Raw genomic sequence first — 50,988 nt, 5'->3', positions numbered from 1 at the left:
TCATGAGGCTGTCCGTTCACTAACCCGAAGTGACCGGTCCTCACAAGTGAGTGCTTTGGGTCACAAGGGGGACAGGGTGCCATTAGAGCAGAGAGGTACTGCGATGCTTGCCCCATGGACCAGGTCAGGGGAGGGCAAACATCGGTTCACTAAACAAGCCTACTGTGTGCCAGGCGCTGTGCCAAACTGGAGTGACGCTGTGGGCCACCACAACAGAGTGCCACGGGCCGGGGGCTGAAACAACGGACGTGTATTTGCTCACGGTCTGGAGGCTGGGAGTCCAAGATCAAGGGGCTGGCAGATTTAGTTCCTGGTGAGGGCCCGCTTCCTGGCTTGTAGACAACCACCTTCTCTCTGTGTCCTCACACGGTGGGGACAGGGGTGCGTCTCTTCCTTTTCTCACAAGGACACTAATCTCGTCAGGAAGACCCCAGTCTCACAACCTCACTGAAACCCAACTGCCTCCCAAAGGACCCGTCTCTGAATGCCATCACCTGGGGGGCGGGTCAGGGCTTCGATATGTGAATTTGGAGGGGGACGCAATTCAGCCAATAGCAGTCAGGGCCCCTCTCCTTGAGGAGTTCATGAACCTTCGTGGAAAATCACTGATACACATGTAGCTCAGAACAATCTGTACGGCCAGCTCTTGAAGAGCAGCCCCCAGCCCCCTTACTAAAGCTTCCTTGTTCATCGTGTCACTTAGCCTCGCTGTGGGTCGGTGACCGTGGCAGGGCAGTGATCCGGGAAAGCGGGATGTTGCAGAGGGACTTGTCCGCCAGGTCGCGTTTCAAGTTACGAACTAAGGGCAGGTGCCAGGCCTCCTGTTAGCCAAGCCCCTTCCACTGTCCCGACCCCAGGCTTCTCCCAGGGTGGCCTGGATCGTCAATTTCCATATTCATCCCCGCTCATTTTGGAAGAATAAAACTAGGCCAGGGAATACTCAGGAAACGTCATGTCATAAAATCAGACAAGGAAGGAGGTCAGGTCTATCCTAGTGGCTTACACTCCCGAATACTCTAGAGCATGCGGAGAGAAAAGAGTTCCACGGGGGAACAGAAGACAACCACCAGCCAGTCAGGATCTTAAAAGACTTCTGTCCACATCCAGGTAAGTGCAGGTCTGCGGCAGGGACCCTGCAGTCAAGCTTCCAACGGGCCAGATGGGCTTGGTGGAGCTGGGGTTTCTGGAAGTGCCCGCATCATCCTCGTGTTAGAAGCAGGCTGGGAGCTAAGAATAATGACCCCGGAGCTTGGAAAATGGTGTTTCTTTGGCAAGCAACATAAGCTCCCAGTCAGGAGTCAGCCGGCAGGGGGGCAGCCTCCTCAGGAGAGTTTGGCTTCCTGCTGCCCAGCCCCAGGGAGTTGCCCCAGGGAGAATAGGCTGGAAACCCTCTTAGCAGGTGCACCCACAGGGAGGCCGCGGGACCAGCAGGGACTTGGTAGCTCCTGGTGGGTGTGGGGGATGCTTCTGAGACCTTTTCCTTTTATCAAGTCGTCTGGCAAAACAAACAAAAAAATGACCTTTTGGCAAGAGGAGGAGTGTTGCGGCTGGAAACAGTGTGTTCTCACATGGCAGTGTTCTTACTGGATCGTGGCAGAGAAGAGACAGAAACGAATGGTATCCTAGAGCTTGTCTTTTGGGTTCAAAAGACAGTGGTGTCTCCTAGGTTACTCAGATCTGGAAGGAAGGGTGCGCTATCCGGTAGAACTTCCTGTGATGATGAAAACATGCCATAGCTGTGCTGTCCAATACCCTAGCCACCAGCCACCTGTGGCTACTGGCTACTTAAAATGTGGCTTGTGAGGCTGAGAAGCAGAATTTAAAATGTTGTTTTATTTTAATTGATTTAAATGGCCACACGTGGCTGTTGCACAGTACAGTCCTAGGAGTAATGCTCCTCCCGAGAAGGGGTAGAAATGTTGTGTCTCTCTCCCTGCCACCGCGTAAATCTAGAAAGAGCTTTCCTTTGTTGTTGGGAGTAGTGGACAGAGTCAGAGAGTTCTGGGGCGGACTTCTGCCTTTCCCACGTATGCTATGGGACCCCGTGCAAATAGCCTGTGGGAGAGCATATAGTATAGTGCCTGGCACACAGCACGCGCTCAATAAATAGCAGCTCCAGTCGTCACGTTGATAAACTCCATGTGTGGCTACCTGCACAGCATTTGTACAAGTGGACGTTTATTGTGGAAAGAGAAGAATGGGCTTTTCCCCAGAGCGCCATCCCGTAAGGAGGGAGTTGCCACCTGTGTTAAGTAGGCCAGCTGCAAGTTTAAGGGCTTGGCTGAGTTGATCATAGGTCACATCTTGGGTTTTAGTGTCAAGGAAAGAGAAACTTTGGGTGCAGGTGACACTGCGCACCCACAGCCCCACATCTCCGAACGGGGGTCGGCGGGGTCTCCCAGCCCCCAATGCTGGGGCCGTAGCCTTCCCTGCAACCCCGCCCCCCCCCCCCCAATTCCTTACAAGACATCAGCACACTGGCTAGCTGGAGGGGGGGGGCATCTCTTCTCTCCACGCTCCCAGATGGAGCTTGCAGAACTACATTCATTCATTCAACAGAGATTGACTGAGGAGCTATTATATGCTGGGCGCTTGGGATGCAGAGATGCCAAAAACATGGTCCCTGCCCTTTGAGGCTCACAGCCCGGTGGGAACAAAAGGTGTGCTAAATCCCAACTGGAAGTCAGCACAAGGTGCTTTGGAAGGGGATGTTAGTGACCGCTGTCCAATTTGGGGGAGATGGGAGGAGCTAGTGAGGGGGGAAGTGGTTGCCCGGCTGAGCAGGAAAGCCCTGGGGACAGAGCCCAGAGCAGGAGAGCTGGAGGAAGTCCCCTCGGGTACTGCAGGAGCAAGCAGGGGGGTGATTGTCCACCTAGTAAGCCCCGGGCGAGTGGGAGGGCCCTGGGCAGGGCTCTACTCACAGCGGGGGGCCACAAGCCTGCGGGACACTTTGGCTGTGAGCAGCCTAGGCTTTTGTTAGGGTCCAGTGTCCGGCTGTCACAAGAGCCTGGTGGAGCCGCGGTGATTGCCGTGCCGGCCACTAGCCCTGCCTGTGTAAAGAGGCATGGCTTCCTCTGCAAAATGTCTCCACATCTCCTTTCTATTGTGTTCGTCGCAGCACATGAGAATGGTGAGGGAGGGGTGTCTGTTGTGGGGGGGGGGGTTTGCATGTGTATGAAACCAGAGAAATGAGGTGACTCAGCAGAAATCACACGTTGGCAGAGCAGAGAGTGGAGGCCTCCGGGATCCCCTGGCCCTTGGCACTGACAAGGTGGGTGTTAGGTGGCATTGTCTCCCTCCTACGCCCATCCCCCCACCGTGTGCCTTTCCTGTCCTTTCCATTTTGGCACAGCTTACTTAGAAAGTGCTGCTAAAAATATGGGTGACATCCTCAGGTATAGTGTTGTTGCTGCTTTTGAGAAACCTGGTCATTTACCAAGTGTCCCCATTTGTCCTGTAGCCTGCAGAAGAGATGAAAGCTGGTTGCTCTGGCAGGTGACAACTTTTGCAAAGGGAGCTGGAGAGCTGGGAGGTGTGGCTGTTTCCCCCCCCCCCCCCCCAGCAAAGCGTCAGCCCCTGGGTAGAGCGTGGGTATCCGTTATCAGTGGTTAAGGGGTCCTTTTGTCAATGCCATGGGCACATCTATCCTGGTGGATTCATTTCTTTTGGCTTCCCAGAATTCCCTCCCTGTTGCTTCTATTTTAAATACCAACGTCCTTGGGATGTCTAACTCATGAAGTCCCGCATACTTCAGTGAGTTGCTACAAAAGCAGCACGGAGGGGGTGGGGTCGGGGTGGGTCCTCGAAAGGCTGAGGGTGGCAGGATGGGCCTGCTGGGATGCACTCACTGGTCCACAGAGCGGGATGTGAAAGCAGGCAGGCCTGATCTTCAGGTCTGGTGTTAAGAATAAGGGATTGAGTTTTATTTCCAGCTACCCACCCCCCCTCCCCGGAATTCTACGATTCCTAGGCTTTGAGGGTGGAGTGGCAGGGGCGACCTCACGGGGCTGGGAGGCCTGTGTCTCCCACAGCCCCTCCTCAGGGATGGTGCCACCCCAGCTGTCACATCCACCATCTGTTGTAAGGAGCTCTGCCCAGGCCCCAGCTGGCAGCTACCGGGGGTTACAGAGAAAAAGGCTACTTGATGTTCCTCTTAGCACTTTTAACTTAAAATCGCTTTCCCTTCCAGCCTCAGTTTCTTGATCTATGAGATGTGAATTCTGAGGCACTTTCTCACTCTGGACAAGATTATTTCCAATCACGATCATCACACCCTGTTTCTGTTTGGGGTTTGGTACCAGGGTGGTGCGGGGGACAGTGAGCTGGGTGGTGGCCCTGTCTTCCCATCTGGGCTCGGCCGCTTAGAGCGTTGGGTCTCCAGGGAAGCTCTCTGTATTTCAATTTTATTTTATTTTCCCATCTATAAAATAGGATAATGATACTTGTGTAACATATACGGCACATGGTTATTGGAAGGCTCCCACGAGATAATAAATGGGAAAAGGCTTTGTAAAAAGAAAAGTAATGTATAGGTAAGGGGTATTATTATTGAAGGACAGTTGAAAGCTGGAATTCAGCCCAGGCCTGTCTAAAGGGGTGTGATAGGTGGCTCTTTTATGGGATATCTTTTTTTTTTTATTTCTTTTTAATGTGTATTTATTTTTGAGAGAGAGAGAGAGAGAGAGAGAGAGAGAGAGAGAGAGAGAGAACAAGCAGGGGAGGAGCAGAGAGAGAGGGAGACACAGAATCTGAAACAGGCTCCAGGCTCTGAGCTGTCAGCACAGAGCCCGACGCGGGGCTCGAACTCAAAAACCGGGAGATGGTGACCTGAGTCGAAGCCGGAGGCTCAACCGACTGAGCCACCCAGGCTCCCCTATCTTTTTTTTTTTTTTTTTTTATGTTTACTCATTTTTCAGAGCATGCAAGCAAGGGAGGGGCAGAGAGAGGGGAGCAGAGGAGCCTAGGCGGGGCTCTGCGCCGACAGCAGAGAGCCCACTGTGGGGCTCCAACTCAGAACCGTGAGAGCATGACCTGAGCTGAAGTCCAGGCCCCTCCGGGATACCTTTTATGGGATATCTTTGGTCAGATCGGAATGAGACCAATTCTGAGGAGGTGGGGACAGTAAGGGTATCACTTCTTCCTTGCTGCCAGGCATAAACCGGGCCACAGAGTAGGGGGAGGCTTTCGCAACCCCGTCAGCTGGGGCAGCTCTGATTCCGCCCCTTCGATGGCTGTCTCCCAGACACCCCGCGCAGAGAGGCTGCGCAGCAGGGGCTCCTGCCTTCACCCCCTGCTCTCTCTTGCAAGCAAAGGCTTAAACCGCCAGCGCCCCAGACCCTTCCGGCTTCCTGGGGGCAGATCGTGGGCCCGGCCTGGGTAGCGCTGTTTTAGGATGACGGAGATGGGGATGAGGCTCTTGCTGCTGGACTGGGGCCTCGGGGGGATCCGGCGATGGGAATGGCCGAGGCCGGGGGCGGGGGGGGGGGCCGGGGAAGTTGGGGTGACCCGCCCGGCGGGGCTTCCGGCTCCCGAAGCGGCTCCCGTCGGCTTCCCTCTCCTGCCCGCGCGGGCGCAGCGCTCGCAGCCCTCCTTTTTCCGCCAGCCAGGTCGTTGGCGAGTTAGACCTCCCAGCCTCACGGGGCTGCTGTGCGGCTGCGGCGACGCTGGCGACTGCGGCGCTGCGGCGGAGACGGAGGGCTCGGGAGGCGGCGCCACGTGAGTCCCGGGCCGCCGGGGCTGGGGCCCCGGCGGGAGATTACCGTATTTATCGAGGCCAGTGCCGGACCCTTGGGGGCGGGTCACTGCGGGCGCGCTACCGTATTTGCCGGGAGCCGCGCAGAGCCTTTCCGGGAGCGGGGAGCGCCGCGACTTAATTGCGTATTTATCCAGGGTCGCGTGGTTCTCCCGGGGGGCGCCGCGGGAGCTGGGGGTGGGGGTGGGTCGCATCCGTGGCCCGAGGAGGCCGGGCCTTGCAGCGACGTGGGGTGGGTTGCGGCAGCAGGGTGGGAGGCCTACGTCTTTTCGTGGGGGCGAGGTTGCGACGCAGAGTTTCCCATATTTCTCCTGGGTCGCTCTGGCCCCGGGAGTCGGCCCGGTTGTGGGTGCGGAGGTCGGGTGGGTGGGGTCAGCTCTTTTGATTAATGCAGCAGTTTGATAAGGAGGGCGGTGCGGGAGGCTGGCCGTCTTTATGGGGGCGAGGGAGAAGGGGCGCGGGAGTCGCTGCGGGAGAGTTACCGTATTTGCTCTGGGCAGCGCAGACTCTAGAGGAGAGAGCCACTGCTGGAGACCGGAGGAGCAGGGGCGCAGCCTGGGCTGTGAGTGCGGGAGGGGATGGAGGAACTTGGGGGAGAAGAGGGGGCCGTGGCTTTAGACCCTCTCCGTAGTGGGGTCCTTGGTGGGAGATACATGCCGGGGAGAGCGAGGAGGCTGTCCAGGGACAAGGCCAGGCTGAGATTGGCCGAGGGGACCGTGATGGTCTGTCTTTGCAAATGTCAGTGCAGCTGGCGGGCTGAGAGCCTCGTGGGTGGGGTCCAATGCAAGTAGTACTGGTCCCCTTCTCCAGGGTGGGTGTGTGTTCCACCCTGGCCTCAGGGTAGGGGGAGAAAGAAGGGGGATCTCTGAGACCCCACTCTGCAGATAGATCGACTGAGGTTGTAGTGAACAGTGAGATCTGGAAGAGTAGAGAAGGCCTGCATGGAGGTCTAGGTCCCTGATGGGGGTGGAGGACCGCAGGGGAGTGCCGGCTCAGCCTGCTCTGGGGCAGGCCTCAGTGCTCTGCAGGAACAGGAGCCCTAGGCTTTTATTTGGGGGGGAGGGCGTGGGAGGAGTGGTTGCAGACAGGGTTGTACAGGAGCAGTGGCCCTTTGGGTGATCTAGAACTCTGCAGTGGTCAGGATAGTGGTGGTCTTGTACATGCGTGTGTATTTTGAGGGGAGTTTAGCTGGTGACCAGCTGGCACATTGAGAAGAGCTTTTGACAGTGAGTCAGGAAACTTAGGGCCTAGTCCGAGCTCACCTTGTGCGACCTTGGGCAAGTAAGGTGACCTCACTGTGCCTCCGTTACCCCGTCTATAAAGTAGGGCTGAATAAGCCCTGTTCCTTCCTTGGGGTTGCTGTGAGGACAGTGGGAAACAATTTAAGAGACCACGGTGCTATGGGGAAGAGAATCCTTAGAACCAGCATGAATGGAATGGAGCCGAACTTGGGGGTGTTTGCTGAGCCTCGGGGTCAGGCTTCCGTGTCTTGGGGATGCCAAGAGGAATCAAGCTGAGACCAGCACCGCCCCCTCCCCCGCCCCCCAGGGAAGGTCACCCTCCCTTTCAGTGATTTGCAAACCTTTTGCAGGCATGCCACATTTTGATAAACAAAGAGCTGCTGCCTTTAATGTTTAATTGAGATTACTTTCAAGTGTACAGGGTTTTTGTTTTGTTTCTTTTACGCTTTTCAAAAATATCTGTGAGCCACCGGTGACCCCATCCCTCCCTCCAGATTGGGGATGCACCTACCTATCCCCTCCCTCCTTGAGATGCTGGTTGGAGAGATAAGACATATGCAGGTGCTAAGTTGTAAGACTAGAAGCCCCTGGATATCACCCGTTGGCATTTATTCAGTACTTTGTGTGGCAGGTTGGGTGCTTGCTGTTGGGGATAAAAGAAGGAGGCGGCTCTGTCCTTAAGGCATCACCGGGCCAGGGCTTTGTGATGACTGAGGGTCATAAGGTTGGGCCGTAGGGCTCAGGAGGGGCTGGAGGAGTCAGGGAAAGGTTCTAGCAGGAGGTGAACTTGAGAAAGGCCTTAAGGAGGGGCAGGGTGTGATTAAAGGGTAGAGGAGAAAGAAGGGCTTTCCAGCAGGGGAACGCTGGCCTGAACAACACTGTAGAGGGGTGGATGCTGAAGTTGTGGGAAGCCAGTTCAAGGTCCAGTGTCCCTGAGGTTGGGGGCCGGCTGATCCTTGGATCCCCCCACCCCTGACTCCTCTCTCTGCTTCTGCCTCCCCAGGGACTGGTGACTGCGGCTGGAAGTGCCCATGACAGAGCTGGCGTCCTCGGGGGGCGGGTCCCCTGCGGGGGACGGGGAGGAGGGTCTGGGGGACGAGCGAGGCCTGGTCATCCACCACCCCGCGGAGGAGCAGCCTCACCGCTGCCCGCTGTGCGGCCAGACCTTCTCGCAGCAGCCCAGCCTGGTGCGCCACCAGAAGGCACACGCTGGGGTGGGCCGCGCGGCCGCCTTCGTGTGCCCCGAGTGCGGCAAGGCCTTCAGCGTCAAGCACAACCTGGAGGTGCACCAGCGCACGCACACCGGCGAGAGGCCCTTCCCCTGCCCGGAGTGTGGCCGCTGCTTCAGCCTCAAGCAGAACCTGCTCACGCACCAGCGCATCCACAGCGGCGAGAAGCCGCACCAGTGCGCGCAGTGCGGCCGCTGCTTCCGCGAGCCGCGCTTCCTGCTCAACCACCAGCGCACCCACGCGCGCATGCCCGCACCGCACCCGCGCCGCCCCGGCGTGTTCGGGGAGCGGCGGCCCTACTTCTGTGCCCGCTGCGGCAAGAGCTTCGCGCGCGAGGGCTCGCTCAAGACCCACCAACGCAGCCACGGCCACGGGCCCGAGGGCCAGGCGGCCCATTTAGGCCGCGTGCTATGATGCGCACCAGGCCTGCCGCCGCCGGTTTCCTGCCCCAGAGCCGCGTCCGTGACTCCAGGAGATGGCGCTGGGCTGCGGCCCCCGTTCTGGATTTGATCCTGAGAGACGGGGAGGCCTGGCTTGGGGTCTTGAAGGAGTGGGCCGCTGCCCCGCTTGGGCCGCCTCTTTCTGAGTCTTCACCCTACTGCTGGTCGTCCACAGCTGCTTTAGGCCCCTGCATTGGTTTTCCTCCTCTGGCTCACCCGGCCTAGAGTAGGTGAGACCTAAGGTTTGGCCCGATCCCCTCTCAGGCCTGGGCAGGGGTTGGGGTCAGGGGCAGGCAGGGAAGGTGGGGTGAACTGGGCTCTGGGTGTATGACAAGCTTCTTACTAGATCTTCTTTCCCAGAATGTTAGAGTTGAAAGTCACCTGGAGAGGGCTGCTCTCCACAGTCCCCAGACCCACCCACTCCCTACCCCCTCCACACCCAAGGTCTCCTGACTCCAACACTTACTATCTGGTGTACTTGAGAAATCATTGCACTTTATGACTCAGTTTGTTCATCTGTTTAAGTTGTGTTTAAGAGGGACTTCTCCCTGGGATATTGTGAGGATTGTAGTCAATATTACTAGATAAAAGAGGGTGATAGCGCTGGTCTGGAAACATTTATTGAGCACCCCAGTGTGCCACGCACAGTGCTGTGCTCTTGGGAGGAGGCACTGACACAAAGCCTTGTCATCTGAGGGGTGACACTTGGTACACACAGGTGATGCAGGCTATCCTAGTGGACAAACTATAACGTATTCTGGGAGGTGGGGGAGGTGATTGGTGTCACCCAAAGTGTTTGATGGCTTGAACTGGGTCCGGGGGATGAATAGAGATTCTCTAGGGAGAGCAAGGGTGTGTGGGGTTTCTGAGGTGGGGGTCAGATAGAGGAGGCCCATATGTGCCCTACAAAGGACTTTGTGGCCATAAAGAGAGGACACCAAGATGTTTAATGAGAAGAGCGTGGTGATCTCAGACATACGGTTCAAGGGGTAATGCACGCACTGTGAAGACAGGTCAAAGTGGGGTGACCAGGAGGCTCCAGCATTGTGGGGTCATCTGGGCAAGAGAAAATGAGGCCCCTAGCTAAGAGGCTTGACCAAGGGGGAGAGCCAGGACTGTCTCCCAGGCTCCTGATTCCAAGTTGGTGCTCTGAAGCACAGGCTTCTTCAGCCATTTGGCAGGTGAACAAACAGGCTCACCCAAGCTTGCCCCAAATCTCACTTAGTACTCACTTAGTACTTAGTACTGTGGTGTCACAGTGCAAGCCTGGCCCCCAAGACCCTTCATCTCTATTTCACTGCCCACAAGAGAAGCTCTTACTGGCAGGAAAATGGAGTGTGGAGGTTGTGGGGATGTGACAAGATCCCACGTGGTAGGATCCTGGGCAGGGGCGCCCCTGGGTGCCCGAGGGGGTCTTGGCATCCACAGTAGCAGGTTGGGAGGAAGGGAGCTGGGGGCGTCGGAGGGGACCTGCACTCACAGAGCCCTTGCTCTGTGCCCAGCCTTTGCCACCACCTTGCTAGGTGCTGGAGACCTGTCCCTGCCCTCTGCCCTTCCTTAGAGTTTGTGGCTCCTTGGACATCAGTGGCCCTCGGCCTGCCACCAGGTGGCTGCTGCAGTGTGGACTAGTATTTGGTGGCAGAGATGAAGAGATTAATCTGGGACCTGGGACATCTGGAGCCCACATGCCCTAACCCCAAGTTGTCTCAGGGGTTCATGGGATTGATAATCCCCTCCGTAGGGGGCTAAAAGGACTGGCTGAAAGCCTTGGACAAGTGCAGGGTGGCCCCACAGACTCCTCCCGCCTAGCCCCAGAGAGGTGACTGAGGGGTGGCTGGGCAGGGCCGTGTCAGAGCCCCAGACCTGACCCTCGTCTCTTTGTCTCCATGAACAGATGTGGAGTGGGCAGGACCTCTGGGCAGTGTGTGAGGCACATCTGGGCACAGAGTCTAGGAATGGGGCCCTCTGGGGCCCTGCCCACCGGCATGAGGACATGTCCCCTAAGAAGACCTACCTCGGGAGGTGCCCTGCAGAGGGGACTGATGCAGCCTGGAATTGGAGGCCGGTTCTGTGCCCCAGTGGAAAAACTCCCTGAACCAGTTGGGAGTCATGGCCAGAGAAGAGCTCGTCCTGGCTGCCTGGCCACAGACTTCCACTCTCATGTGGCAGCAGGGACAGTGCCTGTGTGGAGAGCCAGCTTCTCTGCGCCTGCCTGGCCCATCAGAGACAGCAAGTAACTGGCCCAGGAGAACACAGCAAAGTCAGCAGGAGGCCTCGCTCTAGAGGCGAAGCCTTTCCCCCAGGTGTGAACCATACTTGCAAGGCTCCACTTTCCTTTCAGAGCAATGGTTCTTAAGACTTTGGGGGTGTGAAACCCTTGGGAAATCTAGCAAACGCTATGAACCTCCTCCCCAGGAAAATGCGCATACTCACGGAGACGGAGACACGAGAATCTACAAACAATGCCAGAGCTCCTGGACTCCTGGCTGAGAATCTCAGCCCCAGGACAGAACCTGCCACGCTTTCCTTACCTACGACAGATCCCTGGGTCAGGGCCGCCCCACAAGTAGCATTTCTCCCTCCCCCTGCTGAACTTCCTTCCCTCACTCAGGAATAAAGAATTCTGAGGAGGGGACCCTTTTAGTCGCTCTCCTCCCAGGCCTCACGGGGCCTCAGGCTCCTGGAACCTCTCTTCCCTTCCACAGACGTTGCTGGAGGCTCTCTGGGCTGGGTTTGCTCTTCTCTGATTTGGGGTGCTTGCTCTGGCTGCTGGGTTTCACCATGCCCAGGATCCCTGGCCCGGGCTCTGTCTGATCTCACCATGAAAGTGGCGGGGAAAGCAGGGAGTTCCATGGTGCAGGGTGTGCGTGACCTTGGGTCCACCCGGGGGGAGGGATCCTGCTTCCCAGCAGCCAAGCCTCTGCCACACCAGGTGTTTAGCCAGGCCTGATGTGGGGAAGGCTGAGGGGGCAGACGGAGCTTGGCTCCTGGTGCCCGCCAGCTCTGGGGCCGAGGAGCTTTCCCGAGGTCCGTGCATGGATGTGGAGGGGCAGAGGCTGGACCACCAGCAGGGAGAGGACTTCTGTTTCCACCCTGAGCGGGTTGGCCTGGAGCTCACTGGCCTCCCCAGAACGAACCACTCATCTGAAGAGGTGTGGCCGATTAGGGCTGGGCTGGGGTTTCGATGACCTCCAGATGCAGGTTCTACTTAGTGAAACCCTTGGGGGTGGGGAGAGGCCTGGAGCCATGGATTTAGATCAAATCCCAGCAATGGGAGTTGTGGGGGGCGCTGTGGAGCATTCTGGTGGGAGGTCCTAGGGCCCAGCTGGGCTTTGGTCAGGGTTGTCTGGAGGCCCCCCTCCCCAGCTCCTGCCCTGGGATCTTGCCTGTCCTGTCTCCCTTGCAGCCTGCTGCAAATCTGCCGTAGGCCTCGTCCTGGAATAACAAACCGTGCTGGGGGAGATCAGAGAAACAGGAGGCGTTCTGCACTCCAGAAGCTTCCATTTGCTCTGATCCTTGGCCTGCCTGGAGGGAGCCTCAGGGAGGGAGCCTCCCTGCCGATCGTCAGCTCACTTCCCTCCAGTCTAACCATGCAGCCCTTATGCGCTGTTGCAGCCTCTGCCTTCCCTGGTATTGCTGTGAAATGCGCCCCTCCCCCGTCCTCCCCAAACCCACTTCTCCACCAGGACCTCCATCCTCTTTCTCTGAACGGTCCCTGTGTTAACACCGTCTCACCCTCGGGGGCACATGCCGCCTTGCACTCTGGCTTTCCATGCGTGCGCACGTGCGTATGTATGTGTGTGTGTGTGTGTGTGTGTGTTGAGTCTCCAGCTAGACTGTACGCTCCCTGAGGGCAAGGGACGTGCCATTTCCTCTTGAACCCCAACAGGGTCCAGCACAGGGCTGGGCTCATAACACTCAGGAAATACTTGTCTACTGGCTGATGGGTCAAGTGCTGGAGGCTGGAGGGTGGCTGGTGGTGGGAGGAGGTGGCGGGTAAGTTCACACGTGGGTTGTGTGTTCGTTTCACTGGGCTGTGAGCTGGCTCCCCTGGGGCACTAATGACTGTAGGAGACCTCAGGTCCCCCCCTACTTGGGCCAGTGGGACAGGAGGGACGCCCCCATGGCTACGCGGGAGTGCGTGTCAATGGTCGTCCAGGCTGGATATTTCCGTCGGTCACCGATACGTGCCGGAGCTGACCAAGTGGAATAAATGTTCTCTCGACATCAGCTGGCGTGAGCAGTGGTCATTTGGGGCTCCGCCGGGAGCAGGGCGAAGGGCTCTATCTCTGCGCCCCTCGTGTCTCGAGGAGCTGTGTGCTATGGTTTGTCAAAGGTTATAGCAAGCAGAGCTCAAAACCACAGCAGTGAATAGTTTAGCTCCCCCCTCCCCTGCAATCTGGATGATGACTGCTATTTGGATTTGGGTAACGGATATTGGGGCCCCTTCAAGCAGCCTCGACTGTTTGCTCAGCTGAGAGTGAGTCCAGACCTGCTGAGAGCCTGCGCGGTGATCCCCATCACCTGGGGGCCTTGGCCAGCCGCGTGTCTTTCCTGAGCTTAGTCTGCTTAGCTGTGACAGTCCTGTTGTTGCCAAAGCGCCGGCCCTGATCACAGCCCAGGCTCTCCCCAGCACCTTCTTTCTGTGTCCTCCTCTTCGTGACAGATTTGGGGCCGCATCGATGGCGTCTATCAGCCAAGGGAGGTCCTGAGTGCCAGTAACTCAAGGACAGGACCCGTGGAACCTGGGTTTGTTGGGGGTGGATCCGGCAGGACTCTTGTTGGACTCAAATTGACTAATGCCTACATGGGGAACTGCGGACTCAGGGGACAGAAATGCAGTGACTTGAGGGTGATAGTCGGGACCCAGCCTGTCCTGGGCTCTGCCCTCCCTCTTGGGGGCTGCCTCCCCAGCTCACACCCAGGCCGGGAAGAAGCCCTCTGTTGGCTGAGGCCAGGTTTCTCCCCCAAAGGTCTGAACCAGTTGCAGGGCTGATGGGGCGGTGGAGGGCAGAGATCTGAATGGCCAGGCCGCAGGGCACACAGTGCTGCGGAGGGGTCAGCCCCCCTGGAGCCCAGGTCTGTGGGCAGGTGAAGGAGTGGTTGGTTCACCAGAGGACAACCAGACAGAGAGGCGGTGAGTGGGTTCCAGGTGGGCAGACCGACACCCTGTTACTGACCGGTGACATTGAGTCACCTGGGGGCTTGTTATGAATGCAAAATCGCAGCCCTGCTCCAGAATCTGAGAAACTGCATTTCAGTAGGATCCCCAGGCAGTTGCGTGTGTAGACACAGGTGCCCTGCACTGACACTTGCCCGCCTCTCTGAGGTGGGCCTCTGACTCAGACATGGCATCAACCCTCTGTCAAAAGGAGGAGACTGAGGGGCGCAGGGGAGGCTTAGTCGGTTACGTGTCCGACTCTTGGTTTCGGCTCAGGTCGTGATCTCACGGTGTGTGAGTTCGAGTCCTGTGTTGGGCTCTGTGCTGACAGCTGCAGAGCCTGCTTGGGATTCTCTCTCCCTCTCTCTCTGCCCCTCACCCGCTTGCTCTCTACCTCTCTCTCAAAATAAACTTTTTTTTTTTTTAAGAGGAGATTGAGACGTGGCATACCTCTGAGGCAGGCTTGTGGGTGTGGAGGCAAGATGCTGTCTCCACCAGGGTCCAGGGCCCCTGCCCGACCGCCCCCACCACGTGTGAGGCCTGGGGTGCACACCAGCAGCAAGCACCTATGCTGACCTGGCCTGCCCAACCTGGCTTTATGCGAATGTTTTGGCAGGAGAGAAAGGCCCAGAAAGTGGCCAGTCCTGGGTGAGGAAGCAGGTGGTTCACCCAGAGCGATTCCTCTACCTGGTCTGTATACCGCTCCCCATCTTCCCCCTCCCTCCATACGAGCCCCTTCCAAACGTGGCAAGGCCTCAATTTCCTTTTTGTAATGATGCCCAAGTGAGAGGACGTCTGCCCCGGGTGCGGCTGGTGCCATTTCAGATCCCCTTTCCAAGCTCTTGTGAGTGTGGGTGGCTAGTGGTTCATAGCTGGGTCGCCTGTGGGGCTGCCCCTCGCCAACCCCCACAGGGGGGCCAACTCTGAAGTGTAGTCCTGAGGGATCCGATGATGCTAGTTTCCAGCTGAGACCACATCACTGGCTCTTCTCCCCACCCAATCCTGCTTCCCACTCCCCTTTCTTCAGAGAGCACTTCGCAATAACACCTGTTCCCCTTGGATGGAATCCTTGCCTCAGGCTCTGCTTCTAGGGACCCGAGCCTAAGGAAATGTCTCTGGGGAATACAGGTTCAAAGCACCTTGCACACGCAAGAGACCACGACCAGTATCTTTATTCACTTCTGGGCGGTGCTGGTTACCTGTAGGTTTCCAGCAAAGAATTGTCAGTAGATTAACAGATTGGGGTGGCCATCTCCTTTGTGAGGGGCCAGGCCCGAGGCTTAAGCACTGGTGTAACATCTCCTCACCAGCTGCTCTGAGGCCCCTCCCAACTGGAGACAAGGCAGAAGAATCTAGATCAAGGGTCAAGGGTTGGGGTCTAGGATAGCCCCATGGCTTTGGCCAGGATCCTTACCATTTTGAACCGCAGTTTTCTGATCCACGAAAAGAAGAGTGTGGAGTATCCACCCCCTGATGTTTCTTTTAGGGGTGAGATTCTATAGTTGGTTCCTGACTGCTCGTGTGGGCTCTATTGGGTTGCAAAGAGCAGAGACACTCTGTGTGGCAAGGCCTCATGAGATGCAAGGGGGCCCATGCACCGCCATGACCCCCCAGGAGGGCATTCCTCTCCTTGGTCCCCACACTGTTCCTGGGACTCAGCCCTGCTCCTTCCTGTGGCTGCTCTCACCCTCTACCCTCTAGCAGATGCTTGTGGAACGAGATACTAATTTTGTTTTGTCTTTAGGCGACACCACTTGCTGCATTTTCTAGCAGCAGAGACAGAAAGACACCTTGGAGCAGACCTTTGTTTCTGGAAGGCCATCGGTTAAGCTCATGTCAAACAATTTCCCACTGCTAGTCTCAAACCAGCCTTGGACTTGGGCACAGATGCTTCAGGACAGCACATAAGCTGCTGTGTTTAACAGTAATCATCTTAATGGTTTTTTTTAAATTTATTTTGAGAGAGAAGGAAAGAGAGAGAGAGAAAGGGGACATGGGTGGGGAGGGGCAGAGAGAGAGGGAGAGAGAGAATCCCAAGCAGGCTCCACGCTGTCAGCACAGAGCCTGATATAGGGCTCGAACTCATGAACTGTGAGATCATGATCTGAGCTGAAATCAAGAGTCAGAGGCTTAACCAACAGAGCCACCCAGGCGCCCCGATAGTAATCATTTAAAAAAATCTGCTGTTGGGGCTCCCGGGGGGCTCCATTGGTTAAGAATCCACTTCGGCTTAGGTCATGATCTGGCGGTCTGTGAGTTCGAGCTCCGCGTCGGGCTCTGTGCTGGCAGCTCAGAGCCTGGAGCCCGCTTCGGATTCTGTGTCTCCCTCCCTCTCTGCCCCTCCCCTGCTCACACTGTGTCTCTCAAAAATGAATAAATGTTAAAAAAAAATTAAAAAGGCTGTTGTTAGGCAGAGCCCCTGGGGATAGGTGCCTCTCAAGTGTGGAAAGGATCCGAAATTCTTTCATTCGGGAGGGGCTGAGCTGGTCCCTCTTCTGGGATGTGGAAACCTGCTAGGGACAAGGAGTTGTCCCCAGACATTAGGTTTAAAGAGTGTGGATCCAAGAGAGACTTTGTTTGTGGGAGCAGCGTGCCCTGTGTCCAGGTGTGGGGCCAGAGGGGCTCTGGAGAAGGGTGGCACAGGGGGGTGCACGCGGGGGTGCTGAGAGGTGACAGGAACACTGGTGGAGGGCGGGGCAGGCAGGCGCCTCCACATGTGAACACTCCCAGAAAATTACCGAGTGTATGTGTGGCGTGGGGTTCCTGGGGGAAGAACGGATCGTCCGGAGTTCTCGGGATCGGGGAGGGCTCAGTCTCGACTTGAACATACAAAGCGTATGGCGGGCTGGTGAAGGGGGACACACTGGCCATCTTTGCCACCTCCTGTCCTGTGTTCGCTGTGGCGCCTGTGGTCTTGTCGCTGATGCCGCTTTCTGCCACTGCCCTCGGCTTCCTCACCACCACCACTCTGTCTTTCTTTGTCTCACATGCAGAGTCCCCAGGGTGGATTTTGGTGTGATTGGTCACCATCCCTTTAGGGAGGCCCTGGGACACAGTCCATTCTTCCGGCATTGATGTTGCCAGTGAGCCTTGGTACAGGTGCACGCTGGGTCCAATAGATACCGCCAGGGTGTAGGTCCTGGGGGCTTCTGAGGGAATGCCTGAACTCGTGTCCCCAGATGGGGGTGAAGTGACAGGCAATAGGGCTGTCTCTCTGGTCCGGCCAGTACTCTGCTTCCCCCCCACCCCGTAACTTTTACTGGGCAAATCCCTCACCTGGCAGATTGATCCAAATGCCTCGTGTCCTTTTTTATACCGTTTTCTTAAGATTTAATTTCTCATGCCTCTGGCTGATCTCCAACGACAGGTAGCATTTGTACACTGTCTGATAGTCCACTTTCTTGTGTGTAAATCCCTCAAGGACTCGGGGGAAACTTTACAGGTCTGGGACCGTGGTGTCCAACACTGGGAGCCCAGGGAACAGGTCTGTGGCCTGGACGCGCGGATGTTGGCTTCGACTGGATTCATGCTCTGAGTGGAGCTGGAACAAAAATGTCACTCGGGGAGTTTCTCTCAGTTCCTATTGCCTCCCCCTGGTTGGCACGGATTGATGGTCACTTCTCTCTACTGCCTGGAGATGATTAGAAAGTGGGACTGTTTTCTTGGCCATCGTTGGAGCGGATTCATGAAATCTTACGAGAAAATTGAGAAACAGGCCCATAAATACAACAGTCCCATTTATTAGGCAACTCTCAAAAAAGCCCCAAATAGCACTGAAAGATCATATCGTGCGACCACAATATAATAACATTAGAAATAACTGGGGGGCTTCTGGGTGGCTCAGTGGGTTAAGCGTCCAACTCTGGCTCAGGTCATGATCTCGCGGTCCATGAGTTCAAACCCCGCGTTGGGCTCTGTGCTGACAGCTCGGAGCCTGGAGCCTGTTTCAGAATCTGTGTCTCCCTCTCTCTGACCCTCCCCTGTTCATGCTCTGTCTCTCTCTCTCTGTCTCAAGAATAAATAAACGTTAAAAAATTTTTTAAAAAATAGTCTCAAGGTCCTCATAATTTTACAAAATCCGTAAGCCCTAAGCATAAGGCATTGTGCTTATGTGTTAATGGTTAAATGGACCTGTTTGGGGAATTATATAATTTCTATCTTTCCCTCTTTGTTTATGCATCTAATAAAATGGAATTTATTTCGTTATTAAGGCGCAAAATGTGTGAGAGTCTTCATTTGGGTTGACTGTGTGGTTAGGTGTCCAGAATCCAAATAAGATAAAGGGGACAGGATTCATGTTGCTTAAGGGTACAAACTTGCATGGAGTAGAAAATCAGCCACAGAGATGTAACACAGAGTACACTGAGTATAGAAAATATTGTACTATAGTCGCGTAGAGCGATAGACATCCGAACTGCCGTCATATTAAAATACAGAAATATATCAAAGCAACACATTGAACATCTTAAACTTCCACATGTTATGTGTAAAAAGTATTCAACTGAAAAAACAAACAAACCCTAACTAGGCTGCCTGAGCGCCAGACTTTTGTAGAAGAGGCCAATGGGAGAGTGGTGCCCTCTAGTGCACGTTTGGAGAACTGACGTTGAGTGCCTCAGACTTTGCAACCAGGCCTGTTTCTCTGATGCCCTAAAGGCATCCCTGCCTGCGAGTCAGGGAGCATGGAGGCTGTCAATAAATATCTCCTGAGTGAATAAATATAACCATGAGGCTTTTTGGAGGGCTCCGTGGAAGCGAGTCAAAAAAAGCTGACTTGTTAAAGCCAACTTGTCAAAGTAAATTGTCCCTTTAGAGATGAGATGAAGGTTGGTGGCTGATGGAACAAAGGAAAATTGGAGGCACAGAAACTTGTGTATTTCCTGGGTTTCAAGAGGAAATAAGAAGGAAACATAGAGTAACTTTCCAAAGAGAATTAGCCAAAAGAGCCTGCAATTGGGGCGCCTGGTCATGATCTCGAGGTTCGTGAGTTCGAGCTTTGCGTCGGGCTCTGTGCGGACGGCCCAGAGCCTGGAACCTGCTTTGGATTCTGTGTCTCCCTCTCTCTCTCTCTGTCCCTCCCCCGGTCACACTCTTTCTCTCTCTCGAAAAATAAGTCAACATTAAAAACATTTCAAAAAAGCCAGCACTCAACGTTTGCTCCATTTAGCCTAATGCGTCCTAAAAGGGAATACTGAAATCGGAAGCGGCACCAAGTCCCTGGCTGAACGGGGCCGGGGACCAGAGGGAGGGAAGCTTGAAAGAAGAGTGCGGAAAGCAGTGACAGGCTGGAGAGCCGTGGGCTGTTTTCATCTGTAAATAAGTCTTGAAAATGTAGATGCTCTGGGGGGAGTTTGAGACTTACGTGTATTCGATGATACCGTTTATTAGCTGCTTCTTGGTAATAATTAGGTTATTGTGCTTATGCCAATAAAGATCTTTAATTTCAGAGATACATAGGGAATGAAATGCTGGGATTTGCTTCCACCCAGGCTGGGGGATGGGTGTGAGGGTGGGAACAGGAATGGGCCACAGGGAGCGCATGTCGACAGCCTGAAGGACGACAGGTGCCTGGGGCTCATCTCATTCTACCATTGCCGTGTGTTTGAAAATTTTCCTAAGGACAGCTTAAAGTGTGCTTCCACTCAATCCTTTTACCCTTTTGAAATTTCCCACCTCCATGCTGCTAGAGGAGCCAGTGTTGGTGGGGGAGAGGACACGCTTGAGTTCCGCCCCTGCCCACCTGTCGGAAGGAAGGCTCAGGGCCATCCTTAGAAAGAGCAACTGTAAACAAACCCGCACTCACAGCTCGCAGTCTGTTTAAAATGGTAATTTCCTGGTGAAGGTCCAAGTGGTGCCCATTCCAGCACTACGCCTTTACCAGGCTCTGCCGAGCCACCCCTAAAGGCTGGCGGGTGTGGGCGGAGGGTCCGATTCCCCGATCCCGTGCCCAGCTCGGGCGTGGAGGGTGTCCCGTGGCACTCTGGGTGCCCCGCCCGCTGGGGCCTGGAGCTGCTGTTCCACCGCTGGGAGGCGCTGAGCCATCTCCAGACAAACGAGGGAAATGCTCAGAGCGACAGACCATGCGAGGGCTGTTCCCGTCCTCTGCTGCTCCCTTTGCCTTCGTCTGCTTTTGCAGGGCACCAGGGACCCGCTCCTAAAATGCAGTGTTCACATACTTCACCGGCCCCTCCGTGCCTGCCGGGCCCTCCCAGGGCTTGGGGGTTACGCTGTGAGCTACCACCAGCTAAGAATCCCGCCCCCCCTCCCCCCCCCCGCCCCGGGATGGGCACTTCCTCATTTACCAGCCTGGTGTCCCTCAGTCCCCCGCTCTGCGAGTCTCTGAAGCGCGTTCCACTTTCCCCATTTTGTGTGAGAGAACAAAGCGTGGCGAGCGCAAGCAGTCAGCCCGGGGATGTGCCGTTCAAAAGTAGCAAATATGGGGCGCCTGGGTGGCTCAGTTGGTTTGGCTCCAACTTTGGCTTGGGTCATGATGTCACAACTCACGAGTTTGAGCCCCGCATCGGGCTCTCTGCTGTCAGCACAGAGCCCGCTTCAGGTCCTCTGTCTCCATCTCTCTCTGCCCCTCCCCTGCTCATGTTCTCTCTCTCTCAAAAATAAATAAACATTAAAAAAAAAATAGCAAAGGCAGGACTCAAACCTGGCCCGACTGACTCACCCAGCAAGCCGTCACCACGTGCATCAGGGAACACAGAAGCAGGTCTTGCCTTTTTATTTTTATTTATTTATTCTAATTTTTACATTTATTTTCTGAATATTTTTATTTATTTTTGAGACAGAGAGACAGAGCATGAGCAGGGGAGGGTCAGAAGGAGGGAGACACAGAATCTGAAGCAGGCTCCAGGCTCTGAGCTGTCAGCACAGAGCCCGACGCGAGGTTCGAACTCAGACTGTGAGATCATGACCTGAGCTGAAGTCGGAGGCTCAACCGACTGAGCCACCCATGCGCCCCTATTTATTCTAATTTTTAAATGTTTATTTATTTTTTGAATGAAAGAGAGAGAGAGAGACAGACAGAGCATGAGCAGGGGAGGGACAGAGAGAGATGGAGACACAGAATCCAAAGCAGGCTCCAGACTCCGAGCACATGGCCTGACGCAGGGCTCAAACTCACAGACCGTGAGATCGTGACCTGAGCCAAAGTCGGATGATCAACCGACTGAGCCACCCAGGCACCCCTGTTTACTTTTTTTTTTCTAAAGAAAGGAGACTTTTAAAAATTTTAAATGTTTTTTGAGCTTTATTGAGATGTTATTGATGTACAACATCCGTAAATGTAAGGTGTACAATGTGATGATTTGACGCCCGTGTGTCTTTTTTTAATTAAAAAAATTGTTTTTCATTTCTTAATATAATTTTTTAATATAATTTATTGTCAAGTTAGCTAACACACAGTGTATACTGTTCTGGGTTTTGGGGGTAGGTTCCCCCCGAAAACAACACCCAGTGCTCATCCCAAAAAGTGCCTTCATCAATGGCCATCCCCCATTTTCCCCTCCCCCTGCCCCCCATCAACCCTCAGTTTGTTCTCTGCATTTAAGAGTCTCTTACGGATACCTGTATGTATTGCAAAACCTATTGCAAAAACCACACTAAGGTTAATTAACCCCTCCATCTTTTTTTTTTTTTTTTTTTTTTTTTTGGTGTGTGTGGTGAAAACATTTATGATCTAGGCTTGGGGAGGGGGGTGGGGGGCGGGCGGTGTCCCAAGGCCACCATCTGCAAACCGGGCTTTTGGGGAAGTTTTTGTTTAGCTCAGAAGTTCTCCTGAGTGCTGAATGATTCTTCACTGTCTAGCCATAGCCCTTAGCCCTTAACCCTTAGCCCTTAGCCCTTAGCCCACGGAGCAGGGGCGCCCAAGACTGAAAGCAAGAGGCAAGCGACTCTAAGTTTCTTTCTGGCTTGTGACTGGTCTGTCGCTCACTTTTGTTTTAGCCCCACTGTTGTTCCTGGTTTGCCATGTTGCTTTTGTTGGCTCGGCTGTACAGTAAATGCCGACCCCCTGACTGCCTGCCGCTCATGTCTGATGTCACGTTAGCCGTGCTGAAGGTCTTGACACTGTGCGGTGTGTCTCTGGGAGAGGTGGCTCAGGGTGAGATCCCTGCCGATCTGCCCCGCCCTGATTATTCCCTGGGACGGCGGGAGATGTACCTTTCCTTCAAGCAACGCCTAGTTGGGGCAGGAGGTGGTTGTGAAGAAAAAATCGCTCGGTTCTTTAAATGCTCACGCTCATTTGGGTCCCCCGAGCCCAGCGTAGTACCATGTGGCCAGATGAGCAGGATTCTACCATCGGCCATCCTTGATACTGGGAATACCAGGAAGATGCTAGGTAAGGGTTGATATCACAAAATACTATTCTGGCCACATATAAAATTTCAAACTATGGGTGTAAAATCATCAAATTATGATGAACCCAGGCAAGAAAGGATGAGAGTGACCATGAGTATTGACTGACTTGCTTCCTTGATTTTTTCTAGCATTTTCCGGCTTCTTGCCTGTAGGTCCTGAAGAGCCACAGACAGAAGCGATTTTGATGAACAGGCCACATCTTCACAATTGGCAACATGAGAAGGGAAAGACCTATTGGTCAAAAGTGGAAGGAAGAAGGCAGACAGGGGTTAGGAAGCAGGAAGGGGAGCATGTCCTTGGGGAAGGAAGGCCGTTGGCACTTGGGGGGCTGTGAGTTGAGCGGTCCCTCTGTCTTTCTGCTCCTCTGCCTTGGTTTGGAGTATGAGGTCATGGACAGCCTGAGGACCACGTGAGGAGGTCTGGGTTGAAATACGGAGTCATAGCTGAGGGGTGGGAGGCGTCAGTTTCTAACACGGCGCATGCTGGCACTTGACATCACAGGCTTGGTTTGGGGACCTGCTGTGTGCATGTTCTGAGTCTCTTGGCTTTCTGGCCTTTTCTGGTTCCTCTAGAAATAGAGAATACCAGGACGGTCCACAGTTAAAGCAACAATACTGAAATCACCCATCTACACCCCCCAAATTGGCATGAGGGCTGCGGTGGAGAGCACAGCTCCTGACAAGTCACGGCAGGGGCCAAAATTTCCTGTCTGGTCTTGGCAAGTGAGTATGGGGTTTATGGTCAGACAGGATCCATTTCCTGGGTGCCGGGGCCAGGGGCCCGACACTGGAAGTGACCTCAGTTAGGTTCTCAGAGAAAATGTGTGGCCTTGGAGTCTCCAGACTGAGGCCCAGGGCTCTGCTCTGAGGCCCAGGGTTCTCCAGCAGAGTGTTGGGCTGGAGGGAGGGAGGCCCCTGTGTGCCACAGTCTCGGGTTAAAGGCAGACTCTCCCCGCTTAGCCGAGTTCCTCCAGCTGCTCATTTCCTGCCCCACGGGGCTCAGCCCTGAGATGAGGTCTGACCCACCTCTACCCTTCCCCTCTCTGGAAATCTTCGTTTTTAACAGGTGAAACAATCTGGAGAATTTGGAGAAACTTCACATTGTCACATTGTCTCCCCTGACAGGCAGCTCGAGAGGCTAAGCTGCTGCAGAATTTCACAGGAATGACCTTTCCCTTTATGCTAACATGTTCCTTCCTTTTTTGGGTGGTATTCCTCACATCAAAATCCGGTCCCTTGCTAGCTTTTAACTGCCCTTGACCTTCCAAAACTCTGATAGAAAAACACTTTTAGGCTCCACAAAGCTGTTTTGCTGCCAGGATCAGTCACTTAGGGTTTAAGAACTTACTTTTCTCGCTGCCGATTCAGGTCTCGAGGCCTCTTGTGCGTGGCCTGTGTCTCTCTAGAATCTTCCAGAAGCAGTTCAACTCTTTAATCCCTTAGCTGCCAGCTGAGGCGGCGAGAGAATGGCCATCGCCAGAACAACAGGGAGCATGACATCTTGCTTGCAAGGAGCACAGCAAGTCACAGCCAGCGTTCAGGACAGCTCCTCCTGGTCCTTCGCTGCAGGGGACCACCCGCCCCCCTCCAAGTCTGCCCCTGGCGCCCTGGGCACGGGATGGCTTTCTCCCTCCTGGCTGCTCTGGAATGTCACTGGAGAGGCCATCGTGGGCCTTATGGAGTAGGAGTGTGGTGTGGGGGGTGGGGGGTTCTCACAGCAGCAGAGGCCAGAAACAAGTTTCTCGTGACTGTTTTCTCTTGGGAAGTAGAGAAGAAGGAACAAATCACATCTGCCCCCGGGTTTGTGTTTTTAGTAGCAGCCCACTGGGTTTCTGGTGGGGGTTCTCCTCACAGGCCCACCCGGGCCCCTCTCCACTGCTCAGCACCTGCAGGCAGCACGGGTGGCTTCCTGCTTGTCTGGGTGAGAGCGAGGTCGGCCTGGTCCTGCTGAGAGGCCAAGCCAGCCTGGGGCTCACCGCTGTGCTGAGTCTCCTTTGGAGAAGAGGGGACAGAAAAACAAAAATCTCAGGAACCAAAACCGAAAGTAGCAGCAGCATTGGGTGGGTGGGGGGGGGGGACAAAAACCACTTAGGAAACCCCCAAACCAAAAATGAGCAGGAAAGAAAAAAAAAATTGAGAACGCCCTGCGGAAACTGAGGGTTGTCTTGAATCGGTAAATGCAGAGCAGGGTTGCTGGCTTCCGCCCAGAGGCTCTAAGGAGACAGTGAGTTGGAAGAAAGCTCATTGCAAATCCTGTTTTGCTGCTTTTCCAGCCAGCAGCCCAGCAGCGGCAGGGGCAGGTGTCTTGGAATACAGTTGAGGTGCTAGAAAAAGTCCCTCCAGGTGCTGATGGAATCATCTGGAGCAGCTGCCTGTGTGTGTGCTTGTCCGGGCCTCCCTCCCCAACACTGCCTGCCTGGGGCATTAAAGCCTGTGGGCACCTGGCTGGCTCAGTCCGGTAGAGGGACTCTTGATCTCGTGGTTGTGAGTTCAAGCCCCATGCTGGGTGTAGAGATTACTTAAAAACAAAATCCGTAAAAAAAATAATAAAGCTTGGACAGACTGCCTCTTCCCAAGGCGATCCTGAGTCTAGATACTGACATCAGTAAAATTCGCAGTAAAGGAGAGGGAAGTTGAGTGGTAGCCGGAGAGAGTAGGGTAAGGGAATCTTCTTTTTTTGTTTCTTTTTTATTTTGTTTTTGTTTATTTATTTATTTTGAGAGAGAGGCAGAGAGAGAGAGCATGAGCAAGCAGGGGAAGAGCAGAGAGAGAGAGAGAGAGAGAGAGAGAGAGAGAGAGAGAATCCCAGGCAGGCTCTGGGCTGTCAGTGCGGAGCCCGATGTGGGGGCTCGAACTCACAAACTTTGAGATCCTGACCTGAGCTGAAATCAAGAGTCGGATGCACAACCGACTGAGCCACCCGGGCGCCCCGGGAATTTTCTTTTTAAACAATTCTTTTTTTTAATGTTTATTTATTTTTGAGAGAGAGAGTGAGAGAGACAGAGTGCGAATAGGGGAGGGGCAGAGAGAGAGAGGGGGAGACACAGAACCTGAAGCAGGCTCCAGGCTCTGAGCTGTCCACACAGAGCCCGACGTGGGACTTGAACTCACAAACCGCGAGATCATGACCTGAGCCGAAGTCGGAGGCTTAACCCACTGAGCCACCCAGGTGCCCCCAGGAATTTTCTTTTTTAAAGGTGGGAGAACATGGCGTGGTCGTATGCTGATGGCAGTTGTAGAGGCTGTTTTGAGGCAAACGGGCTTAAGCAGGGGAATGTTGAAAGGGCCCACAGTGACCACTGGGCTGAATACAGACAGGCCAGTACCAATAAGGGGGAAGATTCCATCTGTGGCCATACTGCTTCATCTTCCCCCTTTAACAACAGCCCCCACCCACTGCCTCGCAGCAGACAGCCTCTCCTTTGCTGCCAGCCACGGGCCATGGGCCACAGGCCACCGGCCACTGCACTGTGTAATCAGTAAACTTCTGTCTCCTTTGTTCTGCCTCAGGTGAATTCTTTCACCTTCCACCTGATCGCCGCCCCACATTTGGGGGCCCCCATCCGATGGAGAAACTCCCCATTTAGACGCTACAGCAGTGGTCCAGGAGAGAGGGGGTTGCTGATGGCCCAGGGCAGGGGGCACTCGCCAGAGTGAGGTCTGTGAGCAGTAGAGAATGGGGGTTGACATACAGTCCGAGGAGCTGGGCTGAGGCCAGCGTCTGGGCAGGTCGGTCATAGTACCGGGAAGGCAGGTGGAATCCCTTGCCTGGCCTGAGGTGGTGGGCAGATGGGGGGGGGGGGGCGGGTGGCGGGTGGGACCCACTGTTTCTGTTTTCCCAAAGAAAGAAGAAGCCAGGTCATCCACTGAGTGGGGGTGGGGAGGGGTGGGAGTGCTAGAAGCCAGAAGCCAGGAGGTAGCTGACCAGGGCAGTGGGGAGTGACTGTCTTCGACAGAGAGGGTGATGGCCAGGATTCAGAGCCGGTCTGGGACAGGAATCAAGAATGTGAAGAGTCCGTGTGCTCCCTGCCAGCCATTCCTGCCGTGCAGGTGCTGGTGTGGCCAGGTATGTTCGTGTCCCCCAGCTTGACTAAGCTTTAGACGGCTGTGTTCTGACTCTGGGCCCCGACCTCCCCTTTCTTAGAGAACTTCCTTTAGAAAACTTGTCATTGCAAATTCTTTGTCTGCCCCTTTGAGATGGAAATCTTTAAAAAATCTGCTGCCAGTTTCCCAACCCAGAGCCGGCTTTCTCAGGGACGTGGGCACCCACCCTCAGGAGGCAGTCCGATCTCCCCAGTCTGTCTGTGGGAGGGCAGAAGCCTAACTTTGATGTGGGCACCACTCAGCAGACACACTGGCCTAAGCACGTTGACCAATATGCAAGGGGGTCTCCTCCTTCCGGGTGGTCACGTGCCCCCAGGGCGAGCGTTCGTGTATCTCCAAGTCTTGGTCCTTGCTGGGGCCTGTAGTTCTTTGTAGCTTTATTGCTTCCTGGATGCTTTTGAGAAGGTGTGAACATTTTTACCCTGTTTAATTAAAAAAGTTTTTTTTAATGTTTATTATTTTTTTGAGAGAGAGAGAGAGTGAGAGGGGGAGGAACAGAGAGAGAGGGAGACACAGAATCCGAAGCAGGCTCCAGGCTCTGAGCTGTCAGCGCAGAGCCCCACATGGGGCTCAAACTCAGGAATGGTGAGATCACGACCTGAGCCAAAGTCGGACGCTTAACTGACTGAGCCATCCAGGTGCCCCACATCTGTTTACTTCTAACTGTTTCCAGTGGGAGGCTTGGTACGAATAACACGGGAAAGAGGAATCAGTCATGACGTTTCGGACTTCTCTGCCTGCCCTGTCTCTGGTGCCTGAGACCCAGTATCCCGGAGCTGACGTGATCATCTCTCCCCCCACCCCACCCTGGAACATGGGCCTCTCACAGTTCTGCTTTCACTGAGGCCACCAGAAGTGCTGTGACCCCAGGCGTTCCACAGCCAATTGGCCTGAGGTGACCACTAGCCTCTATGTGAATGAGACAATGGTGTCTCTTCTAAGTTAAATACTTATAAATAAGCATATTATTTCTTAAACATTACTGTAACACACAAGGACTTTGTTTGAGTAAGACATTTAATTCCATCAGAAAACTGCCAAAATATACAAATCTAGTTGCAAGAGACTTTACAGCCATCTGCCAACATTGTAGGAAACATACATTTCCCATCTATGAAGTTAAACAACATATAACAACATTTTTTGAAATAAGGAAATGTCTATACTGTGAAGAGCCCTCTCTTTAATGTGGTGCCTGAATCCTTGTAATAGCAACCCTGAATTAGTCTGCTTAAAAATGATTTTGTTGTTTCTCTCTCTCTCTTTTTTTAAGGTTTTTTTATTTTGAGAGAGAAAGAGAGAGAGAGAGAGAGAGAGAGAGAACGTGTGTGAGCAGGGGAGGGGCAGAGAGAGAGGGAGAGAGAGAATCCCAAGCAGGCTCCATGTTGTCAGCTCTGAGCCCGAGGTGGGGCTCAAACTCACAAACCATGAAATCGTGACCTGAGCCTAAATCAAGAGTCAGATGCTTAACCAACTGAGCCACCCAGGCACCCATCTATCTCTTAAATAGATCATCAGTCTGTTCCTTTTTCCACTGTCCATCTAGCTTGGACTATTGCAGTAGCCTCTAGCTGGTAGCCTCTAGGTTTTTCTGATGGGGTTTGAAGTGATGGTGGGGTTCAGAGCCGGTGGCCAAGAAATAATTCTTGAAGATACCTTTGGTGCAAAAGGGGATTTTATTAAAGCATGGGGACAGGACCCATGGGCAGAAAGAGCTGCACTGGGATTGTGAAGTGTGACTGATTATATATATACCATTAGGTTGGGAGGGGGTTAGGGAAGGAGTAAGTCTAAGGAATTTTGGAATCAAGGTTTCCAGGACCTTGAGGGGCTAGCCGTTGTTAGGAAACCATCATTTATTACAGCCTAGTAAAACCTCAGTCATGAGACCCTTCAGATGTATATCAGGGGCCATATGCTTAGAGTATAATTGCCAACATACACTTGGGGGCTAAGATAAAGGAGGTTTGCAAATTTTTATGTGTTTAAGGAGACTCGTAGGATCCTGGGGGGTCAGGATAATGTTAAGCCAAGATTCCCTTTCGCCCCCTAACAAAGTGTCACCATCAAGGCAGCTGAGCTTCTAGAGGGAGGTCACTCTGCCTGTTTCAAGGACTTGTCAATGGGCTGTAGGCAGTAAGGGAATTTAATTTTTCATCTGCCTTAGTTTCCCACATCGCCATGGCAAGCACTTAAACTCCCTTACATCTTGATGAGGGTGCTATTAGGACTCTAGGAAATGGAGTCTATAGGTTTCTGGAAATTAGGCTATGGATAATATTGCCTTTTTCTTGCAGTTTACTAAGTTATCTGTACACTGAAGGAGACTCCTGCCCTGCAGGACTGTGGTCTCTATCAGTCAAACATTTGCTTTCCTTCCTTTCCCTTGTTCTTGGGCAGCCAGGAGTGTCTGAGGAATATCACACATGTCCCACCCGGGCGGGGAAGAAGAGCTGTTAGCCTGTACTTTGCCCTCAACCTGCCTTATGCTCCCTCATCACTTCTACCTCCAGCCTGATGCCATTTCCCCACGTGCCCAAGCTGCTCTCAGCACTCCGAATGCCTGTGGGGTTTGCCATAATCCCTCTGCCTGAATGTCCTTTGCAGGGAGATTTCTACATGCCCTTCATGACTCAGGGTAGGCGTAAGCTCCCCTGTGTGGCAGTTTCCTCCTCCAGTGTGTCTTTTGTAATGTCCTCCATGAGAGTACCTGCTGCAGAGAATGAATGGTTTATGGATTTATTTGTAAGTTTGTTTCCCCACTTGGCTGTGTCTCCATATTTTCAATAATTTTTAAAAAATTTATTTATTTTGAGAGAGACAGAGCATGAGTGGGGGAGGGACAGAGAGAGAGAGAGAGAGAGAGAGAGAGAGAGAGAAAATCCCAAGCAGGCTCTGCACTGTCTGTGCAGAGCCCAACTCGGGGCTGGATCCCATGAACTGTGAGACAATGACCTGAGCTGACCTCAGGAGTTGGGTGCTTAACCGACTGAACCACCCAGGTGCCCCTGTTTCTGCATCTTGTAGGACTTACAGCCCTTCCTCTTCGCTCCCCTGAACACATCTCTGTGACAACACGTGTTCTATTGGTCCATGACCATAGGGTTCAGTCTCCTCATTTGACTGAGCTCCTTGAATGGAGATTTGTCTGGCAGGTCTTTAGGCCCCTGTGTCTCATATGGTGCCTAGCCTGGTGGATTCCTCCTTGTTTGCATAGTTTGTGCCTTCCAGGCTTATATGATTTCTGGAAGTCCAGCCCTCTCTTCACCCCTTTTGAGAGGAAGGGAGAAGGGAGAGTAAGTGCTAGCCACAAAGCCACTAGGGGGCAGGGAACCCCCATCCTTCCCCAGACCTGAGCGCACCCAGCCTTCCCCACAGAAATCAATTCCCCACAAGCCAATGTACTGAAAGATCGTTTTTTTTTTTTTCCTGAAAAATGGTCAATTCAGCAACAATCAACTTGCTAAATCAATGAGGAGTTATTTGAAGCTGCGGTTTTACTTAGAATGCTCTCCAAATGCTTAATATTTCAGAACAAGGGAGCTTTTTCTCCATTTACTGTTTTCTCTATTTTGGGGAAATGATACTCCACCGGGCTGTGACTCTCTGCCCCTGAACTGACCTCCACTTCTGGGAACAACACAGTTGGGATCATCACAGGGTGGGATTGAAGGCTTCTGTCTAATTACTTCAATGAATTGATTTTCATGGAATTGACGTAGTGCCCCCAAAGAGGGTGGGGATTGTTTCTAGATGGGGTCTTCCTTGCCAGGGGAGTAAATGGGGTGGGGAACGGGAGAGACTCTTCTCACCAAGAGGTAGTCTGTGTAGACCTGAGCCCTTGGTGGGCAGTGCCAGGATCCCTAGGTTTTCTCTGGCTTCCTAACAAGATGGGCATGACCAGCCCAGAGGGGAGCTGGACCCTTTGGGACAGAGCAGCCCCCAAAACCTGGTCAGGGCCCCCACTGCTCCTCCTTTTTGCAGGATCTCTGGAAGTCTAGCACCACCTGACACATTTCAAAGACCAAGCCTGGTGGGACAGCGTGAGCTCAAGGCCATTCATCAGCTTCTGCATTCCCATGAAAAGTGCGGTCACGCAGAGGGACCTTGAGGACACTCCCCTAAAAGAAAAAAATGCTAGTCACAAAGGGCAAACACTGTCTGGTTCCAGGTACATGAAGTATCTAAAGCCCTTAAAATCACAGAAACAGAAAGTAGAGAAGTCGTTATCAGGGGCTGGGGGAGGGGAGGGGCATTAAGGGCTAACGAGTACAGAGTTTTATTGTTGCAGGGTGGCAAAGTTCTCCAGCTCTTGCACAAGGAAGGTACTTAATGCTCCTGCACTGTGCACTTAAAAATGGCTAAGATGGGGAGGTGCCTGGGTGGCTCAGTAGAGCCTAGGATTCTTGATTTCTGCTCGGGTCCTAATCTCACAGTTCGTGAGTTTGATCCCGGGATCCTGGAGTTCAAACCCCACTGATAGTGCAGAGCCTGCTTGGGATTCTCTCTCTCTCCCTCTCAAAAATAAATAAACTTTAAAAAAAATCGCTAAGATGGTAAAATTCTATGATGTTGGTGTGTTGTTGTTTTTTTTAAAAATCCATAATCAGGCACCTGGGTGGCTCAGCTGGTTAAGCTCAGACTTCCGCTCAGGTCATGATCTCTCAGTTCATGGGTTCTAGACCCCTCACTTCATGGGTTCTAGCCTCTGTGCTGACAGCTGGGAGCCTGGAGCCAGCTTCTGTGTCTCCCCCTCTCTCTCTGCCCTTCCCCTGCTCACGCTCTGTCTCTCTCTCAAAACTGAAAAGGCATTACAAAAATAAAATAAATAAAAACCATAATAAAATAATAGTCTTTCTCAGAGTCCGGCTCCTGTAGTAGGAAGCTTCCGGATACTATCATCACGCACAAAAAGGGTTTCGTTTATAAGCTGTTGGAAAGCATAGAAGTTCCAGCATTTCAATGTTAGCCGGGCTCTAAGAAGGAACCCTTTAGCCTGGCAAGCAGCGCGTTCCCCAGGTCGGGTTGGAGGGTCCCCCAGGAGGGGTGTGAGGAGTTGCTAGAGGGTGGGGGTGGGAGAAGGAAACCGGCGTCTTCTCGGTTTCCTCAGTCTCGGGAAGGGGTCTCAGGTGCCCAGGGTGGCGGACACCAGCCGGAGAAGCACCACCTACTGGGCGCCGTCCCCGCACCGGCCAGGTTCAGCCTCTTCAGGCTCCACGACTTCGGTCCCAGGGACGGGAGCACCCCGCACTATGACCCTCTCCGGGGGAACCCTCGGGGGCGCCGCAGCCCCAGGCCCAGCTTCCGCTCTCGAGTCCTGCCCTTCGTGTCCCCAGGAGGGGGCGGCGAGGGGGGGAGGCGTGCCTGTCCCTCGTCTGCACCCCGCGACCTGGCACCAGCCCCAACTCTCCCCTCCACCCTCACCGCCTCTGAGGGCCCGCCCCTGCTTTCTCTCCGCGCGGCCCTCCTCCCGCCCTGGGCCGGCTGCTGCGGGGCTCTCGGCCACTTTCCGGAGCCATGCAGCCCACGACGCGCCCGGAGCCGGAGCCGGAGCCGAGGTGCCTGCGCATCCGCGCTGGAGGGGGGGCGGGGGGCCCGAGGCCGGGCGGGCCGCGGGGAGGGGGGGAGTGGGGGAGCGGGGGAGGGGGGAGGGAGGCGGGCTCCTCGCCTTCCACGAGGAGGGCTCGGCGGCGAGGGGCCGATGGCAGGGCTGGGGGAGGAGGCTGGTAGCCACGGATCCGCCCCGTCCACGCTCGCTTTTGTTCCCCACCCCGTGCGCTGTCGGGTCCCCTTAACTGAGCCCTCGGGGTGGCCGGTGGTTGCCCCAAACAAGACTTATGATTTTGCCTACATTTGAGCCCCCTGGGCTGTCACCGTTGAATGCTTTTCTGTCCTCCTGATGACTGCCTGACCTGCGGGGCTGGGAGTGCGTCCTCCCCAGGCTAGGCTCTGGAAGCTTCTCTGGCCATCTCTTTCTGTGGGCTTGAACTTCCCGGGTGCAGGGCAGATTCCCCAGACCATTGGGAGCTTTGCTTGGACGGCTGAACCCACATCGCCCTCGAGCTATACCCCGAGAACAAGTACAGGTTGCTGGAGAGTGTCACTATAGTTCTGGAGTGAAAGCTTTCGTTTTCTCTCCTCCTTGCCCTGCTGGGGTCTCCAGAGGGGCTGGGAGATGGTCAGAGGGGAGTGTGGGTAAAGGAGAGAGTGAGGGAGGGGGAGTTTTGGTTACCTTTCGTCCGAATTTTTTTTCTTTTTTTTTTTTTTAAATATTTTTTTTTTGAGAGAGAGAGAACGAACAAGCAGGGGAGGGGCAGAGAGAGAGAGAGAGAGAGAGAGAGAGAGATGGAGACAGAATCCGAAGCAGGCTTAGCGCTGTCAGTGAAAGCCCCACATGGGGGTCCAACCCATGAACCTTGAGATCATGACCTGAGCCAAAGTCAGCCGCTCAACCACTGAGCCACCTAGGCACCCCCTCTGCTCCAGAGAAAAGTTCGCAAGGCGAGGGCGTAGGTTGGGTGGGTCCCTGATTCAATATAACACACAGTTTAGCAAAGGCTCATTAATTTACACACACTATGATGGGTAATCATGTGAGCAGTGGAGCTTACTTGGGAAATCAATTCCTTTCTTCTTCAGACCTGCTGGAGGTCTCTGCTTCCTTCAGCTATTTGCCCACTAGTGTCTTTTTTTAAAAAAATTAATGTACCAAAAAATATCACTTCATTGGCTTGGGATACAGTGTGAAGTTACTTCTCTTTTTTTTTAATTCAAAGTGGCATCACTTCAGTCACTCTCTTCATTTCTAAAAACTGTTTTTCTTCCTTTCCTCACCCCTTTACCCCATGATCATTCATTTAACACCACTTATTAAGCCTATACTATACACCAGGCACAGTATCAGCGACTAGGGACATAGGACAAGACAGGCATGGTCTCTGCTCTTACAGAGTTTCATACCAAGGGTGGTAGAGAGAATTTCAAAGTTAGATGAAGTAAATACTATCAGCTGGTGCTTATCGAATGCCTTCTCTGGGTCATAGATGCGATGGTGAACAAGATAAAGCAGGTCCTCCTTCTCATGGGACTTACCTCTTAGCCGTGGGGAGACAAAAGAAAGCAATAAGCAAGTAAATGCACAATGTGAAAGGTGGTTGCAGTGGTTGCTGGGGGCGTACAGAACAGGCATGTGGGGGAAGCAGAATGCTGTTGGGATGCAGTAGGGCAGATTGCTGTTAAATGTAGGATGACTGAAGAAGGCCATCTGTCCCACAGGGCCAATGCGGTAAAGATCTAAAGGAGGTGAATGCGCCTTGCACGAGTCCGGGGGGAAGAGTGTTCTAGCTCAGGTGAACGACCAGCACCAAGGCCCAAGGTTGCACATTTGGGGAACAGCAGGGAGGTCCATGTGACTACAGGAGACAAAACAAGGTGGAGAGGGGTGGGAGATGAGATCAGAGAGACAGCTAAAGTCCAGATGGGTAGGGTCTTGTTGACCATTGTAAAGGCTTTGCTTGTTATTTCGAGTCGGGGGGAAGCCACGGGGGGACTTTGGACTGATGAATGACATTATCTGTCTCCTGTTTGTGCAGGAGCACACTGACTGTCTACAGACCATAGCCTCTAGAAGGGTAGAAGCAGGGGGAATCAGTGATTCTGTTATTGCAGAAGTCCAGAGAAGAGTTGATGATCAGTTCAGTCTGGAAAAACCATGAAAGGCTTGACCCCAGCTGACACTTCAACTAAGTGGGGCTCGAACTGTGAGATCATGACCTGAGCCAAAGTCGGACACTCAACCAAATGAGCCATCAAGGTGCCGCTCATTTTTAAATTTTGTAATTACTTCTCTTAATTTATGGATCAAAAAGAAATGATTGAAATTAGAACATATTTAAAACTGACTAAAAAAAGGAGTGGGGAGAACAGCTCTATGCAGATGTCCATTCTTCTAAAACTAAGCTGCAGGGATGCCTGGGTAGCTCCATCGGTTGGGCCTCCGACTCTTGACCTCAGCTCAGGTCATGATCTCGCAGTCTGTGAGATCGAGTCCCATGTTGGGATTCTCTCTCTCCTCTGTCTCTGCCCTCTTGTGATTTGTGCATGTGCTCTCTGTCTCTCTCTCAAAATAAATAAATACTTAATAAAAAAATAAAAGTAAGCTACAAATTCAATGCAACGACACTCTAGATTTCAACAGGGTTTCCTGAAGACAATGACAACTGATTTTCAAAGTTCTACAGGGGATTAAAAAGCCAAGAATACCGTGACAGTTTTGCACAATAGCAAGGTGTTGGAACCTGCTCCATTACATAATGAAGCCTCATTTTAGAGTTATATTTTTAGTAGAATAACATTAAGTCATCTTGGTTTTAGTAATTAAGGCTTTCTGGTTCAAGAATAGATTGAGTGTCCAGTGGACAAAACAGACAACCTAGGGAAAGACTCATGGAAACATGGGCCCCTGGTATCTGACAGAATCATTTGGAAAAGGATAGACTGTTCAAGAAATAGTTCTGGGAGGGGCACCTGGGTGACTCAGTCGGCTGAGCGTCCGACTTCGGTTCAGGGCATGGTCTCGCAGTTTGTGGGTTTGAGCCCTGCATCGGGCTCTGTGCTGACAGCTCAGAGCCTGGAGCCTGCTTCAAGTTCTGTGTCTCCCTCTCTCTCTCTCTCTGCCCCTCACCCAGTTATGTTCTCTGTCTCTCTAGCTCAAAAATGAATAAACATGAAAAAAAAAAAGGAAATAGTGCTGGGAAACTTGGCTCTTCCAGTGGTTTCTGATTCAGTTAGGAATGCTAATCTTTAACCAATGGTGGCTTAACACCAGTGCTTCTCAAACTTGAATGCTCATGAGAATCACCTGGAACTTGTCAAATGAAGAATTCTCATTCAGCAAGTCTGGCGTGGGGCTGAGATGTTGTATTTCTAACATGATCTCAGTTATTGGCAATATCGCTTGTTCGTGAACCACACTCTGAGTAGCAGCAGCTTAAATCATTAGAATATCAGCTGTTTACTTAGCAAAAGGGCAGTCTCAAGGATGTTTTGGTAGCCCAGTGATGTCATCGGGGATCCTTTTATCTTTCTGCTCTGGGGTCCTTCAGCAACATTTGTTCTCTTATTTGTTACCTCATTGCCTCATGATATCTGCTGCCATTCCAGATGTCACATTTAAATGTCAAATAAGAAGAAGGGGGAGGAGGGGCGCCTGGGTGGCTCAGTTGGTTAAGCATCAGTCCGACTTCAGCTCAGGTCATGATCTCACTGTTCCCGAGTTCAAGCTCTGCTGACAGCTCAGAGCCTGGACCCTATTTGAGATTCAGTGTCTCTCTCTGTCTCTGCCCCTCCCCCATTCATGCTCTGTCTTTCTCACAAATAAATAAGCTTTAAAAAACTTAAAATAAAATAAAAAGAAAAAATAAAAAGAAGAAGGGGGAAGAGGTGAGAACAGGAGCTCTCTACTTGAGTCTGCCTCTATCATCAAGAAAACAATAACATTCCTAAAAGGCCCAGGCAAATATTCCCTCAATTGTCATCAGGTTGAACTGGGTCACATGGCCACCCCTGGTCGAAAGGAAGCTGGGAGAGAGAACGTATTAATTTCCTGTTGCTGCTGTAACAAATTGCCACAAAGTTAGTTGCTAAAAACCCACCAAGCTATTATTTTACAGTCTGGAGGTCAGAAGTCCTAAAATTAGTGTTGGGCAGGATTCTTCTGGAGGAGGCTGTGTGGCAGAAGCCATTTCCTTGCCTTTCCCAGCTTCTAGAAGCTGCCTGCATTGCCTTTGGCTGGTGGCTCCTTATTTCATTTTTAAAACCAATCGTGTAGCATTTTCAAATCTTTCTCACTCTCTGACCTCTGCTTTTGTCCTCACATCTCCTTTTTCTTATTCTGACTTTCCTATCTTCCTCTTGGAAGGACCTCTTTTAGTGTGATTATATTGGAGCCACCTGGATGATCCTCTAGGATCCTCTTATCTCTCTGTCTCAAGAGCCTTAATCACATTGGCAACGTCCCTTTTGCCATGTAAAATAACACAATCACAGATTCCAGGGATTAGCACATGGACATCTGGTGGGGGGGGGGCATTATTCTGTCTATCACAATTTCCCCCAGCATGTATAATGGGTGATGAATACAGAGAAAGGGGTTGTTGGTTTAGTCAGTCAACAGTGTTGAATGTCTTTTTTTTAAGTGTTTATTTATTTTGAGAGAGAGAGAGAGAACAAGAGCAAGCGAGCAAGGGAGGGGCAGAGAGACAGAGAGAGAGAGAGAGAGAGAGGAGAATCCCAAGCAGGCTCTGTGCTGTCCTCGCAGAACCCCATGTGGGGCTCGATCCCACAAACCGTGAGATCATGACCTGAGCTGAGATCAAGCATTGGACACAACCGATCGAGCTACTCAGGTGCCCCTACAGTGCTGGGCATCTTACCAGTGTGGATTTATTTCAGAGACAAGAGCACAGAGAAGATTGTGGGAAACAGGATTTCTTATCCCAATCTAGTCTGAGTTGACTTCAGTAGGCCACATCCTTTGGGAAAAACCAAAAAGAAGGCGTTTTTTTCTTGCTGCTCCTCTATCCACTCTTGCATGGGTTGAACACTGATGTGTTGCTTTTTGTCCCAGCAGAACCAACCAGAGCCTGTGTCAGGAGAGGAAACTGGAGCCAGAGTGCTCCATGCCGGAACTGAGGCTTCTCCTCTTAGGCAAAAGTGGTGCAGGAAAAAGTGCCACAGGAAACACTATTCTGGGCAAAGCTGCATTCGTGTCCAAATTCAGTGACCAGATGGTGACTAAAACATGCCAGAGAGAGAGTGGGTTCACAAAAGAGAGAAGGGTTGTGGTCATTGACACCCCTGACCTTTTCTCCTCAAAGTCTTGTGCCAAAGACAAGCAACGTAACATTGAACACTGCTTCGAGCTCTCTGCTCCCAGCCTCCACGTCCTGCTTCTGGTAATCCCCATCAGCTTTTATAAGGTCGAGGACATAGAGACAGTCAAGGGGATCCAGGAGGTGTTTGGAGCTAACTCCAGGAGGCACATCATTATTGTCTTCACTCGGAAGGATGATTTGGAGAATGACTCACTGAAAGATTGCATTGAAGATGAGAACTCCCTTAGGGAGTTGGTTGAAAACTGTGGAGGCCGATACTGCGCTTTTAACAACAAGGCAAGTGAAGATGAGCGGGATGTCCAGGTGAGAGAGCTCCTCTGCATGGTCCAGCGTTTGGTGGATGAAAACGGAAGACCATATATCGTGAATCTCAGAAATGAAGGCAGTGGATTCCTGGTAAGAAATGCTGAAGGTCCTCAAGGATCTTTGTGGTGAGAGCTAGTGGGTTGAAGACAAGCATGGATAAGTGACCTGTCACATTGTGTGGTGGAGCCTAGGCTTTGTTTAGGAGGTGTTTATCTATGATCTGGAAAGATGAGGCACCAGATGGTAGGTTGCTTTGAGGATTACCCTTTGGACTTTGAAATTTATTGGCAAATTAATGGATACAGTTAAGTCCTTACTTAAGTTTTTCCCTCACAGTATTAGACACACAAATAGACCCTTTCTTCCCTTGGCTTCAATACAGCTATACTCGTTTTGGTTTTTTTCCTCCTACTCTTTCTGGCTCCTCTGGAGATTGTTGAGTTCTCTTCACATGGCCTCTAAAAGTTGAGATCTTCAGGGTGTGGTTCTAGGCTTTCCTCAATTCTCTGCCTTTCAGCTTTGAGCTCCGTTGATCGCTAATGGTTTCCAGATTTGTCACTCCTGTCCAGGCCTCTCCTCTGAATCCTGCTCCCTTATCCAGTTGCCGTCTGATGTCTCCACTTGGCTCTCCTATGGGATCTCAGGCTTCACAAGGTTACACTTTTGGTTTTCCCTCTGAGATGTATGAGACTTCAGTTTTCTCTCAACTGGGTAAATGGTGGTGATGCTCCTGATGCTCCTTGAACCTAAACCCAGAGGTCGGCTTTGCTACTACTAGCTGGCAGCTGATATTTGAGAAGTCCTTAGGTCTTGTGTGATCGGTGTGCCTGGAATCCATGCATTTCTGTCCATCTCCACTGCCCCCCCTCTGCTCCAAGCCAGCCTCCGTTCTTGCCTGTACTGTTTTACAAACAACCTTCCCCTCATTCGTTCTTGTGCCTTACCCCTCAATCTATTTTCTACACGACAGCCAGAGTGGTATTTTATTTAATTTCTAGACTTGAGTGGAAAATATATTTGTAATGAAGGAAGATACAAAAATCCAGGGTTTTGTTTTCGAAGACCTCACGCTTCTGTTTGAGTGACTCATGCATAAGACACGAAGCAGTTCCTGATTCAGTGTAAGTAAGTGAATGTTGGTACAGAGGAGTCTTTAAATGCAAGTGTCCATGGATGTAAAGCAAAGCAAAAATCCAACGTGGGGGCAGTTTTGGTCAGAGTGAATCTTCTGAGAACTGGTGAGTGTTAAACCCAAACAGGATGGAAATGAGAAGGAAGGCAATATTTACTGAGCACCTGCTAAGTCCCAGACCCCCAGACTGATCAAATCTTCACACCTACTCAATGTACGACGAGGACCCTGAGGCTCAGGAGAACTTGTCACTCTCTTATCTCCTAGCCCTGACCTCCCTCTCTCTCTCCTTTATAGCCTCTGTCTCTCCCCTGAAGGCTGTATGGAACAGGGATGCCAGCAGAGAGGATAAGGGACACAGAATGAACTGTCCACAGTGTACCCAGAACACAACCCCCTGTTGTGTAAAATTCTGCAGTGACTGTACGTTGATCTTCAGATCAAGTTTGGAATCCCTGACCTGAGCTGGCCCCCCACCCTCTAACTTGCTCTTTATGTGTTGGTCCCACCGGCCTTCCCTGTGGGGTCCTTGACTTATACTCATGTGTGCTCTAGAGCTTTGAACTTGGAATTTTCTCCACCTGGACACTTCCCCTCTCCCATCCCACCCCGTTCCAGGTCTGCCTCTGCTAGAGCTCCTTTGCTCAGAGAGTCTTCCCTGTGGGCCCCTGGGATGAGCTCCTACAGCCCCCCTTCCCTCAGGGCGCTTCTCCTCCTCATGGCCATCAGCCAGTCAAGTGGTTGCTGTGTATGTGCTTTCAATGGCTGCCTCCCCACAGACTCCCTGAGGGACGGAACTCCTATCCTTTTTGTTGACCACAGTATCTTATTTTTCTGTCTTGTGTAAAAAGGGATAATACTATGTATCTCAGGGTTTAATGAAATGCTGACAAAGTTATTTGCAAATACTTGAAATGCAAGCATTCAGTAATTATTAGCTGCCATTATTATTACTATTATTTAATTTTTTAATGTTTATTCTTGAGAGAGAGAGAGAGCACAAACAGGGAAGGGGCAGAGAGAGATGGAGACAGAATCTGAAGCTGTCAGCACAGAGCCTGACATGGGCCTCAAACCCATGAACCATGAGATTATGACCTGAGCCTAAGTCAGACGCCCAACTGACTGAGTCACCCAGGCGCTCCATAGTTGCCATTATTATTACTGTTATTATCATGGACGTGTATAAATTTCACGTAAGTTATGGAGACATTAAGGACTTTAACAACCCAGAGACTGAGCAAGATTCCCACTTTTAGGACCCTGTTACCAAGAAAGGAAAACATTTGCACATATAAAGATGTATATATAAGGATATTTATCATTGTATCTTTTCAAATAGTAAATCCAGAAATAAGCTTATGATCTATCAATAAAGGAATCATTTGGCTCGGTCAGTAGAGCATATGACTCCTCATCTCGAGATTGTTAAGTTCAAGCCCCATGTTGGGTGTAGAGATTACTTAAAATAAAATCTTTAAAAAAATACAGGAATCGTTACATTAGTATGGAATTTTCCATATCCATGCTGTGGAGTAAATAGCATCTTCTAGAAAAATTGGGTTGATCGATATGTACTGATTTGTACAGATGTACAGGACATAGTATTAAGCAGATTGAAACCTAGCCAAGTTCTCCCAATGTGTTCATATATGCTTGTGTGTGTTTGTATAAACTTAGAAAAACATAGAAGGATGTATGTGAATTAGCTATTGTTCCTTTGGTAGTGGATTGGGAATTTAAAAATTAGTAATTTTTAGGGGCATCTGGGTGGGTTAGTTGGCTCACGTCGTGATCTCATGGATTGTGGGTCTGAGCCCCGCGTCATGCTCTGTGCTCACAGCTCGGAGCCTGGAGCCTGCATAGGATTCTGTGTCTCCCTCTCTCTCTGCCCCTCCCCTGCTTGTGCTCTGTCTCTCTCAAGAATAAATAAACATTAAAAACATTACTAATTTTTAGATCATACACATTTGCATTGTAAAAATGTTTTCCATTTAAAGAACATGAAAGACCTTGAGTTGTGCCAGGTAAGAAGAAAGAAGTGTGATAATCAGAGCTGAATGGAGAAGACCCAGGGAGGGAGATGGTGGAAGGTATCAATGGTTTGGGGTAAGGCCAAGTAAGAAAGCAGAGGGAAAATTTCCTTGGCTAGCATGGAAATTTAACAAAGATAAGGTTAAAATAAAGTATTGGGAGTTTCTAAGAATAGCAGATTCATCCACATTGTGTATCGTTGTTTTCACCTTCTCTTTTGATTTCATGACAATTTAAGTTTGGGGTGTGACTGTATGGCTTGGCCAGGCAGGGGAAGGGAATACCAACTGTGTGTTTGGCCTTCCATCCTCTGTTGTCTCCATTTGCCCACCTGGATGGAGAAGGTTCCAAATTTTCCTGGCTCTCACGTCAGAAGAAGGATCATCTCTGTACCGGGGGTGTGGTGCAGGGAGAAGGCACCGGAGATGTGTGGGGAGCGTGACTCCCAATCTCCTCCCTTCCCCTGGTCCCTCAGATGCACATCACAAACATCACTGGGCTAGTTTCTTCTTCTGGGGAATCCAGAAGCTGTCTTTAAGCCTCCGGATTTTCTCCAGGAACAGAAAAAACTCTGGAAGACTTTGGAAGGGATTGCTATTACCACTGGGGACTGGGGAGAAGGAAAGTTAGAGCTTCAGGACAAATACCTTGGTTAGATGGCATTTGTGGGACTCACCTGAGTGAGAACAAGACCCATCTTCATATTTCTGGGAAGCCTGTTGTGGTGGCAACAATGGGGTTTCAGGATCGACTGTCATTATGGATGGGTCTACAGAAGCCAACAAGGAATAGGACCACAGCCTGAATTTGACCACATCCCAATCATCAAATTACTCTGAATTATATACTTGTGTCTCCATTTCTTTGCTTTGTGAAAAGATGAGATTTTGGGTCTCTGAGCATCATTTCCCCCTTTATTTTCTAGGATCATGTGAATGAAGCCACATCTCAGAAGGGGGACAATCCACATGGTAAGATGATCCTTAAAAATGTTAAGCTCAGGGGTGCCTGGGTGGTTGATTGGGCATCCAGCTCTTTATTTCGACTCAGATCATGATCTCACAGCTTGTGAGTTTGAGCCCTGCATCTGGCTCTGTGGTGATAGTGTGGATCCTGCTTGGGATTCTTCCTCTCTCTGTGTCCCCCAACCCTGCTCGTGCTCTCTCAAAATGAATAAATAAATAAAAACTTAAAAATTAAAAAAAAGATAAGCTCATATCTATATTCTTTTGAATGCATTATGCATCAAAATGAAGTGGAAAAAATAGATAATTAGAAACAAAGATGCGCTCTGGGGACCTTGCTCAGGTTGGTGTCCACAACCTGTCCCCCAGGAAACTCCTAACACTTGGGAGTAGGTATGGTAGCAGCAAAGGTGGTGGACATGGAGTGGGTGTCCCTGGCTTTCTCTGAAATGTTGTGGAGGTGGGCTTATCTTTTGTGACTTTTTTTGTGACTCAGCCTTGTCTTCCTGGCCCTGGATCCAAGACTATACAATGTTGACTCCTACTGGGAAAGCAGAAATTACCTTCTTGGGGAGCACTAAGTTATAGGATTCTGTAATGGAGTTCAGTATCCATGTAATGATTGCCGTTAATGATTCATCCTGCACACTGCACAAATCGATACATATGGATCTACCTCGCTCTGTTTAGTAGATACAGTTTTGTTCACGGTAAGGGCGTACACGCCTAATTCAACCATACCTTCCTTCCTCCCTTCCTTCTTTCCTTCCTTTTTTTTTTATTATTTTTTTTAAATCAGGCTTTACAAAATTTTTTTTTAAGTTTACTAATTTATTTTGAGAGAGAGAGAGAGAGAGAAAGAGAGCACAGAAGGTGCAGAGAGAGGGAAAGAGAATCCCAAGCAGTCTCTGCACCATCAGCACAGAGCCCGATGTGGGGCTCGAACTCATGAACTGTGAGATCATGACCTGAGTTGAAGTTGTAAGCTTAACTGACTGAGCCACCCAGGCGCCTCCAACTATCCCTTTATTGATGGACTCTCACGTTATTTCTGGGCCAGCTCTGTGCAAGCACAGAATATTCAGCAATGAATAAAGTAGGTGAGATCTCTGTCCCCATAGAACTCCCCCAAATAATAACAATAAAATAATAATAATAATAATAATAATAATAATTTTAATTAACTAGAATGTTTATAGCATTTTTATTTATTAAATAAAATAATTATTCTTTTATTATTATTTCAATTTTAATAATGATAATAATTGCAGTTGACATTATGTGCTGGAAAAATATATAGAAATAATTCAATCCTCCTAGCGTATAAATATAATTCTCAGAACAACCATATATTCTTAACAACCCTAAAGTATATTCCTCATGACAGCCCTAGGAAGAGGGTGGTATTATCATTAGTCTCATTGACAGATGAGTAAACTTAGCCAGAAAGATGCGAGCTTAGGCAGAAGTAGGGATTTAAAATTCTCCGGATGCCCTTCTGTCAAGACCTGAAGGAACTTACCTGTTATGGCCCCAAATTTTGCCTCGTGGTGGTGAGGAAATAGCACACCATGGGTAGCCACGGGGTGGCTCAAAAAGTTGGAAGTGACCTTTTATATGATGTAGCCTTGTATGAGGTGATTTGGAAGAAAGTAGGAGCTTTCCCAAGGCGACATAACAAGGACGTGGTGTCACTAGCATTTCAGTGGCTTTCTTTAAATGCCGCGTTCATTCCACCTCCCAGACTTGGCGGCTCTGACACCAAGTGACAATCCATACCCTTAGCGCCCAGGATGCCTCAAACTCTGAATATTCTCTGTATTGCTGACTCTGCCCTTTGCTCAGCATGGAGGTCTGGTGTTGACCTTGGATCAAGGAGAAGTGATGGGGACAGGGCGCATGTGCAGAGACGGTTTTGTGGTACAAGTTTCTACAGTCATGTATTGAGGCATAATGAACGTAGAGTGAAATGCACAGATCTTAAGTGTAGAGCTCAGTGACTTTACGTATCTACCCATAGTGACCATCCTCTAGATAAAGATCTTGAGCATTTCCATCACCTTACCTAAGTTCCTGCTGCCTCTCCCCAAAGGGAACTGCAACCCAGATTTCTATCCACATAGATTAATTTTGTCTGTTCTTGAACTTCATATAGTGGAATCAGATAGCATGTGGTTTCGTGTCCGACTTCTTTCATTTAGCATGTTTAGAAGATCCATGCGTGTTGCATATCAATAGTTAATTTATTCATTCTTTTTTGTTTTGTTTTTTGTTTTTGGTTGCTGAGTAGTCTAACATTTTATGAATATACCACCAAGGGGCATTTTAAACTCAGATTCTCCCTTGTCCTGCCTCAGCCCATGGACTTCATGGACTTCGGTAGCAAATGAAAGGAAATCTAAGGATGAAGACCTGTAAAGGCCAAGTTTAACTGATTTTCATGTTTCTGGGAGGTCTTGAGCTTTCTACACATCTCCTAATTTATTCGTGGCTGCCTTTGTGGTTTTTACTTGAATGGGTGAGTGACTTCTGACCCGGGACTATAGTCCTGCTGTTCAGAGCATTACTTCCATTCTCTGTAAAAACTGGCAAGGAGGAGAAATCATAAAACCTGTCCACATCTCCATATTTGGCCTCAAGAAGAGACTCTGAATCTGCCCTTTTGTCCCACAGGGCCAGGGGAGAAGCAGCTGCAGGCCACAGGATGTGAACCGAGCCCTGAGTTGTTGGAACTGAGGATCCTGCTTGTGGGGAAGCGTGGAGCTGGAAAAAGTGCCGCTGGGAACAGCCTTCTGGGGAAGGGAGTCTTTGAGACCAAATTCAGTGAAAAGTCGGTAACCCAGATGTTTGCGTCTGTGAGCAGAATCTGGAGAGGGAGGAAAATTTGGGTCATTGATACTCCGGACATTGCATCTTCAAAGGACATTAAAGCTGAGCTTCAGAGACATGCCCCTCAAGGCCTCCATGCCTTCCTGCTGGTGACCCCGCTGGGCTCTTTCACCAAGACGGATGAGGCTGTGCTGGACACCATCCGAAGCATTTTTGGAGAGAAATTCATTGAGTACATGATCGTCCTCCTCACCAGGAAGGAAGATCTAGGGGACCAGGATCTAGAGATGTTCTTGAAAAGCAATAATGAAGCTCTCTACCAGCTCATTAAGAAATGCAAAGACCGGTACAGCGCCTTCAACTACAGACTGACGGGGGCAGAGGAGCAGTGCCAGGTGGACGAGCTCCTACAAAAGATCATGGACCTGGTGCTGCAGAACCGGGCCAAGCCATGCATCATCAGCCAGGAAGGTACATATTGTGTAAAACACATTTTATATATGCTTTTGACAGCCAGATGTGACATGTGCAAGAGCTTTCTATTTTCTGAAGGGCAGAGAGAAGCTAAAAAGGACAGGTCCAGGCTCTTGACGAGCTTTTCTCTTTCTCCTTCCTTTCTCAAATGTTCCTAAGGTAATGAGCCTTCCCCCCGCACACTGTCCACACCTCGAACTCTTTAATTTTTCCTTCCTGATCCTTATCCCATCTCTCCAAGGGGATGGTGAAGGACTTAAGGGAAGGAGTTGAGCTTTTTCTAATCTCCCGTTTTCCCCACAGTGTATCTGTGGTTTGGGGCTCAGGACTCAGCGCTGGTGATGAGATAGTTCTGAACCATTGGTTTGCTCTTCTCTTTCTCTTAAGCCCACTCCATCTCTCTCTCTTTCCCTCTCTTAACTTCTTGGTTCTTTTTTTTTTTAAAGTTTATTTATTTATTTTGAGAGAGAGAGAGAGAGAGAGAGAGAGAGAGAGAGAGAGAGAGAAAGCAGGGGAGGGGCAGAGAGAGAGAGAGAGAGATAGAGAGAGAAAGCAGGGGAGGGGCAGAGAGAGAGAGAGATGGAGGGAGTTGAGAATCCCGAGCAGGCTCCACACTGTCAGTGCAGAGTCTGATGCAGGACTTGAACCCACAAATCCTGAGATCATGACTTAAGCTGAAATCAAGAGTTGGATGCTTAACCAAGTGAGCCACCTAGGCACCCCTCTTTTTTTTAAGCTTAATAATTTATTTTTGAGGGAGGGAGAGAGAAGGAGAGAGAAGATCTAAAGTGGGCTCCATGCTGACAGCAGAGTCTGATGTGGGGCTTGAACCCATGAACCACAAGAGCATTACCTGAGCTGAAGTCAGATGCTCAAAAGATTGAACCACCCACGTGCCCCAGCTAGATGGGTTTCTCAGTCCAGCCACACTACCTGCTTCTTTAGCAGAAGTCCCCATGCACTCTGTGCTACATGCTCTATTGCCCTGAGCTGAGATTCTTCCAGGCCAGTATGAGTCATCCCATTCTGTCCCATGGCAAATGTCCTCACCTGGGAAGAACACAGACTCAAAAGAGCCCTTTCATATTTGCCATGGAGCCCCAGGTGCTGGGGAGCCTCCTGAAGAAGCATAGATATGTGGGAATGTCAGGAGAGGCTGTGTGGAGAAAGCCCAGTTTGAAATGGGCTTTAGAAAATGGGCAGAGTTTGGATGGCTGGCAGAAAGCTGGAAGACATCACAGAGGGCACACTAGCAATCTGGAACAATGATGGAAATGGAGGGTTCGTGCCTCTATATGAAGTGGGAGATCATGGAGGTTCTTGGGAGCCACCTTCCGAGGGTATGGGAGCAGGGACTGAAGCCTGTGACAAATGTGGGAATGTGGGAGGATTAATCTCTTTTTCATCCTTTATGCATAACTATGAGATTGTAGGTTCAGGACGAGCAGTTCAATAATTTCCCCTGGGGGAACAGCACAGGGTAGGCTTCCCTCACTCTTTGTTTCTGGGTGGATATTGGTAACTTGGCCAACGATGCATAATTGAGGAGAACTGTGGAAAAAGGCAGCGTGGAAGAGAAAGACCACAGGACAAGTTCAGAGTCACAAGGAGTCCCCACTAGCACACTCTGCAAGGGCTCTGTACATCTGTCATTCCATCTAGAGGGACATCTGTTCTCCATCATCGCCCCACAGAACAGGGGAGGGTGTGTTCACTGTTATAACCTCTAGGTACTTTTTGACTCCTTGATGAAAGAAAGACACAGTTCAGTTTAATGTGGTTTTAATGAGACGTGAATTGTAGCATGATCCGAATGAAGGAACTAGTAATCTGTTGATAATATATGTAGTTGCTTTTTCATGAAAAGTCAGTTCTATGGCATAAATTTTCAAATACATCGAGGAGATTTTGCTGCAGTTACAGCACTAGGTTGGCAACAGGAAGCCATAGTTGCAGCAGGAACAGAAGCCCAAGAGATGAGATGTATAGCCCGGATGTATCTGAATAGGTGATGGGTCATACAGCCAGTAGCACCCACAGGAGTCAGAGAAGGTACCAGAAAGAGGGAGCAAGTTCAGAGATAAGGACAGTGGCCATGTCATGGGTGAGCACCGGGCAGAGACGGTGGTCCAAGTTGTGCTTGTGGGTTCACAGGGTGCTTGGCTGGAAGAAGCCGCCCCCCCACCCCCATACTTGGGGATGGAGCTGCCGGGTGAGGGGGTGGCCACAGTGCTCTCTGAGCATCCTCTGCTGTGATGTCTGGTATCACTTTGAAAGTCGCACACAGATCTGCCCATGGTCATGAATCTTTCCTGCTTTCCTTTTGACAGACACGCTGAGCATTGTCATCGTGGGGGGCAGCGGCACCGGGAAGAGCGCCACGGGGAACACCATCCTTGGGAGGCGTGACTTCCTCGACCAGCTCCGAGCACAGCTGATCACCAGGAAGAGCCAGAGCAGCAGGAGGATGTGGAAAGGGTGGAGGGTTGTGGTTGTGGACAGTCCCTTGCTCTGCCTGACGACCAGCACTGAGAGGTGTCCATCTGGGCTGGAGGAGGAGGTCAAACACTGTTTGTCCTGCTGTGAGGGAGGGAACATAGTTCTGGTCCTGGTGTTCCAGCTGGGACGCTTCACTGAGGAGGACAAAAAGGCAGTGAAGAATCTAGAGACCATCTTTGGGGAGGACGTTTTGAAGTACACGATTGTGCTGTTCACTCGGAAGGAAGACCTAGAAGGGGGGGACCTCAAAGTTTACCTCCAGGATACAGATAACAAAGCTCTTAAGAACATAACTAAGAGGTGTGAGGAGCGAGTGTGTGCTTTTAATAACAAAGAAACTGGCCAAGCCAGGGAAAACCAGGCAAGTCTTCTTTTGACAATGGCCGTCGATCTGATAAAGAGCCACAGAGGGCATGGTTACCCCCATGAATGGGAGAATGTCAACAAAATCATTAGAAATAACCAGGAAAAGGACAAGCCCAAAAGCTTCCTGAAAATTTTAAAAAGATATAGTATCATCAGTAACTGATGCACGTGGGGTGTCTTTAAGTTAGAGACACCCTCAGTTGGGGATGGGTGTGAGGTAGGGCTTGTGGGAGGGGAGGAGGGTCCATGTCTTAGAGGGCTTGAAAGGCACATGCTGGCCACCTTGCAATGCTTCAGCTCTTATTAGGTGAATAAATTGTCAGGCTGGGGCAGGGGATTAGAAAGGAGAAAGGAGAAATTAGGTGGGGAAATCTTGAAAGAGGCTCCTGAGATTCAGTGGCCATTGAGGGTCAGAATTAAATCACAAGAATCACCTCACCTGTGGACATAGAGTGGAGTCAGGACAGACATGGTGACCAAGGCCAGCCCGGGGTCAGAATACAGATAAATACCCATGAACCAGGGGATCCAGACACACGAGGGTAGAGTAATGAGCAGTGTCCAGCCAACTCCTGGTGTGGCAGAGTGGACAAGCTGGATCCTGTGGGCCTCTGGGTGCCCAGGGCTGCTTGTCAGGCATGCTGGTCTCCTGAGCTGCCTTGTCGCCATTGGGCAGAACTCGGGGCCAGCACATTCTTTTCTTCCTGGGGCGGATATTCTTTAGTGCTGTCTTCATTCCAAGCCTGAATGGAAAGTGGGCCCCAGTCTACTCTTTTTTATTGTTCCTTAGGAAATGATCACGAGTCTGTGAGGTTTCCAAAGATTTTATTGCTAACCATCACAGTGAAAGAGAGTAGAACAAAAATCCAAAATGTGGTAAAACTGCCAACATGAGACAACATTGCAAAGTTCCAAAATTCTATGTAGAATTCTAGATTGCCTCCAGACAAGTTGAAAATTCCTTTGCACTTTTCTCTCTCTCTCTTTTTTGGATCCCCATGGGTTAGGAATTAGGGTAAAGCTCAGAGGATTCAAATAATAGTCTCGAACACACTAGGGGCTTGTTGTGTCTCACGTCAGGAAGTCTGAGGGTAGGCAGTCTGAGGCTGGTGTGGAATGTGGCCTCCACACTTAAAGTTGCTTCTCCATTCCAGGATGGTGGTGTTCCCTGACATTTGAGCAGGTTATGTTGAGGGGTGCCTGTGCGGGCAATATTTGAGATGAGAATCATGGGGTTTTCTTCCAGGTAGGTGTAGTCAGATGCTGTCAGTATTAACTGTTTTATATATGCTTTGAGGACAGGATCTACATCATCCATATGCTTTTTTGGAAAGTTATCAGTTGCCTTCAAGATTAACCCACTTATCAGAGCATGGACCATCACCATCAATACTGTTGTACTCTGCATAACCCTGAAAATGACACATTCTGGAAAATGTATGTATAAGTATATTCAATTGAGTGAAATAATAAAGATGAATTATATTATAAATTCACGTCCTCCTGATTTCTATTTTTCTGACCCCGGGGCAGACCATGCCTCCATGAAGAGGCTATGCAGATGTTTAGACACCTTGACTCTGGTGAGGTTTCTGCATCTTGCGTGCATGAGGACCTTAGAGTGGGTGACAGCCATTTCATGAGGCCTCTGCCAGCTCAGGAATCTTCCACTCTGGGCATTTCACTAGAGCAAGGACAAATAAATTAGAACCAAGAGCATGGAAGGAATAAAGCCTAGAAGGCATTATGTGCCTCTTCCCAGAGCGTCTCTTCTGTTTGAAGGCAGGCACAAACCCCAGTGTGCCACCCTAGGTTGAGCAGGTGACATTGGAGCTGCATGAGGTGGGGGATGGGTGGGCTAAGCAATGTGGCATCTTCTCCCAGGCAAGACCTAACATCCGTCTCCACTTTCCTTTAGGACCACGCTTGAGACATGTGACAGTACTGCCATGTGGGTTCCTCCGAGAGGCACGTGCTGAGAATTAGGAGTGCCAGAGGCTTACAGGGCACAGGGGTGATGCCAAGGCTGTTAAAGACTAAAGAGGCAGCAGAGGGCTGCCTCGGTGATTCAGACGGTTAAGCGTTTGACTCTTGTTTTTTGGCTCAGGTCATGACCTCGTGGTTTCCTGAGTTCAAGCCCTGCTTCTGGCATTCTCTCTCTCTCTCTCCCTCTCTCTGCCCCTTCCCTGCTCACTCTGTCTCTGTCTCTCTCAAAATAAAGAAATAAATGTAAAACCCTTTCAAAAAAATAAAGAGGAAGCAGAATTGGTCTGAGAGAGCTTCCACACTGTGATGCAGGTCTGATACATGCAGGAGGAAATGGGGGAGGCGCTGCTTGGGTAGGGAGAGCTGCACATCTGAATAGTGGGTTCTAGGGCAAAGACTGACCCATAGTGATGATATCCTGCATTGGGCACTGGCAGCCTTTGGCTAGGGACTGGCTGGGAAGGGCATGGCTTTGGCTCAAAGCTGAAGTGGGTCCTGAAAGTGTCATAGTTGGAGGCTGCCAGCTAACTGCTGTCTTTGGAGCAGAATGGAAGTTTCCTCCCCTCTCCTCCCCTTCCTTCCTCTCCTCTTCTGTTCTTTTTTTTTTCTTTTAATTTTTTTTAATGTTTATTATTTTTGTGTGTGAGAGAGAGACAGAGACAGAGAAATACAGAGAGCAAGCACGGGAGGGGCAGAGAGAGAGAGAGAGAGAGAGAGAGAGAGAGAGAGAATCTGAAGCAGGCTCCAGGCTCTGAGCTGTCAGCACAGAGCCTGATGAGGGGCTCGAACTCATGAACCACGAGATCATGACCTGACCTGAAGTCAGATGCTTAACCGACTGAGTCACCCAGGTGCCCCTATCCATTCATCTATTGATGGACACTTAGACTGTGTCCATATCTTGGCTATTATGAATAATGCTGAAATGAACATGGGGGTGCAGGTATCCATCAAGATCCTGATTTCATTTTCTTTGGATATACACCCAGATGTGGGATTGATGAATCATATGGTGATTCTATTTTTTTAATTTCTTCTTCTTCTTCTTCTTCTTCTTCTTCTTCTTCTTCTTCTTCTTCTTCTTCTTCTTCAAGATTTTATTCTTAAGTAATCTCTACACCCAGCATGGGGCTTGAGCTCACAACACCGAGATTAAGGGTCACACACCCCACCAACTGAGCCAGCCAGGCACCCCTATTTTTAATTCCT

General features: G+C 51.0%; 2 protein-coding genes and 1 long non-coding RNA gene across 8 annotated transcripts; 2 read left to right on the top strand and 1 right to left on the bottom strand.

Annotated features, from left to right (window-relative positions):
- Positions 1-4,975: 4,975 nt before the first annotated feature.
- LOC147582970 (uncharacterized) lies at positions 4,976-12,892 on the top strand. Of its 6 annotated transcripts, none has more exons than XM_086687008.1 (3): positions 6,043-6,314; positions 7,997-8,888; positions 10,557-12,892. In XM_086687008.1, exons 1-2 carry the CDS (start codon positions 6,141-6,143, stop codon positions 8,885-8,887), a joined length of 1,065 nt encoding a protein of 354 aa, XP_086543134.1. In that variant the 5' UTR covers positions 6,043-6,140; the 3' UTR covers position 8,888; positions 10,557-12,892. The 6 variants fall into 6 exon arrangements, with proteins under 6 accessions (XP_086543159.1, XP_086543147.1, XP_086543153.1 ...); XM_086687000.1 differs by having other exon boundaries at positions 6,046-6,314; positions 7,997-8,892; XM_086687033.1 differs by lacking the exons at positions 6,043-6,314; positions 10,557-12,892 and adding an exon at positions 4,976-5,112 and having other exon boundaries at positions 7,997-8,766.
- A 2,085-nt stretch (positions 12,893-14,977) lies between these two features.
- LOC147582969 (uncharacterized) lies at positions 14,978-24,042 on the bottom strand. The gene is made up of 2 exons (XR_015244072.1): positions 23,538-24,042; positions 14,978-17,515 (listed from the first exon to the last, which is right to left on the bottom strand). It is a non-coding gene; the product is annotated as an uncharacterized LOC147582969 (long non-coding RNA).
- A 7,665-nt stretch (positions 24,043-31,707) lies between these two features.
- Positions 31,708-49,285, top strand: GIMAP8 (GTPase, IMAP family member 8). Its single transcript, XM_086686975.1, has 5 exons — positions 31,708-31,851; positions 36,924-37,584; positions 41,586-41,631; positions 44,299-44,925; positions 47,259-49,285. Exons 1-5 carry the CDS (start codon positions 31,811-31,813, stop codon positions 47,954-47,956), a joined length of 2,073 nt encoding a protein of 690 aa, XP_086543101.1. The 5' UTR covers positions 31,708-31,810; the 3' UTR covers positions 47,957-49,285.
- The last annotated feature ends 1,703 nt before the right edge of the window (positions 49,286-50,988 follow it).

The sequence above is a fragment of the Puma concolor genome, chromosome A2 (genome assembly GCF_028749965.1).
Source record: "Puma concolor isolate L17-30 chromosome A2, mPumCon1.1.hap2, whole genome shotgun sequence".
NCBI lineage: Eukaryota > Metazoa > Chordata > Mammalia > Carnivora > Felidae > Puma > Puma concolor.
Note: the sequence above shows the minus strand (reverse complement) of the source record. Positions and strands in the feature narration are given on the sequence as shown.

What these genes read in the sequence shown, in the direction of transcription:
- GIMAP8 (XM_086686975.1), top strand. Translation starts at nt 31,811, where the DNA reads ATGCAGCCCACGACGCGCCCGGAGCCGGAGCCGGAGCCGAG. An exon ending in ATGAAGGCAGTGGATTCCTG is followed by an intron (nt 37,585 to 41,585) that starts GTAAGAAATGCT and finishes TTTATTTTCTAG; the next exon opens with GATCATGTGAATGAAGCCAC. An exon ending in ATGCATCATCAGCCAGGAAG is followed by an intron (nt 44,926 to 47,258) that starts GTACATATTGTG and finishes TCCTTTTGACAG; the next exon opens with ACACGCTGAGCATTGTCATC.
- LOC147582970 (XM_086687008.1), top strand. Translation starts at nt 6,141, where the DNA reads ATGCAGCAGTTTGATAAGGAGGGCGGTGCGGGAGGCTGGCCGTCTTTA. An exon ending in GCAGGGGCGCAGCCTGGGCT is followed by an intron (nt 6,315 to 7,996) that starts GTGAGTGCGGGA and finishes CTGCCTCCCCAG; the next exon opens with GGACTGGTGACTGCGGCTGG.